General features: G+C 43.5%; 2 protein-coding genes across 2 annotated transcripts in view; one reads left to right on the top strand and one right to left on the bottom strand.

Moving 5' to 3' along the window:
• Nucleotides 1-14,698, bottom strand: part of DNAH6 (dynein axonemal heavy chain 6) — a 188,789-nt gene extending 174,091 nt beyond the window's left edge. Inside the window, exons 1-5 of the mRNA XM_074285606.1 lie at nt 14,575-14,698; nt 13,602-13,856; nt 10,629-10,790; nt 8,602-8,861; nt 1,715-1,982 (exon numbers count right to left, since the gene is read on the bottom strand). Coding sequence (XP_074141707.1) covers nt 1,715-1,982; nt 8,602-8,861; nt 10,629-10,790; nt 13,602-13,850 — 939 coding nt within the window. The 5' untranslated portion in view covers nt 13,851-13,856; nt 14,575-14,698. The remainder of the gene's footprint in view (nt 1-1,714; nt 1,983-8,601; nt 8,862-10,628; nt 10,791-13,601; nt 13,857-14,574) is intronic.
• A 17,713-nt stretch (nt 14,699-32,411) lies between these two features.
• On the top strand, nt 32,412-67,694 carry SUCLG1 (succinate-CoA ligase GDP/ADP-forming subunit alpha). Its single transcript, XM_074285604.1, has 9 exons — nt 32,412-32,772; nt 48,026-48,129; nt 52,589-52,705; nt 54,331-54,543; nt 54,691-54,748; nt 61,527-61,610; nt 63,298-63,449; nt 65,623-65,811; nt 67,453-67,694. Exons 1-9 carry the CDS (start codon nt 32,664-32,666, stop codon nt 67,477-67,479), a joined length of 1,053 nt encoding a protein of 350 aa, XP_074141705.1. The 5' UTR covers nt 32,412-32,663; the 3' UTR covers nt 67,480-67,694.
• Nucleotides 67,695-71,406: the final 3,712 nt, after the last annotated feature.

Below are 71,406 nucleotides of genomic sequence, written 5' to 3'. Positions count from 1 at the left end.
TTATTAAATTCATTAAATTTAATTTTGGGGGAGACTGGATCTATGTCACTTAAACTGGAAGTGCAGTACCAGTCATGGGCTTGATCCTATTGCTGATTATCTTGGAAGCTCTGACCTGCTCCATTTCTGACCTGGAAGAGTTCACACCTTCCTCTGAAGCTTTGGGGCTCATTGTATTGGTGTAGACTTGTTGGCTTTAGCTCAGCTCAGGATTCCAAAGATGAAATCATCCATCAATCAGTTGGATATGCACCAACATATCTGGCTTGGATTTTATTTTAGAAGTTACACCATCTATTGGTCATTACCTTCCGACTCTACTTTTCAGAAGGGATCCTGAGGTTCCCAATAGAATTGATTTGACCACAGCAGAAGAATAAATTAGCTAGTTACAACATCAATTCCCTAGAAAAAGTCAGTTCAGGAGAAAGAACGTGATAATAACAGAATTTCTTATGACATCAACAACTTTCTTTCCATTCTAACCAACCTTTCCTTCAGCCACCAAAGGAATTTCCCTGAAGTGGAGGTCCAACCTTGTTACCTCCATCCGGTGGCTCCCTGAAACCGCCAGGATCAAGTAAAAATTCCGTTGTTTGGCATCCCAAACCCTTCATAACCTTCCCCCACCTGCCTTTCCAAGTTTCCCATACTTACTCCTGGTGACCCTGACCTTGATCCATACTCCTCTTGCTCTATGAACAAGACCCTCCATCTCTCAGCTCAGGGCATTTTCTCTGGCAGTCCCCCACACTTGGAATGTTCTCTCTCCTCATCTCAGCCTCTTTGCTTCCCAGGATTCCTTTCAAGTATCAACTAAAATTTCATTTTTTACTGGAAGCCTTTCAGAATACCTCTTAATTCTCTACTACTTAATTCTATCTCTTATGTACAAATTACATATATTTGCTGTTGTCTCCTCCTCCTCCAGGGCAGGGAGTGTCTTTTGCCTCTTTCCATCTTTCTATTGGATTAACTAATTAATCAGTGCCCATATCTTAGGCATCTGTGGTGCAATGTTCGGTGTATATAAATACAGTAAATCAAAGTCAGTCAGTCAATAAATATTTATTAAGAGTCTACTACATGCCAGACATTGTACTAAATACTGATATGAAAAAAGGCAAAATGGTCTGGACCATGACCTAGAGGGGCTAAAAATCTAAGGGGGGAAGTGAAATGTAAATTATTATATAGAAAAAGCTACATCCAAGATAAGAAACAATCAAGAAGGAAGGCCCTAGAATTATGGCTGGAAAAAACCCCTGGGAGAACAAATATATCAAATACACAGACTACACTGTGGCCAGCAATACTCCCAAATGGGCTAAACCATATTAAAATCTGATTGGGAACTATTTAACAAAATAATTTAAAATACAATGAAACACAGAAAATGTTAATGGTTTTCTAAGTCAAGATGGCCCTGCAGGGATCCTTATGTATCTCTATTGGAGTTTGAGACCACTGATAGAGAAGATGGGGTTTTGCTGGGATCTAAAGGAAGCCTGGGAAGCCAGGAGATGGAGATGGAGAGAACATTCCAAGTGTGGATAGTGGCCAGGGGAAATAACCAGTGTCAGGAAATGGAGGGCTTGGGTCAATATCCAAGGTTGCCAGCATTCCCACTCAGGAAATCAATACCATTATCATCCCCTTTCACTTCTATCAGATGGAGAATTCTTGAGAAATAATGTGATGAACAAATACATACATCATTCACAATGAACAGATTATCTTGCAGAGCTTTTCGGCATCCGCTAGTTTTCTTGGAGCGGACATTCTTTCTCCACACAGTAAATGCTTTCCATTTGCGGAACCGTGAAAAGATGGGGATCTTGGTGAGCTCTTGGTGATACAAATATTCCTGCTCCCACCGATTAAGCTCAATAAATTCCACTTCTCCATTGCAAGTGTGAGTTACTGCTCTTTGGCTAATAGTGTAGTAATCATTCTTGATAATATTTTCATAACTTACAACTCTAGGAAGAAATGAAATTATGGGGAATGAATGCAGTAAGGCAAATTTAAATGACATTTCATCAATTATGATATTCACTTAGTAGAGAACAGAGCAGAATGTTGGAGAGAGGGATGGCCTTGAAGCCAAGTGGATTTAATTCTCATCTTTGACTCATGTTTGGCTGTGTGTGCTTGGAAAAGTGACTTAATCTTTTAGTGTCCTAAGGAAATTTCTAAACCTGTAAGTTGCAGAAAAGGTTTTGATCTGCTTTGGTGGAGGGAAACAACTCATTTGGGAGTCCTCTCTACTGACAACAAAATCATAGATCCAGTCCTTATCCCTATTCGTTCCTACCATGTTCTGTTAGAAAAATAATTGTAAACAAACAAAAACCCAAAACCAATATTTTCTAGGAATCATCTTTAAATGTGAACAAATTGAGAACAGAATGAAAAGGAATCTCAGAAAGGTACTTAGCTCATCTCCTGGAGGGAATTGAAGCAAACTCCAGAAAGATCATAGATCCTTAGAGTTGAATAAAACCAAGAGGTTGCCTTTCAAATTCTTGATGCAAGAAGCAAAGTGAAGATTTTCTATATACATATACATGCATACATTTTATATATATATATATATATATATATATATATATATATATATATATATATATACACACATACATACATAAAATCTACTCTGCTCCTCTCTTGAAAAATCCAGAATGACTTCTGAAAGATTTTACCAAGAGTGCTATGGTGATCTAGTCTACCTTCAAATTTCTTCAGTAGTCTTAGTAGAGGTAACTTCCACAGTAGCTAATGTGCTGTCAGAAAGACTGAGTGCAAATCTTGCATTTTCTCATCTGTAAAATTAGGGAGTTGGAGTGTATCATTTCTAAAATCTCTTCTGGCTCTAAATTGAAGATTCTATGAAATTCCAATTTTTCTCAGCCGAAACTTTCCTATCTGTGGATTGGTTATAATAATACTATCAACTTCCTGAAGTGATTGTGAGGATCCAATGAAATGGACCTGCAAAGCTCTTTTTAAAAAAACTTTAAAGTGCTCTTATATTTTTATTTTCAAAAACACTGAGAATCTAAAAGCTTGCAAATTATTATTACTATATTATTACTTAAATTCTATTTTTTTTATAGTAAAAACTCATAAAATTTATCTCGTCTAATCTTGATCTAGAAAAATCTATTCTATACTTGAAACAAATCTTTATTTGCTCATAATTATGGGTCAAAACAATAAGAGAACTTAATGATAACCACTTTTGTGAATTTATTAAGCTTTTTCTATGCTAGGAACTGCACCAAGGGTGACAGGGGAAGGCACAAAAATTATTTGAAACATAGTCCCTGCCCTCAAAGAGATCACATATAGAATGTGATATGAATCTCTCCACATACAGGTGAGAAGATGCAAATAATTACGTACGTGTAAGATATTTACAATGTACATGAGTCAAACCCAGAGGAGCAGAGCATGAAACCATACAAAAACTAAGAAGGATGGTAGGTAACCTCTGTTTCATAAAAGTACTTTCCCTCACCACCACCATCCCATAGCACAAAATTTGATCCATATTTGAAGAGAAAGAATTGAGGTGAAACTGGTATCAAGTCTCAGATAAAACTAAAAAAATTTAATTAAATTTTATAGGATCAGCAAATGTGAGGAAAGTAAGAGGAAAGGAGGAATAAAGGAGAAGGAAATAAACAGAAAAAAGAAAAAAGAAACAATGGAAATGACTCAAGAATAGAAAAAAAAAAGACTAACAAAGTTCCAGTTCTCCAAAAATTCAGATATTTTACTTTACTCATACTGTGGTAGGGACTGTAGGATACTATAGAGGGATCTTTGCTATGAAAAGTCTGCTGAGTTTTTTCTCTTCCCTTTTATCCCCCAAATTTCTAAGACAACTAGAGGTTGCATTATTGCTGTTGCATTTGGACCCCTATGTCCTGTAAGAACTATACCATCTTAAAGATATCGTGGGCAGGGAGATATCATGTTCAGGGGCTAGGCCTCTTCTGTCTACCCACTCAGGCCCCAATTTAGTTCAAGGCCTCATAAGTTTTCCCTTAATGATTTCGATGACCTAATTCTACCTTGTGTTTCTCCCAATTCTAATTCATTCTCTACCCCACTGCAAAGTAATATTCTTATTTACAGATAGGACCACATCTCTTCCCTCCTTAGTAAACTCAAAAGGCTCCCTATTATTTTTGAAATAAAACATAAATTCTTCTGACTTTTAAAGCCTTTTCTAGATAACCCCAATCATTGATTCACCCTGTTATGTTCTCCAGCGATCTGTTCCTTTTTGCTTATATATGGCACCCCATCACCAGTCTCCATTCCTTTGTGATTGCTGTCCCCATGCCTGTAATTAATACCCTTCTCATTCCTGTCTCATAGAATGCTCTACTTTTTTCAAAATGCAGCTGGAGTTCCATCATCTCCATGAATCCTTTCCTGCTCTCGGCCACCAAGGAAGGCCCTAAGTACTATTTAGCTTTCTTACATTTACCTGAGGCAGCCATACAGTAGAGTGACAGAGCATTGGGGTCAGTTAGGGACACTTGAGTTCAAATTTAGCTTCAGATATTTACTTACCCCAGTGGCCCTGACAAATCACTTAATTTGTTTGCCTTGGTTTTCTCATTTATACATAATAATAACGCTCACCTCATAGGGTTATTATGAGAATAAAATGAAATAATGTTTACAAAACATTTTACAAACTTTAAGGCAATAAACATCAGCTATTATCAAATTCCTAATAAATCAACAGTTATAATAGTTAACATGTTATCAAATGTCTTATTTAATCTTTATAGTAATCCTGTCACATAAGTGTTCTCTTATTAACCCTCTTCAAGAGATGAGGAAACTGAGTCTGAGAACTAGTCCTAGATTAAATCAGGAGTGTTATGAGGATTCTTAGATCTTCCTGACACTAATCTACCTCCTATGTCCCTTACCTAATACTAATAGTTCACAGGTAGATTGTGCCATACAGTTTCTTTTTTTGTATGTGTGTGCCATACAGTTTCCAAAGCATTTAACATAATTTATCTCACTTGTAATTTGCAATTTGTAAGCTTCTTGAGACAAGGGATTAAACTTTTTTTTTCTTTTTATTCCCAGAGGCTGGCCCAGTATCTGACACAGAGTAGAGCTGTTTGCTTGACTGATTGCCTGATGGATAAGGCAGTCCCTGGGAAACTAAATTAGCAGAAAAGGAAACAGCTTGAAACTTCTGGGGGAGTCTAAGAGAAAGTAGCAACAGAAACTAATGTAAACAAATTGAGATACTTTCTTGCTAAGAGAATCTATTATTCCGGGGAAATGGCTACAAGAAGTGAGCTGAGAGGTCCAGTAGCTGGAGGAGAAAATTGTGCATTAGGTAAAGTGGAGAGGGAAAGAGATGCCAGACCCTGGGATGGCAGCATGACTGCTTCCTGGGCTGCCGGCTGAATTCCCTGACCCTGTTCTGTGAGAGGTTACCTATGGGCAATTGAAGTCATGGATCTAAACCAGAACGCCAAGGAGAGGGAACATGCTCCACCTTCTTAGACTCAATTTTCCCCTGAGTCCCTGGATATTGAGTGCATCTCCTTTGGCATAAGATTCAGGAACAGAGATCCTCTGAAATTTCTGTCCTTTTCTCTCCTTTGTCTGCTCAAAGCAAGCAGAAGTGATGAGCTAAAAAAATTCAAATTCTACATAAAGCCTGGATTCACATTGGTCCTATGTCCCCTGGGCTATGCAAGAGCAGCAGGCTCTCAGGCATTTGGAAAACTTTGGCATTTTATTATTCATCATTTTCTAGTTATTATGTACTGTCTGTTTGCTCATTTATTCTATGCTGAGTAAGTGTAGTTTGTCATATCCAAGCATGTCTATATGCTTTTGTAGAAACAGGGTCATTCTATCCTGGACACATGACTTCTATTCTCTGAAATGCAGCAAGTTCAGAAAGATAGTCTTTTCTTGCCAGTGGGGACTCAGAGGTCAGGATATACTATGAGATATTTAATATGTATGGGAATGCCTGCCATCTAGGGGAGGGGGTGGAGGGAAGGAGGGGAAAAATTCGGAACAGAAGGGAGTACAAGGGATAATGTTGTAAAAAAAATAAATTACCTATGCATATGTACTGTCAAAAAAAAGTTATAATTATAAAATTAATAATAAAAAAAAGATCTATCCCATACACCCATATATTCTTGACCACAGATTGGTGCTAGGCAAGAGAGAGAGAATCAGGGTACCCTTACAAAGAACAGCATTTATTCAGGACATGGACCCATTTGGACATGTGCAGACCACCACGGTAAGCTTGTAAATCCCAGGACTCAGACACTTGATTGGCTTGACTGATATTGAGTACAAGTGGCTATCCTTAGGAGGGAGATATTGATAAGATTAAAAAGAGATAGCCCAAGATACAAATAACCAGCAGGAAATCCTTGTCTTGGGAAAGGTTAAAGGAGATAACTTGAGACAAATAATTAATAGAATTTTAGAAATTCTTGTCTTATTTACAAATCTCTCCGGAACCTCTTGGATAACATCTCTGTGCAAATGTTGTTTTATGACCCTGGTTATGTATAAAAGGAAGTTCTTAAAATGTAATCCTGGCACTCGGTTTATCCTTGCCTTGTGCGTGTCAACTGGTGTACCCTTGCCAGGCAGTTTGGCCTTTTTGGAGGCCAAATGCCTATCTATCCCTTTACTATCAATAAAGACTTTGTTTTGATACAGCATTGACAGCAAATTCATTCACTATCTGGGCCTGCCCTTGGTTACTTTGGGGAAGGAGAGAGAGGTAATCAGACCACCAGAAAAAGAACTGATCCATCTCAGCTTAGAGCCTCAATTTCTCCTCATCATTATGATACTATTTCAAGATATTGAATTTATTTCCCCAAATTGGCTATTTGTAAATGGGATTTGCAATCACTTTTGCCTATTTTCAATCAGTCAGTTCTCAGCTTTGAGTTCCACTAGCTCACCACTAGCTTTGTATATGAAAAGAGCAGAAGGAAACAATTCAGTTTTTCACAATCCTCTCCTATTTGGTCAATGCTTAATAAATGCTAGTTGAGTAACTAAAGCAAGTCCTGAAATTCAAGACCTTCCATTTTTCTCAACTGTCTCCAACTTGATTCTGATACCAAGGGCTCTCATTTCCTCCTAATTTGAAATTCTCAGAATACTCTCACCTAATCATTTTACAAGCCCCCAAGAAGGCATGAAATAGAACTATAGTATTTATGAGGTGTTGGGCCTGGAGTCAAGAAGATTCATCTTCCTGAATTTAAATCCAGCCACAGACACTTATTAGCTTTGTGATTCTGGGAAAGTCACTTTACCACTTTCCTCATCTGTAAAATGAATTGGAGAGGGAAATGGCAACCTAATCTAGTATGTCTGCCAAGAAAACCTCAAAGGGGATCATGAAGAGTCAGGCTCTGAACAATAACAACAATTTACAAGAGAAATTTTATGAGTCTAAATTCTTCTTTTATTGCCCAGAATACATATGTCTTGTGGGATTCTTTATAATATTAGGGATGTGAATTATATCTATGATTTTATTAATGTAGGGAACTCCCAAGCAAGAAAAGTCCCTCTATCACTGTAGATCAATCTTTCCTCTGCAACTTAAATGTCATAGATTAGTTCTTAAATTAGTTTATGTCATGAACCCTTTTGGCAATTGGGTTAAACCTATAATTCCTTTTTATGGGATAATGATTCTAGATACATAAAACAAAATATATAGAATTATAAAAGAAATTGAATATGTTGAAATAACTATCAGAATATTTTTTTAAAAACTCATCAAGTGGGGCAGTTAGATAGCACAGTGATGAGTACCAGTCTGGAACTTGGAGGACCTGAGTTCAAATCTCTCATTAATGATTGGTCATAAAGAAATTATTTCTAAAGCTCATTTTTTGTTCTTTGCTTTATGCCTAAATTACACAACAAAAGCTGACATGCCATGTGAAAATAAAGCCTATTATCTCCTATACTTCTCATATATGATTTTTCTTTCCATAATGCAGGGGTAGTGTGTTTAAATGGTAAGAGAGCCAGTCTCAAAGTCAAGAAGACCTCGATTTGAGTTTTGCCTCTGACATACACTATCTCTGTGACATCGATAAAATCGCTCAATTTCTCAGTGTTCTTGACATCTCTCCACAATTATAAATTATAGTGAAATTGTTGTCTTGCATTGGGAAAGGGATATCCTTCCTCTAAGTGTTTCCTGTACCAATGAAATGGCAAATTCAATCCCTAATCCTCTCCATTTGTCAACAACTATAGATTCTGGGGGTAAAAGCGCTTTTCACAACTATATTTATACAGAACTAATTATTTTAGCATGACCAAATACATTAAAAAAACCTAGATAATCAATAATGAATTATTTGTCATTTTGCATTCAAAAGCTAATGGAAAAAGTAAGTATAATAACAGAATGCATGAATAATTGGATGATGACCAAAAATTAGCATGGATTTAAGATAGTTATCATGAAGTCTTAAAAACCACTGGCAATTGGCAATGGGACATCCTCTATGAGATTTGTTTTCCTAGCTAATAACTCACCTCAAATTATAGGGATTATATTCAATGGATGACGTTGGCACTGCAGGGATCATATACAGGAATCCAAGATGATTATTCTCACGTATTATTTTGACAATTTGCAAAGGGTCATTAATGTTAGAATTAATGACATCTTCTCGGTCTTCAAAAGTTAATGAAGGATAAGTGGAAGAAATTTGTTTTTGCACTATCGCCCTCCCTCTACTGGCCGGTGGTTGAGAAGAAGAGGAAGGGGATTCATCCTCAGCAAAATGTCGTTTCTAAAGCAAGCCACATTTAGAATGTTAGTTTTTATGTAATGTAAGAGCACAGGTTTTTTTTTTTTTTATCACAGTAAGATATGGAAACAATAGGTATTCCTCTCTTGTTCTTTAACTTAAATGTTCTTTCTAAAATATGATGCTCAGAACCATGTATCTAATACTTCTGTACAATACAAAATACAGTGCGACTATTGTTTGGCCCCAGTCTAAATGTTGTCTCTCTCACAATATGGCTTAAGGTTCTCCTGGCTTGTTTGTTCATTTTGGTTTCTATGTCACACTACTGACCCATATTGAGTTCACATGCTGTTAAGCCCCATTAAATCTTTTTAGACTAGAATTGCTGTGTAATTAAGTATTTCTACTATTGTTCTTGTGCAACTTATTTTTTAACCCATCTATACAAGTTTACATTGTTCTCTGTTAAGTTTTGTCTCAGATTTGCCTCATTCTTACATAAGATTTATACAAAATATAAACAAAACCAAAAAATATATAAATCATATTCTTATATGTAATTTATGTATATATTCTTATATAAGATTTGAAGGATCTTAAATGTAGAAATCAGTGGAAATGATCAATGATTTAGAGCCCCGTCTCCCTGCTTTTTAATCATTTCAGAAAGGGCAAATTGAGTCACACAGAATGAGGCAATTTTGATAGACTGTGGTCTGTATGGCAAGTATTACAGCATCTTCTCCCTTATCCCGGAATACATCCAACTCCCAAATTCCCTCTTCTGTCAAAGGTATCCCTCAGTTTACAGATGGAGGAAACTGAAGCTCTGACAAGTGAAATGACTTTCTGAAGATCACTCAAATACAAAGAGGGAGAGCCAGAATTTGAATACAAGTCCCTGCTGCCATATTCTGCATGCTTTCCATTTTAATCCCCTGTCTTCCTAGCTTGTTAAGATCTTTTCAAACTGGGGGAGCTAGATGGCACAGTGAATAGACAACTGACCCTGGAGTCAGAGGGAGCTGAGTTCAATTCCAGCCTCAGACATTTACTAGCTATCTGACCCTGAACAAGTCACTTAGTCCCAATTGCTTCTCTAAAAAAAAAAGAAACCCAAAAAACAAACAAAAAAACTTCTCAAATTCCAGACTTGTCACTACATTCAAACTTCATGTTATCCAGAAACTGAATATGTAATAAACAATAAATACCATGGGTGCCATTCCAGTCATCTATAAAAAATGCTGGATAGATCAGAGCCTTAAGATACTTTACTAGAGACTTTCAGTCTTCTTGAATTTTAGCCTTCTTGAATTTCAACCTCTGTTACATCATTCTTCATGAAGGTGCCTTAAATCATATTACTTTGATGGTAATCATCATTCGAATTTGACATAAATTTCTTTTTTCTGGTGATGCAATTGAGTTTAATTACTTGTCCAGAATCACATAGTTAGGTGTCTGAGTCTGGGTTTGAAGTCAGGTCCTCCTGACTCCAGGATCAGTTCTCTTCCCTGTGCCATCTAGCTTCCCCTAAATACTTCCAATATTAAAGAAAAAGTATGATATTTCAAAAGTCTAAGCATGAAAGATTATAAACATACACCTTAATAGATACTTTAAAGGCATCTAAATAAGTTATATTAGGAGGCTGAATACTTTTTCTTTTCTTTAAGCATTTATAGTTGAAAGTATTCATTTTCTAGACAAATTAACTTTGATAGAAATACTTCTACTTTTATGAGTAAAAATCTAGTTCTATTTCCAAATCAGGCTACAATTAATGAAATATTACTAGAATACCTGCTTTTTTTTCACTTCTAATGAAACATCTGCTTCAGAGGATGGTATTCTATCCAAAGGTTTGGGTGTAGGTTGGAGCAATCCAGAAGTTAATAATTTTGCTCGGTTCTGTTGATATATATATTCTGGCTCCTTGTGGTCCTGGTAGACTTTCAGTACAGGCTTTGAAGGAAAAAAATTGCATTTATTATCTGCTACATAAGTCTGTTCTTTCTTGCTCCATTTTCCAAAAGCCCACATCTGATTTTAGAATCTTGAGTTCTTTTGGAAAGACCTTAGTCTTTCTATAATCAAAACTATGTTACTTTACCATATGCTGTTACCCAGATCCTGTCCTGAGTCCATTACTTTGCCTCCTGTTCTTCCTACTCTTGATCTCATTTGTGCTTGGGATGATCTACACTGGCAAAAATGCATCAGAACTTTAGTTCCTATTTCTATAATGTATTGTATTTTTATAAAGTGTGTTCCTTGCAACCCCAAGGTAGGTCATGTAATTATCATTTCTGTTTACAAAGATACAGTCCTCTGTTTACAGGACACAGACACTCAGAAAGGTTAAGGGATAGCCTATTTACAGTCACATAGCTATTAAGTATCATAAACAGGACTTTAATTCAGAGCTTAAAGACTGAGTGAAGGGTCTTTGTATTGTTCCATTCTGTTTCTATAACACCAGATGCTACCAAAGGGGGAAAAAATAAGCCACCGTAGAAAAAACATACACTCATTTACTTGCCAATTATTCCCATTTTTACTTCTGATTCTATATAATTGCACAAAACTTGAAGTTGGAAGGGACATTCCAACTCATTTTACAGATAAAGAAACTGAGTCCCAGAGAGATAAAATGATCTGCCAGAGATGACCTACAGTGAATATATTAAAAAATAATACTAATTTAAAAAAAAACAATTTGTCAAATACTTTTTCAACAGGAACAGTTCTTAACAAGTATATGTATACATATAATATTTGTGTATATATATATATATGAATAAGTATACTTTGGGAGAGGAGGCATCAGGAACCTGGAGTCAGGAAAGACTTCACGGAGAAGATAGTGCTGTAATTGAGGAAGAACATGAGGCAGTAGCATATTCCAAACATTCAATGAGCATGAAAGCAAGCACTTAGCACTTAAAGGTGTTATTAATTACTCTACCTATGTTATCTTTTCAGGCTACCCTGATAACAACTCAACAGGAACATCTCTATCAAACCCTAGAAACTGCTTCATTCTGGAAGCTCCCTGTACTCCTGAACTCTCACATTAGAAGCACTCTCCATTTCTGATTGGCTTCCGGAACCTCCATTTTTAAAGAGACCCAAGACAGCCACATCTTCAGAGTACACAGCTAACTCTCCACAAGACTTTTTCCCCTCCTACTTTTTACATTGCTTTTATGTATTACCTTTCCCCATTAGAATGTAAGCTCCTTGAGAGCAGGGATTACTTTCTGCTTACATTTGTATTTCCAGCATTTAGTACAATACCTGGCACACAGTAGGCATTTAATAAATGTTTGTTAACTTGAACTATCTTATTAGTATGTTATATGATAGTGCTCAATCCAATATACATTTTTTTCCAGGCAGTTTTTTCTTTAAGCTTCTCCAAAACATTTGATACGAGTGACCACCATTTTTTTTTTTTACATTCTCTTCTCACTTAGCTTATATGTTGGATCTTCCATTAGATTGTAAGCTATTTGAGTAAACACTATCTTTTGACTTTCTATGTATCCCCAATGTTTAATACAGTGCTTGGCACATAGGTGTTTTATAACTATTTATTGATAGATTTGTTGATTACATTACACTCTGCAGTTGCAATGAAGGGGGAGAGAAGGGATTTGGAGAGAAAGCTCTAATAAGAGTTAGCTAAGAGAAGTGCCTAAAAGGTTCCTTCCTTCCCCCCTCCCAGAATTCCTCCAGGAGGGCCTCCTAGGGAGGAGCCTCTCCTTACTTAGCCAGATAGATCCTTGGAAAGCAAACATAGCCGTTGCTGGGATTGTGCTGAAAGCTTTTTTTTTTTTTTTTTTTCAATATTTATGCAGCAGTAGCTTAGCCCTTGAGATATCTGGGTCACCTACCTCCCAATCCTCACAGATTACACATCAGGTTAATACTCACAGGACTCCTGAAATCTATCTACATATATTTGGAAAAATAAAATATTATTGAAGGAAAAAAAATACTCATAGGACTTACTATTCAGTTGTTTATCAGTCATGTTCAACTCTTTGTGAGGTGTTTTTTTTTTGGGGGGGGTTTGATTTTTTTGGCAAATATCCTGGAGGGGTTTGATACAGATGAGGAAACTGAGGCACACAGGGTTCCAAAAGCTAGTGTCTGAAGCCAGATTTGAACTCGGGAAGGTGCGTTTGGGGGCTGCTAGATAGATGGCGCACAAGATGGAATGCCAGGCCTGAAGTTTCATCTTCCTAAATTCAAATCTGGCCCCAGACACTTATTGGCTGTGTCACCCTGACCAAGTCACTTAACCCTATTTGCTTCTATTTCCCACTATGGTATGAGAGAAATTGACAAACCCCTCCAGTATCTTTCCCAAGAAAACCTCCCAAAACGGATCACGGTAAGACTGAAAGAAATGAACAACAGTGATAGTAAAGTGATTCTTCCTGACTCCAGACCTGGTGCTCTAGCCACTGAACCACTCAGCTGCCCCAGAGGAATCATTACTATTCATAATGAAAGAGCACCTGAGCGGAGAAAGAGCCCAGCAAAAGAAATGGTTTAATGAGCGTCCAACACCTGATTAGGCGTTCCTGAATGAGCTTTTGTCTCCTAGAGAAATGGTGTCTTGTCTGTTTCCCCTTTGGATTCTCGGCCTCCTCCCTCAGATGAAATGACGTCAGCTCCTCAAACTGGAGTCTAAAGCTCACTGCGCACCACCCACCAGCTGGGGTAGGAGAACTACAGGGAGGAAAGTGACCTAATGAAACGTACCAGAGGCTCCAGCTTTACCGGCTGCTGGCGCTTTCGAGTGCGGTCTTGGGCTTTGGTGTTGTGGATAAATTTCAGCTCTTTAGTCTTTTTGGTTTGGTCTTTGGGGCCCACAAAGTGCAGCCTCTTTTGGAGATTGGAGCTGGTGCTGGTGGAAGGCACTGAAGATCCTGACTCTTGCACATCATCCATGTCTTCTTCAATCTTTGGGTCCTTTGGGGGTTTCTTTGGGGGTCTGCTCTTTTTGGACATCTTGATCTGGGGGAGGGGACACAATGGGTTCAAGCAAAGCCCGGAGGAGTTTTCCCATAGTGCTCCCCGAGCCTTTGCCTCACAAAGTCCCGAGCCCAGGCCCACTCCCGGTTGTGGAAACAATTTCCCGACTCTCGAGTCCTACTGTTAGAGATCTCAAAGAAAGGAATAAGTACAAGGTTTGGAATCGGGAAACCCGGGCTGGGTGGCCTTGGAGAAGCTGCTCCCGCTCCTCTGGGCGCAATGCTTCCTCCTCTGTAAAATGGGGGAGTGGATCTCGGGAAAGCTTCCTTCTGGCTCCCAGGCTTCAAATAAGATTCTCCAAATTCAACCACTCAGAAGCGATCAAAAATCTACTAGAGCAAGGGGATGGGATTGGTCCGCGCCCCCTCATTTTGCAGATGGGGAAGCGCGCTCGGACGGATGGAGGACGTTGCCCAAAGTTGGCAAACGTCAGAGACAGGACTGGAACCCAGGGCTTCCATACTTTAAATGCAGCAATTTCTCCACCCCCCAAGTCTGCAAAGCGTGCTCGGGGCCCAGGGAAGGAAGATGGGCTGTCCAGTAGGGGGCACCCAAACGGGCTGGGCCTGCTGACCCTTAGGGCCCCGAGAGAAGCAGAGCCCCGCCCGGAGCCACACAGCAAGCAGCCCAGCCCTTGGTTTCCCTCCCGCCCTCGCTCGAGCCCGGGCTGCGCTTTATCCGCGCCCTCGCCGCCACTCACCGAGCCTGGGGGGGCGCGGGCGCTCTCTCTCGGTCGGGACAACGTGAGCCCTAGCCGGGCGAGGGGTGAGAGGAAAGTAACTGCACGCAGAGCACAGTGTTTCCCGTTGCCTAGCGACGAGGGACGCCCCGCCGGTCTCGCCTCAGCCTCGCGTCCCGGGAAGCGGGCTGGCCCGAGCTGGGAGAACGCGAACGGGTTCTGGCCCGGGGGTGGCCGGGGCCCGGGGCCCGGGCTCCTCATGGGCCACGGGGCTCACCGGCCTTCCGGGAAATGCACTTTCCAACCCGTCAAGCGGGGGCTTTAGCATCCCATCCGCAAAAAAGTGAGCAAAGGAAAATGACAATTATGGGGGGGTGGGAAGCCAGGCGACCCATGCCCCAGCGGCAGCTGGGATGGGTCCTGCCGCTCTGGAAGCGGTTTGGTCCTGCACAAGGAGCATGGCCAACTCCAATGTGCATCCCCCGCCTCACCGACGCCCCCAGAGCCTGACCCCCACCCCAAAATGGTTAAGAAGGCCCTATTTACAACCTGAGTTGAATTGCTCCATCCTGGGGTCCGTCCACATTGGAAAGCTAAGCGGTGTGAGGAGACTCACAGCTTCCCGAGTTTAAATCTCCTCAGACACTCTGCTTGCCTCAGTTTCCTCATCTGTAGAATGAACTGGAGAAGGAAATGCCCAACCTCTCCAGTAGCTCTGCCAAGAAAACCCCAAATGGGGTCACCAAAATAACAACAAAAACAAATAAACAAACATACAAAAAACAAAACAACAACAACAACAACAAAAACAATAATGTCCGCATCCAGAGACTGCCAAACTGCAATCCCTGCGTTCTTCTGATTCTGGCGGAAATAGCTCTCCAGTTATTGACAATTATTGATATAAATCAGTGGTCCTCGAACTTTTTAAATAGGGGCCAGTTCCCTGTCCCTCAGACCGTGGGAGGGAGACCCTCTGTCTCCGCCCCTCAGCCCATTTGCCATAACCCGGCGGGCCGCATAAACGTCCTCAGCGGCTGCATCTGCCCTCCCCCCCCCCCCGTAATTTGAGAACCCCTGATATAAATCTTCCATTTCTCTGCCATGCAATGTAGGCACAGATTTAGAGCTGGAAAGAGAGGCCGCTCCCTCATTTTATATATGAGAACACCAAGACACAGAGAGGTTAATATTTGCTCCAGATGCACAGCTAGTGCGTGGGCGAGATGGGATTGAAATCCACAGTTCCCACAAATCCAATGCCCAATCCACTCCGTCAGATGCCTCCTTATTTCATCAGCTCCCTCCTGTACTCTAGACAGATCCGTCCACTATCCCCTTGATGTAGTTTGTCAGGTTTTTTTTTATTTTTATGAACATCTTTATTAAGTCAATTATGGAAATGATTAACATACACATTGGTACATTTTTTCTCACTAAGAAGATGCGGAGGACATTAACAAGTTTAATATTTAACCATATGATCTTTTGAAACATGAACTGGATCTTCATTTTCTTGTCTTATTTTTGAAAAAAAACTTTTAATCTTTTATATTTTTCTTTGTTAGACTTTATAGCTAAATTTTATTTAATTTTACAGTAATAGTTTTTCTAATAATGGGAGTTGCAAAATGTTGATGGATTAGTTTTTTTAACACCAAGTAAGGCAATCTTTTTTTTTTTAAATTATAGTTTTTATGTACAAGGTATATGCATGGGTAATTTTTTGGCATTTCTCAGTTATTTTTTTTTAACCTCTAGGTGTTTCCCCATATTACCTCTTTACCACTTACTGAAATCCTGTCCCTCCTTCATGGTGCAGTTGAATCTCTATGGTTTTCATGAGACTTCCTTGAGCTGCAGATCTATCCTTTCCATAAAGTATCTAGAAAAGGAACATTTATGATCTATAGCCCATGTAGCCTTCTAATGTAAACTCTCTTTTTTTTCTGCACATATGTCTTGTAACAGACATGAACGTGTATGTATGTTTGTTAGCAGAGTGGGGATGGGATTTTTTGCCTCAGTTGCCCCTTAGGTTCTAGTCAATAACTGCCACAGGTTTATCATTTCAGCTGGACTAGAAAGACTCATCTTGGGGGAGGGATCATTTCTTATAATGACTCCATTTCTTCTTTTCTTGCCTCTGCTTTAGCTGTTCCCCCTGTCTAGAATGCACTCAGCCTCTTAGAATTCCTAGATTTCTAATCAAGACTCCCATGCTCTAAGGTCCCCCAGTTCTTGCCATCTGACTCAGAGCTTTACTCTTAATATTTTTGCATCTTTCCATCTCCCCTGAAGCTAAATGCTCCTAGATATGTCTTCCTTAATCAATAAACATTTAGTAAGCACCTACTATGTGCCAGGTTTCTTGAGAACAAGAATGGACGTGCTTTTCTACATGTATCCTTAAAGCTTGACACATAGTAAGGACTTGTTCATTCACTCACTGCATTTCACATGAAAGGCTACTTTGGTCTCTGTATCTACTTTGTTTTGCCTTTTTATTTTTGTCTGTTATCTACTGAGATTTTGCTCCTACTTGGAATGCTTGGAGGCTATTCTATTGCTTTATAGCACCACCCAGTGGTTCAGTAAGTGAACAAATTCAAAATTCAAATTCAAAGAGAATTCCAGATGTCCAGACTCCAAAGTGAGATAGCTCAGTCTTTGAATCCATCCTCTTCCTCTCTAACTCAGAATCCTCCCTATGACATCCCAGACAAGTAATTATCATTCATCCTTCTCTTGAAGATCTCCAATGAGGGCCAGGGAGGCAGCCTATTCCACTTTGACGCCATTCTAACTTTTGGGAGAGTCTTTCTTCTCTCAAGTCTGTAGCTATTAATCAATGCCTTAGTTTTACCTTGAGTCCAAACAGAACCTATCTTCTATACCATGGCCCTACCAGCTCAAAACAGAAGAGAGGCTGGTTATGCCTGATCATGGGAGGCAGTGAACAACAGCAAAATTACTCAATTGGGAATAGTGGTGAAGAAATCTCACCCACTGGGTAGTAAGCTCCACAAAAATCACCAAAAGACACCAATGGTCCTACGGCAGCAAAGATGCAAGTTGGAGCCTCATTCATTTCTTCCTGGGCTATCCTCCCTGCCTCCTCTCTCTCTGTAATCTATCTTCTACACAGCAGGCAAAGTTTTATTCGGTCACAAATTGGACAATGCCTCTCCCCTTTTCAAGAAACTCCAATGACTCGCTTTGGGTTCAAGGATAAAATACAATCTCTTCAGAAAATAATAACTCTCTGGAAGAATGCTTCTCTACAACCTTAAACCCCATTTTCTTCATTTCTTCATTCAGGTAGGAAGTTCCAGGTGTGGAATAATGTATTTATTGGCAGACATGGTGATTAGTATCCATGACCTGATTTTTTTTCCTTTAAAAAAAGTTATAAAAGATGGCTAGGGAAGAAGGAAGAGATATTTTGAAACAAATGTCTCATAAAACAAAAGGTTTCAATAAAAAAAATTTAAAATTTAAATTCAAACTCTTCTAATTGGCATTTAAAGTCCTTTACAATACAAATCCAACTTCCCTTCCAGAATTCTTATATACTTCTCTTGATACACAGCATAGTCCCAACAAAGCACTCTATTGAGAGTTCCAGATGCACAATATTTCATCTACCGTTTTTGTAGATGGTGCATCTTCATGCTTAGCATGTCCTCACTCATCTCTACCTCTTAGAATCCCTAGCTTTTTAAAAAACTCAGCTTGGAAAGGAAATAAGTATTTATTGATCACCTACTAGGTGCCAGACACTATGCCAATTACTTTACAATTTTTTTTTCATTTGATTTTCCAACACTCAGGAAAGAGAGATATTTTTATCCCCATTTCACAGTTGGGAAAACTCAGGCAGATGGTCTGCCCAGTATTGAGATACTAATAAGTATCTCAAGCAGACTTTGAACTTAACTCTACCTGACTCCAAATCCAGGACTCCATTCACTGTACCACCTAGCTATAGTTGAAGGACCAATGTCTCAGAGGATTTGGTGTTCTCTCGTAATTCTTAGAATGGTTTCAGGGCATATGGCAGACATATTGAAATATTGAAGTACTTGCTGACTTAATAACTTAGAGGGCAGCATGAGGTTCTGGTACTTTGAGTACATAGTACATAGCAGGGACTTAATATAAGCTTGGTGACTTGACAGTTTGACTTGAGAGATTGCAGGTGACTTGAGAGACTTGAGAGATTGTAAGGACTTGTTCTTACTCTGAGGTAGGACCTAAATGCATGACTTCCTGATTCCAAGTCCAGAAGTGATGAAGAACTCAGGAATAACAATAATCAGTGGGTGAGGAAGTGGCCAGAGAATGTACAGAGATATTTGAGTTAAAACAAGCAGAAGAGAGAAGAAATAAGTTATTAGATAATATTGGACAGTATTTTGCAGATAAATGAATTCTTGCTTGAAACCTTCACACAAAGGACTTTCCAGACAGCCTTTTAAAGTTTTGAAGGAAAGTGCTAAGTGGTAATCAAATTCAAAAGACATTCAGATTTTGTATCATAGAGACTAACATGTATGAATATCCTCCAGTTGCTCTTGTTGTTGGATAACATAGTTCTGATTTCATGAAACTCTGTGTGTGTGTGTGTGTGTGTGTGCACGTGTATGTGTGTGTGCACAGATTTATTAATATATAAATGGGAGCTCACAGTCATGTTCATTTCTTGGTAGATAGAAAGACCAGGCAATATTGGTAAATGACAAGGCTGATATTTTAGTCCTGAGAACTTTGGGGAGCAATGGTATGGTAGGTGGTCTCTGACTAAAGGAAAAGCAGTGTCTTGTGAGACTATTGTCTATGTCCTCCCAAAAGTTCCCCATGCAGGGGACCACTTGTGCTGGAAGTTGTCCTTACTTTTCCTCAACATTACTAGATTGATCAAATTATCAATTGATTATTATTCATAATTTATTTATTTTTTACTATCATATAATTCTTTGTGATATTTTTATCCCTATTTTTTCAAAGTTCTTATGTTGCAAACTTCCCACACCTTCCATTTCCTTCCTTTACAAAATTCATGTTTCATTCTTTAGATGCAGACATATTTCATGTCCTGCTTCCATAGGACGAGACTGGTAGGATGTCAATATTGGAAATATGGATCTATGCTTTCAAGTCAAATTTGGGATCAGCAAGGGAGTTTTGCCATTTCCTGAAAGCAGTCTGGTTCACATTTCTGATCTACTCTCTGCCCAGATAATTGTTCATCTGTACTCTGTCCTAGTTATAGCTATTCTGGGCAAGCTGCATCAGATGTCCATCTAAATGCACCTTAAATCCGAGCAATAGACGTTGCCCATCTACTTAGTCTTTTTTGTGTGAATGGGGATGCATGTTAAATCTGAGCAATAGACATTGCCCATCTACTTCGTCTTTTTGAATGCCAAATTCCTTTGAGAGATTACCTGTCTTTTCTAGGAAATTCTGCATTGTTCCAAGGTTTGATGCAATCAACACTGTCATCCACCAACAAGAGTAACTAGAGGATGTTCATATATATTAGACTTTTTTCTTGAGATGAAGATGAAAACATTGATAGAATGTGTCTCTACTCTTCATTTTCCCAGGGAAAATAAAATCTTCTTTAAATGAATGAAAGAAGGGCTTCAAGGAAAAAATTATAAAGAGATAGAAGGTAATCTTAATCTGCTTTGAGATGCTAGAGAGTAGGGGAAAAATGTGATGTAGAAGAAGAAGGAAAGAAAAGTCACTGGATTTTGAAATGAAGTAATAACTATGAAACTTTTCCTCTGAGTGGTATGAATGGGGGAACTGGAGGCTTTAAGAGGAAGTAATTGCTCCACAAAATGATCATATGGATGCATGAGTACCTTAAGGAGAAAGCCGATCCCATAAAAGTCAGAGGAAGAGAAGGTATATGATAGTTTGATGATTCTTTGTTGAGGGTACTAAGGCAATTATTTATTGGCTTTGAAAAAAACAACATAGATCTTCATAGATATGTATCTGGGGCACAATAAAAGCCTCATAAGCTTTGTTAAACCTGATGGACATAGCCTCCTTCTATTACTCAGGCAACATCAATTCCTTAAGGTTGTGGGCTCTTTTTTGGTTTTGTCTATATCTTTATCTTTAAATACTTATGGAATTGAATTCATGGGAGAACAAGTGACACTTCCAGAAAGGATCTGCAAATTATCCCTAAGGGTTATGAAATTCCAGCAAGTCCCAATGTTTAGAGACACAGTTGGTATTTTCATTACTGTTGCTGATCAAAGGTAACAAATTTGGCAAAGAAATCAAGGACTGGGAATGCAATGTGGTTCCTCTTGGTTTGGCTCATACGCTGGAGAAAGAAAAATCCGTGATCGCTTCTTCTCTTGGCAAGAACACTCAACAGCTTTCCTCAGGCATCACCAACAAAAAGAAAGATAAATAACAAAACAAGGTGGCACATACATTTCAAATATAAAATGAAGAGTTAGTGTCTTCTACCCTGCTCTCACAGGCTACATTCAGTGATGCTATTGAAATTCAAATAACTCTGTTAATTTAAAAATGCATACCACAGAATAAATATCCAAAGCATTGTACAGCATCTCTGCAGCCAGATTTTATCAGTCATATTTATTTGGATGTGTATATATGTCTTACATCAGGAAATGGCTCTTCATATACCTAGATTAGGTATGAAGAATCTCATCAAAGAAATGATTTTTTAAAGAATGAGGCAGACTGATAGAGACAGAGGTATAAATGAACAACTTGTGGAAAATGCAAGGAAAGCTCCCTAAATATTGGATGGATCCCATTGGATCCATTGCACATAATGGGAAGGCATGGATAAGCTGCATTCTGCACCCGTGGAGGGACTATTCACACTGACGTGATCACAGATCTGTTTGGGCATTTGGTTATATTCTGATTTAAGTTAATATGGTAATCTTCTCCTTCCCATTTGTTCCTTCCACACCTCCCAACTTCCCTCTACACATCCATGCAGACACTCATCTATTTCAACATTGTGGGACGGTGTTCTCTGACAAAAATCACCCTCCCCAACACAAATGTTAGTGCAGCATAGGGAAAGCAAAGCATCAGAACTATGAAAAACTATAGTTATAGCCTCATATTTTTCCTGGAAAGTATCTCAGTATTCCTGTCCACATCTGAGTTTTTAAAGGCAAGATAACTATTGTTGGTATATTTGAGTCTAGAAAATTATACTCATCTAGAGAAAAAGGAATCAGATTTTTTCTAGATGGTGATGGTAATTTCAGTCATTTGGGTTCCTGGACATTTTTTCTTTCCCTATTAGCTTTCTAATATGTTACTTCAGATATGATCTAAGGAAGCTTTTATACTGTGGCTCTATTACTAAAGCCCCATTTGATCCAGGACCAGGTAATCTGTTTGGTAGTAGCCAGGGGTGAATCTGTGCCTTCAGTCTCAGTAGAAATTGTATCTCTGAACTTAAACCAAAAATTCCAATTTGTGAATGGGGGGATTCATATTAGTGAGTCCCCATTAGTGACTGCATGAGGGTTCTGACCACTGGTCATTTCTATCAAGGTACAGAACTGCTGCCAAGTCATCTAGGCTAATATCTGCATGTTATACTGAGAGCTTAGAACTCATGGGAAAGGCAGCTAATCAAGTGCTTAGAGACTTAGTTAGATTCCTATTCTCCATGATCTCCATAAGGTATAAGGGAGTCTAAGTCAGACAGGCCCTTTCTTTCTTTCTGCTTTTGACTCTAAGTTATATATTGTGGGATTTGATGAGTCCAGACTTTGGTAATAAGCTATGGATTGTATGGTATTGTATGAGGATGAGGGAGTCAAAGAACCTGCCTCCCAAACACAGTCCCATTCAAGTTAGAATTATATAGTACAGGGGGCAGCTAGGTGATGCAGTGGATAGAGCACCAGCCTTGAATTCAGAAGGACCCGTGTTCAAATGTGATTTCAGACACTTAACACTTCCTAGCTGTGTGACCCTGGGCAAGTCACTTAACCCCAGCCTTCAAAAAAAAATTATATAGTACATATGGGGGTGAAGGAGTCATAGAATCTGTCTCATTCAAGTTAGAATTATATAGTACATATGGGGGTGGGGGAGTCATAGAACCTGCTTCCCACAGTCCCATTCAAGTTAGAGGTTAATGATAATGGTATTTATATAATATTTTAATTATAATAATTTAATTATAGTATTAGAGCAGCACTTTACATATATCATTTGATTTTAACCTCATAATTATCCTAGAAGATAGTATTACTCTATTTTGTAGATGAGGAACCTGAATCAGGCAGAGATTAAATAACTTGATAAAGGTCACACAACTAGTATCTGAGACTACATTTGAATTCAGGACTTCTTTATACCAAGTCTAACACTCTAGCCACTATACTACCTGGTCACCTCTCCCAAATCAATCTTCCCTTATGTTGTCCCTAATATGAAAGGCGATGGACATAGCAGAACCCTGGACTGGGAATAAGGATAGAACTGAGTTCAAATGCAACTTCAGATACTAGTTGTGGGACTGTGGCCAAGTCACAGAATCTCTCTCTCAGTCTGTGTTGTCTTCTGTAAGATGGATGTAATAACAGCATCTCCCTCTCAGAGTTGTCATGAGGATCAAATGAGATAGCATACACAAAATGTTCTGTGAAACTTTCATTGAACAATTATGGTGACCACCATTCTTTATTTTCCACATAGCAATTATACTCACTTTTTTCAGGCTCCCTAACAACTTTCTCCTTAAGAATAACACTCTCTACTCAGCCTTTTCTTTTCAGAATTCCACATGCTCAGGGATTAAGTTTCTACCTTCATATCTTTCCTTAACACCTGTGACAAAAAGGTACGTCTTATATTTTTAAAAAATTATTTTTCTTACTTTGAGTTCCAAATTCTCTCCATTCCTCCATTGAGAAGGCAAGCAATATAATACCCATATACATGTGAGATCATGCAAAACATATTTTAATAGTCATCTTGCAAGAAACAAAAAGCAAGAAAAATAAAGAAATTGAAAAAAAAATCTTTACTCCGCACTCAGTTCTCTCTCTCTGGAAATCAATAGTACTGTTCATTATGAGTTCCATGGAATTCTTGTATTGATCAGAATAGCCAAGTCTTTTACAGTTGATCATCGTTACTGTTACAAGGTACAGTGATCTCTTAGTTTTGTTCCCTTTGCTTTGAATTATTTGAGCGTCTTTTCAAATTTTTCTGAATTCATCCTAACATAAAAAAAAGAGATCTAGGACATCAAAAAAATATCAATAGTGCTGGCCAGCAGTCAACATCTGTGTGCCCCTAGCCCTTCATAGTAATATATCTTTTGCCATCTTCCTTAAACTCTAACCACTTGCATTTCTAGGCCAGGATGGACTGGCATTTAAAATCCAAGCACATACTTCTTCAGTCAGAAGTCTTATAAATTGATTAAGAGACAGAAATTTAGAACTTCCCCCCATCATTGTCATGATTAATAACAACATTTACATAGCATTTTGAGCAGAGAAGTGGTATTGTGGATAGAACACTGGCTGGAGTCAGGAAAACTCATCTTCCTGAGTTCAAATCTAGCCTTAAAACTTAGGAGTCGTGTGATGCTGGGCAAGTCACTTCACTGTTTGCCTCAATTTCCTCATCTGTAAAAATGAGCTGGAGAAGGAAATGACAAACTAATCCAATCTTTGCCAAGAAAACCCCACATGGAGCCATGAAGGGTTGAACACCACTGAAAAATGACTGATCAGCCAAATGTAGTCCTTTGCCGATTCCTCATTTTATCCTCACAGCAACCTGGGGAGGTGAGTTCTATTATTAACGGCCATTTATTTTACAGATGACATCAGTCTATTCTGACTTGAATGTCTAGTGTTCTACCCTCAGTGCTACCCTAGCTACTTTTTCATCCCCTTACTGGGACATGTCATAATGTGTTCTGAGAGTAATTGTAAACCACCTCTTTCAAAGAAACCCACTTTTCTAGCAGATATAGCAAGTGATAAATAAAACCCAATGATTATCTATTAAACTTATTTATTTCATTTACTTTTCAATCCAAACTGGCAATTTTGTGGGTATTCTGTAAGCCTTTGTAAGATTGACATTCTTTTTTCCTCTCATATGTACCACAAAAAGGGCTCCCATTCACTGCCAAGGATTTAAGGATGGCACTCCATTTGGAAAGCAGCTAAAGGACTAGAATGTTGTTTTTCAATCCTATCTGACTCTTCATGGTCCATCCTGGGGTTTTCTTGGCAAGGATACTGGAATGGCTTGCTCCAACTTCTCCAGCTCATTTTTTAGATGAGGAAATTGAGGGAAACAAGGCTAAATGACTTGTCCAAGGTGACACAGCTGGTAAATATCCAAGACTGGATTTGAACTCTTGATTTTCTGACTCTAGGCTCAGTGATCTATCCACAGAGCCACATAGCCACCCCATTAGAACATTAAGATAAATGTATGGAGATGAAATTTAATTGGAATAAAGATAAAGTCCTACTCTTGGATTTAACAGAAATCACTTGCCGGTACAAGATAGGGCAAGTAGGACCACATAGCTTTTCTGAAGATTCTTGAGTTTTAGTGAACCCATAAGTTTAGTGTGAGTCATCCAGCATATTAACAACATCTAGTTTTGTGTCATTTACAGATTTTATTTTTCTTTTTTTAGCCTAGGTCTCCCTATCTCATCCAGGCTATAGGTACCTATACTCGTCCTAATACTAATGGGCTCAGAGCACCAGCTGCTCCATCTCAGAACTTGGTTGACTAGGTTTGCTTTTATTTATTTATTCATTTATTTGTTTGTTTGTTTGTTTATTTGTTTGTTTGTTTGTTTATTTATTTATTTGTTTGTTTGTTTATTTATTTATTTTTGCTGAGTCAATTAGGGTTAAGTGACTTGCCCAGGGTCACACTGCCAGGAAGTATTAAGTGTCTGAGGCTAGATTTGAACTCAGATTCTTCTGACTTCAGGGTCAGCACTCTAACCACTGCACCACCTAGCTTCCTCTAGGTTTGCTTTTATTAAGGATTAAAATGTTAAATAGCACAGAGCCAACCACAATCCTTACCTCAATGGATCCTCAGATCAACCCTGCCAGAGAGAACAAGGGATGCCCCACTTAGCAGATGAGCAAATTGATGTACTGAGAATGTGAGACACTAGAACATGAGGGCAGAGATCATTTCACTTTTTATTTGTATTTCCAGGACCTGGCACAGTGTCTGGCCCTTATCGGACATCTAGAAGCTGCTGGTTCATCAACCAGTTAATTGCCTGGAAAGGTGAATGGCTTGCTTAAGGTCAAATAACTAGTTATCAGTGAAGCCAGAATTTTGCATCTGGAAATCCAGACTGTCTTTTCATTTATTCCTTGAGTTCCTAAGGAACAGAAAAGAGAGACTTGTTTAACTAAAACTATTTCTCAGGCACCTCCCGGACTATTATCTCTAAGACTTTCCTCAAACCTATGAGTCCAGAGAACCAAGCAGATGGCAGATGTTTATTTTCCTTCACATGGTGAATGGTCCTTTTAAACTTTCACAACTTTGTTCTTTTGTACCTAAAGTGAGGGAATGACCCACATTTCTGTGGCTATTATAGGTTAGCAGCAATATGGTCTTAGAAAGAGACAAGCAATCAAGAGGAGGAACCAGCTATTCATTAACCAGCTCTAGCGTAAGATAACTCATTATAGGATTTTATTTTTTATTATTCATTATTTAGTTAATTTATTATTTATTACAGGACTTATACTTGACTTTTTAGCTACAGAAGGAGCCTTAGAAGTCATATAGTCCAGAGGTATATACTTCTGAGTGTACTAAGAACTAGATTAAACTGTAATTGAGAAATATTTAACAAAATGAACGAAAATACAGATAATAAGATATAGATGATATTACAGTTTAAAGCAAGTCAATATGTGGCTTGTAAGGATCCTTCTGTATGAGTTGGTGACCCCTGTTTTTATCTGCTTTGGACACCATCAATCTAGAACACCCCTCTCACTTTACAATCAAGGAAACTCAGCTGGCCACTGAACCTGGAGCACAGTGAAACCTCGTAGTAGATTAATTTGCATCCAGGGAGCAGCTCAAATGAGCCATCAAACCCCATCTGGATGTGCTTGGTGTAGGGAATGATTTGTAACAACCACTTTACATTTGAACCTGTTGGGGGACAACAAAGATATTGGGGTACCAGGGTATGGATCACGGTATTGTCTCTGAAAGAATTCAGCTTCAAATTATCTCCAAATCAAACAAGGGCATTTATTGGGGCATTTACATGGTGTGAAGGCTGACGTAGTCCCCGGCCTCCTCGTTGAGGGAGACAGGCAACCAGCAGAGTGAGGCAGGGGATCATATAATGAGGGGAAAATTGTAAGTAAGAAAAACAGGAGAATTGGGCACAGCAGGAAAACTGGATGGTCTCAGATGAGATTTTGCAAAAGTTTGGACAATCTCAAGTAAAGATATGCATGGGAAAAGTCCCTGTGGTTGGATATATTTCAGATAAAAGTATGCATGGAAAAAAGTAAAGGGTCTTTTTGTTCTAATGAGATTGAGGAGAGAAAATGTGGCAGGATTATTGGGGCTGCAGCAGCATCTAAGATTTCATCAAGGCCAATTTTTAAGACACAGAATGATTGATAGAAGGGAGACTGTGGTTCAAGGGGCTGGGAGAGGGATGATTTGATAATATCTTCTTAGTAAAGATACTTTTTATAAAAACTAATTGATATTAATTGGTTAGCTGGTTGGTTGTTGTCCCTCATTCTTGCAGAAAATCAAAATGGCATTACTATGTTAGAATAGAGTTAAAGTGTGTCCACTGTGGCTGATCAGACTGATAGGAGCTTGAAATGCTCAGCCACAGTTTGGACACAAATAGTCCACGTGAACATTTGGGTCGCTTCTCTAATTTTGCACATCTTGCATTTTTTTTGAGCTAATTCAATTCTGCTTTGTTCCTAGAACACAGCACTTTCTTTGATGAGGGCCTGCCATGCTGGAAGGTCCTGGGCCAGGGTCTCCCATGTCATATAATCAGTTCTAAAGTTCTAAAGTTCTTCAGAGAGACCTTGAGAGTGTCCTTGTATTGTTTTTTCTGACCCCTTTGTGAGCACCAGCCCTGTGTGTATTCTCCATTAAATAGTCTTTTTGGCAAGCGTCCATTTGGCACTCGAACAGTGTGGACAGCCCAGTGGAGATGTGCTCTCTGCTTTGGAGCTGGAATATTGGGCAGTTCAGTTGAAAAAGAATCTTGGTGTTCGGTACCTTCTCCCAGGTGATCTTCAGAAACTTCCTGAGACAATTCAATGGAAGTGATTCAGTTTCCTGGCATGGTGCTGGTAGATTGTCCATATTTCACAGACCTACAACAAAGAGCTCAGCACAAGGGCTCTATAGATCTTTGGCTGGGTAGCCAGGCTAATATCTCTCCTTTCCTTGGGAGTCTCCCAAACATTGACCTAGCTTTGGCAATGGGTATACCAACCTCCTTATCAATGTGGACAGTCCTGGAAAGGAGACTGCCAAGGTGAGAGAACTTTTCCACTTCACTCAGAACCTCATCATTTGTTGTAACTGATGGTTCCACATCTGGATGGCGAGGCGCTGCCTGATGGAGGATCTGGGTCTTCTCGGTGCTCATTATTAGGCCCAAATTAACACAAGTAGCAGAGAACTGATCCATACTTTGTTGCATCTCAGCTTTGGAGGCTGTGAACTAACAATGGTGGGAAAATGATATTGGAAGGAAAGCATCAGAATGCTCAAACTGATGACGTTATAGAAAAGTCATCGCAATCTCTTGGGGTTACCCCCAGGGGAAGAGCAGACAGTTGTGCTTTTTGGACCAGTGTAATTGTGGGTTGGGGGAATTTAAGTCCAGAATCTCATTCTGTGACAAAAGGCATCTTGGCTATAATCAAGGTCTTGGTCATTCCAGTACCCATCCCTCACTTAGTCCCTTCTGAAAGTTCCTCCTTTATTCTGGGGAGCATGACATCTCAGGGGGGTGATTGTCTTGACTTGAAAGTGAATTGGATTTAAATGAGGCTGGTCTGTGTAGCCATCAGCCTTATTCTCTCCTCCAGAATCATCCAAGTTCTTCAGCAAGACAGAGGTCAGGACTGATAGGATGAAACAGTGGTCCTCAAACTTTTTAAATTGGGGCCAGTTCTCACACTCTGTCTCCACCCCTCAGCCCATTTGCCATAACCTGGTGGGCCCCATAAATGTCCTCAGTGGGAGGCATCTGGCCCTCGGGCGGTAGTTTGAGAACCCCTGGGATGAATGGACTCTGGCAACCGCTGGTGTCTCTGGTAGCAACCCATATCTCTGTGGGCCCCAGTGGGGAGCAAACTGACCCTACTGACATTATCCTATACAGATGGAGCTACCTGTACTGAGGCCCTGTAACCTTACTCCATGGATGGGGAACTTTTTTTTTTTCTGCCAAAAGTCATTTGGATATTTATAACACCATATAAAATGATCAACTTCTAGATCTCAAGCAGTGGGAGAGTGTTCCTAGCTCAGCTCATCATTGCCTGAGGTTGATTATACAAGTGATTTCTCAGGCCTCACACAGCTGGTTCCACTCTCCAGCCTTCTACAATCTGAAATTTAAATTTTGATGTCAACCAGCTCCAGAAGCTCTCTTGTACAAACTGGATGACCACCAATTGATTTACTGAGGCACCAATTAGCATAGTTAGCATACCTTGTTTAGGGTTCTTTTTCATAAAAAGTCTCACCTTCTCTCTCATTAATTGAGAGTTTATTAGAAACTTTGCTCAATTGTGAAAGCATTTCACTCCCCACTTTTGTGACTCATCAGGACTACTGGCAATGGCTACTCCTAGGACCGATCCAGAAGTGAGTTTCTTCTCAGTCAAGATCTGTGATTTCCTAGGGGAAAACTAAAAGGTTCAGTCATTTTCCCACAATCCTCTAATCAGTAAAGGTCAGAGGTTGGATTTGAATAATAGTAGTAAAAGCTCACATTTATATTTTCCACGTGCCAGATCCTGTGCAAAGTGCTTGCCGCCTAAGTCTTTCTGTCTCAAGGCCAGCTCCTCTTTCCTTGAGCTGATATAGTTTTTGTCCTTTGTTCTTAAAGGGGATCAAAATGACATCACCTTGTTGGTTCAAGGTGTCTGACTAGGACTGATCAAACCACTTTTTACCACAGGTCAGGCACAAATAGTCCATAGGACTTGGAGCAGACAAGTCTCTAAATTTGGAATTCTGCTTTCACTTGGCCTTGACATGCTGGGTGGTTCTGTGCCAGGGTCTCCCATTTCCTTGACCTACCCTGCCTCTGGCACACTATATCAGACTGAATGGAAATAGCAATCATTCCTTCTTTGGTCAGAAACCCTGGGTCTTCCCTTCCTGGATTTATTTAGATTTTTTTTTTTTTTAAACTAGGTGAAAGAGGAAATTCTTTGTCTCAATTGCAATCCAGTCTCAATCACTGAATAGGTGTGGCCTCCCGTCAAGACCTTTGCTTAAGAAGGTCGAGGTCTCCCTTAGCATCCAGGGCTGTGTCCTGATCTCTATCTGGTCACTGCCCCCAGATAGCTCTGGAGGGGAAAATGAGGCAGGTGACCTCCCTCACTTCAATTCAATTCACTTGCATGTCACTTCCCTGATGTCATGGTCCGGTTTGAGAACGAAAGACAAATAACACTATCAAGCAAGGGTCCATTGAATTCAATCTGCCACTTTACACAATTGTGGAAAATTTGTTTTGGTCGGGAGAAATGACAGTGAAGTGCATGGGGGACATTTCCCACCTGCAGCCCTGACGGTTAACCTCTTAGTCTCTGTTTACCAAATCTTTAGATGATATGAATGGTTAAAAAAAAATAAAAAATAAAAAACAAAACAAAAATCCGGGCGCTCGCAGAGTGTTAGGCTTGTTCTCCACATGCCCTTTGCACTCCAGGAGTTACTAATTGACTTCTGGGTGGTTGGGATGGGTGGGACCACTTCTGCCAAATCAGCAAGATTCTGCGGTGTGCAGATTACTTTGCTAGATCCCTTAATCTTATCTGCCCCCGGAATTTGTTCATTCCTAGAGGGTGAGCTTTCTGTTGAACCCTATTTAAATTGATTCTTGCATTTTTGCTATTGGGGTTGTTTTTTTTTTTTCAAACAATCAAAATAAATAATCAAATAATCAAAATAAATAAATAATCACAAGCCCCTGAGATCTTGAGACTGGAATTATTTTAAGACATGAATATGCATGTTTCTGGAAAATATGGAAACTTTAAGAGAAAATTACGCTGGCCTCAGGGCAACACCCCATGGGGCGTTTTCTTGGCAGAGATCCTGGAGTGCTTTGCCATTTCTTTCTCCAGCTCATTTTACATATGGGGAAACTGAGGCAAACAGGGTAGACTGACTTGCTCCGGGTCACACAGGGCAAACGTGGACCAGTTAGTCTTCCCGTTGCCTTATAGGGCTCTCACACTTATGGGCATCTCATCCTGAGCCTGAAATCTCGGAGGCCGTGCTCCCTTTGGGGCGCTGTGCTCCTGACGGTCACGGGGCAGGTCCACTTTCACAGAATAGACCTGCTTCCAGGAGATAACAACCCAGGAAGACAAATCGAGGGCAGCTGCTGCCTCTCCCGGGATCCCCCTCCCAAAGGGAAAATGTGTCAGACCCCGAGCTGCCTCTACAAGCTCCATGATGCTTCAGGGGGCCCTCTGGGGCTGAGCAGAACAGAGCCACTGTCCTGGAGGAGAGTCCCTCAAACTTGGAAAGCAGCCTTCACTTCCCCTTTAATATCTGCTCTTCTGGAGGCCAAACCTCCTTAGAGGATGCCTCGTGCCTTTCCTTTTTTTTTTTTTTTTTTTTTTAATAATAGCCTTTTATTTTCCAAACACACATAAAAATAATTTTCAGCATCCACCCTTGCAAAAGCTTGTGCTCCAGAATTTTCTCCCTCCCTCAGACAGCAATAATCCTATGTAGGGTAAGCCGGTGCCCTTCTTCGGTCCGTATTTGCACATTTATCATTGGGCTTCCTTTTCCATAACCTCCCAGAGATGCCTCGGAGAGTTCTTCCGGCCAGATCAATAAGCCTCGGACCGTCCAGGGTCTCCCCGCTACTAAGTGACGGGCGCAGACCCTGAGTCCAGCTCTTGGTGATTTCCGAGTTCCCGGCACTGTGATTGACAGCTCCCCTGCTTTTCTCCTCCGCACTCCGCAGTAACGCCGAGGTTAACGGGAGCATTTACCTCCCGGGATCATGGGGGATGGTAAAGGTTAAGCCCTCTGCAACCCCGAGCTAAGTACAGGGGATTATTGTTAATCATTTTATGACGGGGCACGGCGTCGGAGGACGGGACCTGGATGTAGCCTCATTTATGGGCTGTGTGGTCACTGCATCTCCGCTTGCCTCAGTTTCCTCTTTTGAGAAATGGGATCACCACAACAGGTGGTTCCCCGCGTGGTTTAGAGCATCTGGGAGGATAACGGGTGCAAGTCCTCGGAGAATCTCAGGGCGCCCCTAAGTGTTACTACTGTATCGTCAAACCCCCATCATCAGTCTTTAAGGGGAGGAATGAGGTCGCGCTGAGGTGCCGGTGCTGCTGTCCCTCTCTGTCCCCGAGGGCTCTTTGCCCGGCTCTCGTTCCCCGCCCCAGGGCACTCCTCTGCCCTCACCTTCTGCCCATCGGCTCTGTAACATTCCCTTGGTCACTTCCACTAGGACCCAGATAGAGACTACATTTCCCAGGAGGCTGCGCGCTGCCCCTTCTCCCAACATCTTCCGTTGCCTTCATAGAGGCCTGTCTTCCGTTTGCCTGGGACAGATCTGGGGCAGATTTCGGCTGCGGGGGAGGTGCGGAGGAGAAATCTCGAGCTTTCTCCTTCAGTATTCGGACTTCGGTTTCCCTCCATCTTCTCCGTCTGCAAGCCCTTAAGGAGCCGTGGTAGCACCTGTTTGTGCAGGCGTCTGTCGCGGCCACCTTCTCCGCCAGCTGCTGCGGGCCGGCCGCCGTAAGGCCCCCAACGCGGGGTCCTGAGGGTGTCATTGGCGAATGACCGGAGCCGCCGGAGCCTCTGCCGGAGCCGCCTTTGCCGTGATCATGACTTCGGGCTCTGCGGGCCTCGCCGCCGCCGCCCGCCTCCTGGCGCGCCCCTTCCTCCGTGAGTGCAAGCCCCCTTCCCCCGCTCCTGGGCCGAGGCCGCGCTCCCGCTCCGTGCGAGGCCGCCTGCCGGGAGGCCAGGCCGCAGCCTGCGGGGGCCCCGAGGCCCGAGGAGGCGGGGGTTGGGGGCGGGGAGTCTGGGCTCTGGGGCTGCGGCCAGGGAGCCTCGGATTCTGGCGGAGGTCCCGAGGAGCGCGTCCGCCCCGTGTCGCCGACGGGCAGGGCATGCGTGCGCCCCGCACTGGGGCCCGGGAGGGGGGCCCTGAGCAGGAAGAGCTACCTGCGAGCTTCTAGTCTAAAGCTGCGGGGCAAAGCCACCGCCACTAGGAGCTGGCACCCCGAGCAGCCTGGCGTCCGGGGGTCCGGCCTGGCACCCCGAGCAGCCTGGCGTCCGGCGGTCCGGCCTGGCACCCCGAGCAGCCTGGCGCTGCGGAAGCCCCGGGGCTGAGTGACTGCCGGCCCGGACCGATGCGTTAGGCGGCTCACTTGGTCCGGGGAGGAAGGAGCTCCTCTGGACTGCTGGTGCCCCAAGCCTCGGCAGCCTGCTCCGTGCTGGGCCCGAGACCCAGGGAGGCACGGGCTTTGCCAGGCTGGACTCCGCAGGCTACGGGGGGACAGCGGGGAGTGGGGACGGGGCCCCTCCCGTGCCGGGGTGGCCGCCCGCGGGAAAGGGGGCGTGAGGAGGAGGAAAGGTTTTTAAAGATGTCCGCGGGCTGCCCGGTTCCAGAATTCCAAGAGGCCCAGGGCGGGCTGGGGGAACTATTCGGGGACCGGAGGATGAGGTCACCGGACAATATCCAGGAAGAAGAGCGGGGGAGGGCGGGGGGCACCAAAGCCCCGGCAAGGGGCCGCACCATGTGAGGAGCCGGAGAGCCCGGTTTGGAGGCCTCGGACAGAGTCACAGGGGAAAGCGCTTCTTGGGGTTGGGAAGTTTAGCGTCAGGAGCGCTGGGGCCGCAGGGAGCTTGGATTTAGGACCGTGGGGCACGCCGCGGCCCAGTTCTGGGGACCCAGGTGGGGAATGAGTGGGCCTGGGGTGGGTGGTCTGCTCTGGAGACTGGTGGCGCTGTGGAGGAGGGGTGGCTTGTGCTCAGACTGACTCGTCAGGGAAGCTCTCTGACCCCTTCTGGGTGAGCCTGGAGAATCCTGGGGTGGGGAGAAGCCAGGCCATGAGTGTTTTGTGACAGACTGTAGACTTGAGGAGGCGTGAGACTTTAACAATGGGGTTTTAGGCCTGGGGCCTCCAGGACCTTTGGGATCGGGGATCTGAGGGGGGCACCAAGTTCTCACCTCGAGCCAATGCTGCGTTCAGCTTTGGGGGATGGGAGGAAAAAACCCCTGCCCTCCTGCTCTATGAGGGACCCCATGTAAACAAATGCATCCGTACCTCCCACGCACTCACACCCACACGCTCTCTCTCTCAGGCCCGGTCCTGGGTGCGGTGACTGCACCGGTTAAGTCCGGATCAGCGTAGAAGGAGTGTTGCTTTCTGCTTTTGGGGGAGCCGGAGGCCAGAGAAAGCGCTGACTGGGCAGATGAGGCTAGACTTCAGGGGTGGGGGTCGTTTTGGAAGCGAAGGAGAGACAGGATGGTCTGTTTTAGAAGAAGACGGCTCTCGTTTTGACAAGTGTAATATAACTTCGGCCCAGCCTTAGTCAGGAGAGAGGCCCTACGGGGAGGGGCAGGGGAGGCCGCTTTGAGGTGTCGGGGAGAGGGAGCCACTAGTGGAAGGAGGAGAGGAGCTCCTGGCCTGCAGGGAATTAGGAGTCACCCGTCAGGAACAGTGACTGACTTTTTTCCCCAATGGCAGTTGTTCTCTGGATCTTACACCCAGAATTCCATAGCTCAAGGGAGATCCCTCTGGTCTGGTTCTGGGCGTCAGCTATTGGGCTCCCCAAACCCCGATAAAGCTTGGAGGTTTGAACCTTCTCTTCAGAGGCAAAGGCTTAAGGCTTGTCTGAGCCTTTGCATAAGATGCTAGCTGGAACGAGGCTGGATTGTTGGGCTGCCGCCTTCCGAAAGGGGTGAAGACGAATTTTACAAAATCGGCTCTTGATAGTCTAGTGGAGGACATACTGCTTTCCATAGTGTTTCTCTTCTCACTAATGGGAGAAAATACGTTTTTATTTTGATAGAGATCTTTGTTTTTCTTTCTGTTAGCATGAATTTAAAAAAAATGTTTAGGCTGTCTCCGGATCTAAGATAGGTGTTAGTATTAAAGGCCCAAGGGGATTTTGCCTGGGTGTGTGTGATATGCAATGCAGACTTTGATTTCTAGTTCTATTTTTTTCTAGATTTTTCTCGATGGCCCTTTCTGTACTGAATGTCATTAGTTTTGCAATAGTGTTTTTAGTGACCAAATTGTCAAGTGTGTTTCAGGACATTGCACTCTCGGCTGTTGCCACATTTCTTGGGAAAAATACATGGCCGGGCAGTAAAGAAAAGGAAAAATACTCCATTTGGAAAGAGGAAGCTGAGAATCTGTAAGTGAAGGGTCGCTGATGCTTTTAAGCACCAAGGGGGGCCCTCCTTCAGAATGTAAGTTGTGACACTTGGAAGGAATCGGGGCCAAGAATGTCAGGTCCTGGAAGGTCACATATTATCAAGTGTGTCTTAGAGCGTCCAAGGAAAGGACAGGTGTTTTCGGGAGACCTTTCAAATTTCAGAATCTCACTTTACAGCTGGAAGGACGTTAGATATCATCTAGTTTAACCCACTCACTTTTTCAATGAAGAAATTTGCACCAAAAAGACTATAACTTATTTTTGATTATCAAATTTGATTATCAGATTATCAAATCTCAGAATAGAGCTTGAATTAAAACCTAAATTTCCATTAAAAGGCTGCCTTGTCTCTAGAAGGGGAGATAACATTGAATTCTCTGAGCTGGAATGGCCATCCACAGACTGAATAGGAATGCCCTCTAGCAAGGAGGAGACCTTATTGAGGCTGAAACGACTGCTTCCTTTCTATTGAACACTCCTGATGGCTTGCTGTCTTTTCTTATTTTAAGCCGAACTCTGTTTTTCTTGTGGTTCTGAATTCTGCCCTCTGGGTCCCAGGAAACCGGGCCCAATCTCACCTCCGCTCGTCCTTCAAACATTTGAGAACAGTTGTGATATTTCTCCTTCACTCCTAGTCTCGTTTTTACCTGCTGGATCATCATCATTTGAATGCTCCGGCTTGTTAGATGAGACCCAAATCCTCCAAGCAGGACCCAGGTGGTCTCTGGGCTATTCCCCTGGAGATCTTCTGGGCTGACTCATGTTTTGAGTCAGTGAGGAACCTACCTAAGTACTATTCTCAAGTTGTCATCTCGCCTCCAAGATCTTGTCTCCAAGGAGATCATGTCAATGAAATTAGAGATACTGTTTTTAAAAACAAATAAAAATCCTCTCTTTCCCATTGACCAATCCATCATCCAATTTTATTATTTCCAGATTGTCCTTAAGAATATCCTAAGAGGGGGCAGTTAGGGGGTGCAGTGGAGCACCTCAGTCCAAATCCTGCTAAAGACACATTTCCTAGCTGTGTGACCCTGGGCAAGTAGCTTAACCCCAATTGCCTCAGCCAAAAAAATAAATATCATATGTGTGTGTGTGTGTGTGTGTGTGTGTGTGTGTGTGTGTGTGTGTGTGTAGAGTAAGAGACATTGTTAATTACTTTGAGACATTGTTAATGACTTTGAAATCCAGGTAATCATAAAGGATTAAAAAAAAAAAAGGCACCTGACTTTACTTTGTTGCCCTTGGGCCTTCATCTTTCTCTTCTATCTACAAAGATATAAGGGACACTGCCAAGTGTTACATGAAAGCTCAGGTCTACCATGCCTCCCTTACCCACTTGATTTGCCAGTCTGATAACCCTGTTGAAGAAAGGGTGTGACCTGTTGGGTTTCCTTCCTTGGAGCTCACAAGCCAGCCCATTAACGATGCAGGAAACAAGGGAGAGCGAGCACTGGGGCCAGATTTGCCATCCTCCAGGTTGCTGTGTTTTCTAAGGTACCCCCAAACAGGCCAATAGTTTGTTAAGCCGAGCCCCAGAAACCAGAGGATGTTTTCGTTATTTCTTCACTTCCTGAAGCTTCCATTCTTTTGTGAAAACACCTCCACTTGGCGGCAGAGAGGAAGGCATCAGTGCTGTTCTTCCTGGTTCAGTTTCGGATTCAAGATTTCCAAAGGTCCTGTAGCACTGCAGACCTGCCACAGTACCTAATAGCTGAAGGGCTCTTTAGGAAGCACAGACAGCCATACACTTGAAATAAATACACGGGCAGTGGCGGGCAAGTGGTGGTTGTCAGGATTGAGGCTCTCCAGAAGGAGAGGAAATACTTAAAGGAAGGAAGTTTGAAACTTAGCCAGTCAGTGAGTTGGGTGCCAATAAAACATTCTCTCTAGTAGTGGAGTTTGTTTTAGAGGAGTATGCCATTGAGTGGAGAGCCCAGAGTAAAGCGTTCTTTGAGGTTAGCTGCTTTAATTGTTCTTTAGGGCACAAGGTAACTGCGTGAGCTTGGGGTGGTCACTCACAAAGGAATCTTGATTTGTCACCAGTGGGGTCAGGAGAAAAGTGTGGGAGATTGACCCTGGTCAGCTCTTGCAGTGGAAAGTCAGATGGAAGCCTTTCCCTTCTTGGTCAAATAGTAGCATTGAAAGAGCAGAGATTCAGAGCAGAAGATCCACCTTGTGTCTGTAGAGCTAATTGCCATGTTTTGCACACTCAGTCACTGTCTTAAAAATGACTGTGCCCACCTCAAACCAACTGTCTGAGGCTGGATTTGAATTCAGATCTTCCAGACTCCAGCATTCTATCCACTGAGCCACCTTCGGGTGTGTGATTCCTTTGGGGTGAACACTTGCTGCGCCCTTTTGGGGCTCCTCATGCACCTTTGGTGTGCACCTGATTCACCTTAACTCACCCATAGCTCCAAGAAGCTCGAACATGTGCAGTGGCCATACTTACCATAGAGAATGCCAAATGGACGCTTGCCAAAAAGGTTATTTTATAGAGAGTGCACTCAGAATACTCCCAAGGTGTCAGAAAGAGTGATACAAGGATGCTCTCAAGGTCTCTCTTAAGTACCCTGGAGTTGATTTTGTGGCGTGGGAGACACTGGCACAGAACTGCCCAGTATAGCATGCCCTCATCAGAGAAGGGGCTGTGCTCTAGGAGCAAAGGAGAATTGAGGAAACACAAGGTGGTCAAAGTGGGAGAGTCTCCCCAAATGCTCATGGGAACTACCTGTCCGACCTGTGGCCGAGCATTCTGAGCCACAGTCAGACACAGGTAACTTGATTCTAACAGTGATGTCGTTTTGGTCCTTCTCGAGAACAAAGGATAGCACCCGGTCAGAAAAGCTTCTTGGCAGATGGACTGGAACAGATTAAGGGTAACTGACGGGCCTTAAACCTGATGGTGTCATGGGTGTCTGCTCCGAGCATGTGAAGACTTTCCCGGGAGAATGGGCAGGTGAGAGCGTTCTGTGACTTGAATCAGGAGCTCTCAGAGCCTGCTCAGACCCTGAGGATGCCGAGGTCGTCTCCTGCATCCTGGCCATCGCCACTTGGTCCGACTTGGCCTGCCACTGGACTTCAGGGACTCAGAGTAAGGTGGGGGATTTTTTGTAGCTGCTTCACTTAAATCCAATTTATGTGCAAGACAAGATAGCCTCTAGAAAACTAAGGACAAACTCCTACTCAAAATTCTACTTGTTGGAGATCCCTTTGGATTAACCAGCATCCTTTAAAAGTGGAGATAACCTTGCGGTTAATTATTCACATGTTATTGTGAATTAATTCAAATATTGCTTTCTTCCTCAGGACTGGCCAGGATGGGCTGTGCTGAAGGTTCTGCAGAGCCCTTTGGCCTGGGGGAGCAGTGGCCTTGGGGCCAGCCTGGAAGGTGTGCTCCTGCACTCCCTGGACGGCAGTGGGCAGTCATCACTGAGAATTGCTAGGGATCCTCCTCCCCCAACTTGTATATGTATGTGTATATACATGTATATGTTAATTTGGTCCTTACAAGAACCCTAGGATATAAAGGCTGTTATTATTGGCTCCATCTTACAGTTGAGGAAACTGAGTCTGAGAGAAATTAAGTAATTTATGCAGGATTATCTGGCTGTTGTGTGAAGCAGGATTTGAATTCCTGAATCCAGGCCTAAATGCTCTACCCACTGAGCTACCTCACTTTCTCATGGGATTGTTTTTCTGGGTCCTAATCCATAAATCCCTGGTGGGCTTGCCCTCTGGAAGGGGAAGGGTGAGAAAGATTCTATTTTAGAACTTGATCCATTCTGACTCTGTGCTCAGGGGAGGATTCCCTTCCTCCAACTCTATAGCCTCTTTACAGAGTCCAGGCCAATGCTGTTTGGCAATAATGCAGCTGCGTTGAGTTACGAGCATCTTTCTACCATTTATAATGTCATATAAGGGCTTCCTGAGGTCCAGCAAGGCAGTTGAGTTCCAGGTAGTTTGTAAGTGGGGGGTGTGTGTGTGTGTGTGTGTGTGTCTGTCTGTCTGTCTGTCTGTCTGTCTGTCTCTGCAGGTGCTTTATAGACATCATGGAAGATTTAGTGTGTTTAAGAACTAGATAGTTTCTTTTCTGAGAAAGTCTCCCTTTGCTTCTCTCCAGTTGTCTGGTAAGAAGGCCAGAGAGGAGGGAAGAGCCGCCCTTGGGATGGAGTTGGCTTTCAAGTTCATGCCCTCGAGGATCACAGATTCGAGGCTTGTAAAGGACCTTAGAGTCCTCCTTGACTTTTGTGTGCCTTCGTTGTCTGTTGTCTAGTGGGCAAGAGCCAGGGATGGCAGCGGTGCCCAGCCTCACTGATGACAGGCTCTGGCCAGCCAGGCTGCTTGGGCTGCTTGCTGCTTTCTTGTCTGAGATGAGCTCAGAGCCCTGAGGCCTTGGTGGGGTGGTCCTGGCAGGCCGGGATCCCCGGGGCTCTCCTTAATTTGGTGTCCTGGGATCTTTCAGATGTGGTTTAAGTTGAAAGTTTTCTTTTTGGTTATTGAACCTTGAACTTGGGGAGTCTGTCTTTCTTCAATCTTCAATCCCATTTCCCCAGCCCAGGAAGGAGAACTGGAGCTGTAGGAAGCTCCCTCTGTCTAACATGGAGAGGTCACGTGAGTCAGGAGACTTGAACCCCTGGTCTTTCTGTCTCCACTAAGCCAGCTTCGGTGTGGGCCCAGTAACATAAGTAGATAAAAGTAAGCCATTCCCCTCATGGAAAGCTGGAGTCATTTCTGTGGGGACAGTATGTGGAACAATATATAGCTTAATTCGGACATAGAATCAGAATTTTGAGCAAGCAGGGATCACTTCCCTCATTTTACTGATAAAAACCAAGGTCGAGTGGATTAGCTTCCCTTGCCCAAGGTCACTCACACAGCAGTAGAGCTGAATTTGAATCCAGGAGCTCTGTCTCTGACCTCAGTTTTCTTTCTACTCTATAGAAATTTGCTCAGAAAATCAATGTTTCACCCCCTTTTTTTTTTTTTTTTTTTTTTTTTTTGCAAGGCATTCTGGGTTCAGTGATTTGTTCAGGGACACTTAGTAGTGTCAGGTGTCTGAGGTCAGTTGAACTCGGGGCCTCCTGACCCCTGGGCCTGGGTTCTATCCATCATGCCCCCAGCTGCCCCAAATACAGTTTTGTTCTTTGTGCTTATGTCTGGTGCCTGCCACATCTCACATCTGCCGATCCAGGGTCACACAGCCAGCCTCTGCATTCGAACTCAGGTCCTCCTGACTCCCGGCCTGCTGTTCTATCCATGGCCCCATCACTTTGTAAAGTGAGGTGCACCCCCAGTTGAAAGCACAAGCATTAGCATCCAGCCACTTGCCAGAGACAATGAGTATTTTTTCTCCATTGAGTTTTCTATGCATTGGCAGTTGGGTTTCTCTTTTTCCTCTGAGTGAAAACAAAGCAAAATTAGTGAAGCCTAAATTTATCAAACTCACCAAGTTCAGTCATTACAGTGACGATCATAAGCAAACTCAGGGAATTCTAGTTAATCTTTCGGGGCATCTGGTCAGATCTTGTACAGCTGGTTAAGCGCCATTCTCCTGAAGCCCAGGGGACCGGGCAGTGCAGACGGGGTCCTCGACGTGTCAGCTGGCGGCTCCAAAGGAGTGCTGGCCCGTAGGCCTCTGCCGGGTAGTGGAATCGCAACATTTCTTACCTGGGACAGATGTCTGGGATCGGTGCATCTTATCCTCTTGTTTTTACAGATGAAGAAGTTGGGCTTCAGAGGGAAAATTCAGACTGGAAATTCAGGAATCAGGAAGATGAGATGGGAAAAGAGCTAGTTAAGCCATAGTTGCTGTTAAATTGAACCATGGATTTTAAAAGTTCATTGCAAGCCAGCCGTGTAACCTAGATTGTTTTTCAGTTGTGGCCAAGTCTTTGTGACCACTTTGTGGGGGGGCTTCTTGGTAAAGCTACTAAAGTGGTTTGCCATTCCCTTCTGTAGTTCATTTTACAGATGAGGCAAACACCCAGGACCACACAACTAATGACTGTCTGAGGCAGGATTTGTACTCGGAAAGGGTGGGGAGGCTTCCTGTGGCTCCTCACTCCACGCTCTGCATCACTTAGCTGTCCCTGTCTGGTGGTTAAAAAGCAAAAAAGGCAAATGTAGCCAAAAGTGCCGTGCCCACCTCTCGTCAGAAATCCCAGAGCCCTCTGGAAGGTCCTAGCCAAGACCTGGCACCAGCCCTAGAATACCTCAGCTCCAAGGTCTTGGGAGGGGTCCGGACGCTACCCCAAGAAAAGAGAGTTGGGGGTAGAGTGGAGAAGACCGAGGAGACACCCTTTCCATTCCGTTCTTGCTCCTTCATGCTCCTACCATGTACCGAGCAGCCCGACGCCAGAGGCAGAGACAGGGCCTCCTGTTCTACCTGCTGCAAACATAGAGATGAGTGTGTCCAAATGGGGACCCCAAGAGGTGACACTGGGGAGCAGCATTCACAAGAGAGAGGATGCAGCCCTGAAGCCGAGACTTAGATGTAGGGAAGGATTCCAGCTGGAAGAGACAAAAGAGGAGGGAGAGCATTAGAGCATGGAGGAATGCTAGGCGAGCGACGGGATGCTGTCTGTGGGAACTCTGTGTGAGGTTAGGATGCCGAGGGGTGCCAGCCAGGAATCCATCTTTTATCCTGGCTGCAGCAGAGACTTTCACTGGGGAATTCTGGGAAAGAGAGAGGTCAGACCAGGGAGGGATGGCAGTCAGGAGGCCGTTGCCTGAGAGATGCTGCGGGCCCCCAGCAGGTGGATGTGCTTGGAGTGAAGGGATTGGGCAGAGGGGGAGAAGGTGAGTTAGGCAACATGGAGGGTGGGAGTGGGTCAGACCTCTGATGCCCTTCCAACTTGAGGAGACATCAGAGTGGACTTCTGGGACCATCCGAGAGCCAGACCACATGTGGTATATTCCTGTGGGACACTGGGATATAAAAAAAAAGTCACCTTTTGGAACATAACCCATTCATAAGTTGTATGTTATAGGTGTTTCAGTGCTTACAGCAGGTGGCATTTAGACAAAGCATCTTGCAGATTTGGCCACACAAAATTCAGAGAGAGAATCCTTTCTTTGATGGATTGTCAGGATCGGAGCCACTATCTTCAGAAATCAGTTTAATTGAGGGCTAGTTTTATTGTAGCCAGAAGAGAATTGGACATTTGTCCAATTGTGAACTCACAATTACTCTTTACCTGGAATCTTATTTGTTAAACCCATTATGCAAATATACTCGTTAAGATTCTAAGATCTGAAGAAAGAGCCTGAAGGAAAGGATTTAAAACTTTAGTCTTATCAGCTCATTTTTCAGATCAGGAAACTGATACCCAAAGAGGTAGATCAAGTGACTTTCATAGGTAATAAGTAGCAGAGAAGGACTGGGAACTGAGGGCTTCTGGACTCAGCTCTATTATTTTCTCCATTATATGCTGGGGGCTTCTTTTGAGAATGGATTTTGGGTTTCACAGCCTTTCTTCCTCACTGAGTTCAGAGTACAACATTCAATTTTCAAATTCACTAGAGAGGAATTTGGCAATACTTCATTATTATTAGTATTATCAGCAAAATTTCCATTATTACAAAGTAATATAGATATGTCCCATGGAGTTCATTAAAATATGATCTTATTTGGAAAAAGGCCAATGTGAGTTACAGATCATTATAGGAAATGTAGTTTTATTATTTGTTTAAAAAGAAGGCTGAATAAAATGGTAGTTGGAAGATTTCTTTTTGTTCTAACATCCATCGTTTTAAGTTCAGTTGTGTTAAGTAGACATAAAGTAACCTAAAAGATTTGACTTGTGCTTTGATACTTAAGAATGGTTTGCTATGAGATTATTAAATTTGAAGTTCTTGAAAAGCATACTCTTTTAAGTAATTTAAACATTCCCCTAGCTCCATTGATATTTTTAATTTGCTAAGTAAATTCCAAGTTAATTAGGGTTGGATATTCTTGTCAATTGACCGAGGCCAACTTTGACGCTTCTTAGAAAAGCCTAGGAACAATTAGAAATGATCTTGGGTTTGGAAAAGCATTGCCAGTGTTACAAGCTTAACCTCTTCCACCATGTTGTAAAGGAGTCACCTCACCCCACTACTCTGGGCTTACTAGTAGTCTTTCTGGAGGACTACACTAGTTCAGCATCAAGAGGTTCACCATGCAACCTCGCTACTACTATTGGAGAGTTAATGAAGAATTCTTGACATTGGCAACTTCTGAAACAGGAAAATACAGGATGCCCTTTATTAACGTGCTGATTCTTTTCTGCTTTGGCAGTAATAGTGGCAGAATTGTAGAAAAGGCAATAAGGAGCTAAGAAATCAATTTTTAGATGATTGAGTGTCTTCCAAGAAGAGATTATTTCGCTAATCGTGCTTTTATGTCCAGTGCCCTCCTGGTTATTGGGATGTGCTTCTGGAGCATAGGAGACCCTTCGGAACATTTTTGTTGTAAACAAAGCTAAATTGAAAATGGTGGTAATCAATGGAAGGCTGACTTCTAAACTGAGTTAACAACTTGGGTAAAAGAATTGGTAAACGCTGGTTTCATCCTGCCTCCAAAGGTGATGGAAAGCATAATTTCAGGTGATATTTGGTTATCTAATGTGTGGCTTCTTAAACTGTGTTGTGTCCTCATAGGGAATTTCATAGCTGAATATGGGCATTGCAAAATTATGATTTATTATCAGTAAATGTTTGATTTGTATATCTATTTTATATGCTTGTGTACCTGGAATCATGGGGAAATTTCTTGGCTGAAAAGGGGTTGCAAGTAGAAAAAGTTTAAGAAGACCTGCTCTATTGCAGTACTTGTGATAAGTGTGATAAACAAAGAGCACCATGAAAATCACTGCAATTTAGATGCAAAAAAAAAAAAAAATTGAGAAATTCCACAAAGAATTCATTAAAACTCCCAAGCAAATGGACTCTCAATAGAAAGATAGGAATAAGGGAAGAGGGGAGAAGCAGAGGGAACAGAGATAGGGATATCTCTGTTCCCTCTGCTTCTCCCCTCTTCCCTTATTCCTATCTTTCTATTCTTGGCAATAGAAAATTCCCAATCCAGGAAACTTGCTACCCATGGAGGTCAGTCTTTAGTCTCTTTAGCAATTATGTCTTGAGAATGGTGTCAGTACCTCCCAAGGAAAAACTACCCTGCCTTGCCAAGGAGATTGAGGAGTTAGGACATTGCTTCTCCCACACCGTGGGAGGAAGAACAGTAGAGATAACTTTGTCCATCTTCAGATAATAAAAGGCAAGAAATAAACAGAAGGGAGATAGGATGTGGATGCTTAGCCCAGGGTCCAAAGGGAAAAAAAGTTTTTCTAGAGATGATAATGTCCTCTGGGTTCCTATTTGGCAGCAAACTTCCCCATATTGCCGTTTCTTAAATGAACCCTTCCCAGTTAGGCCTTTAAAGGGATGGCTTTGTTAGTTGTCCAGACGATGTTCTGCAGTTGGATAAATAGTGCACGGAATTGGTTGGAGAGTGTGCACACACCACGTGGAGGAGCTGGGCCCAGAATGGGAGAACAAGCACTCGTGGTGACTTTCATGGAGTTAGGCTGTTTGCTTTTTACTTCTCTCCAGCTTCTCCCTGATTGTTCCGTGCCAGTTCTTCCTGTGTTATATCTGAGTCATGGCTTTTCTCAGCTTCCCAGTAATTAAGATTCAGGCCCAACCTTGAGGGCCGGAGGAGAGGGGCATGGCGGGCTGGAGAGCAGCAGCACATTCCACCCTGACAGTGATGCAGTCGGAGGCTCACAGCCGGTGTAAGTCGGCTCAGTCGGCTCAGCGTGCTTTTAGGGCGCTCCCTGTGCTCCGTGCTGGGATACAGGTGGAAAAGTTCCCTGCCCTCAGGAGCTCCCAGGCTATGGAAGGAGATGACACGCAAACAATTGTGCACCAACAAGATCTGTATGAGGTAGACTGGAACCTGCACTAAGGGGCCCTGGGCAAGGCTTCTTGCAAAAGGTAGGATTTTAGTGAGACTTGAAGGAAGCTAGGGAGGGCTGGAGGGGGAGATAAGGAGGAAGACAAGTGAAAATGGCCAGAGTTGGAGCAAGGAGGCCGCTGTCACTGAATAGTGAGAGTGTAGGAGGGAGTGGGGTACAGGAAGAATGGAAGGGTGGGAAGAGACCAGCTTCTAAAGGGCTTTAAAAGCCCAGTGGAGATTCCTCTGAATTCATTAACAGATTCAGCCCAGTCTTGGAGCCCATGTCCCCTCCTGAGGTTTGTTACCTTTTTAGCTCCTCCTCACTCTGCTGATTCCTTGAGCTTCCAGGCCATTTCAGTCCCCAACACTTTTAAAGAACAGGTGCTCTCTAAGCACGATTCCCTCATTTTCTACTTTTAAAATTTTTCCTTTTGAACCAACATGAAAGACTTCATATTTATTCTTGTTGAATTTCCTCTTAAACAGGTTCACACTGTTGCTCTAGCCCAGTGGTCTGTACACTAGGACTTGGGCTGAGTCCTGCAAACTGCCTTTATTGGTATTAAATCCCCTGTTTTTGTGTTAAAACTATTCTTGGCTCCTCTGCTGGGGAAGCCGTTTGCCAACCCTCCGGTCTGCTCTGGCAAAATCCTTTGGAAGACAGACTTCCGTGGTTGGTGTATTAGCCGTCTTGTCTGGTTGTTGGTTATCTTGCGGGACACGGTGTGGGAAGGCATCCGGAAGTAATCTTTAAGGGGGGAAGGTGGGAGACTGTCCCATGGCTCAGGCACAAAGACCAAGACTGACTTGGTGGCAGGGTCTGCCAGTGGAGCAGCATCGTCCAGTCATCATGAAAGACTTCATTTTGCTCTTCTTGTTAGCTGCCGTAGGCCCTGACCTTGTCGGTGTGCAGGGAACAGAAGAGGGAAGGGGAAGTCAGAGGCGGTTTCTGTTACTAAGGTCAGGGGTCCTTTCTTGGGCATCTCTTCCTGGATGTCCCTGTCAGCGTCCCAAAGTCTGTTGTCTGAAGTGGGATTTGTTAGCTTTCTCCTCTCTGATTCCTCAGCCTCGGTCACTGCTGACCCCATCCCTCCTCTTCTCTTCCCTTTATTCCAAAGAGCCGAGCAAGCCCTGATTTTTGTCGGTTCTGTGTGGTGACATTTCTCCCTTCTACTGCAATCCAAACTATTCTTAATCCATTTTTCCCTTCCATTGCAAGCCACACTATTACTCTGTCTCGGGATAGTCGTACAGTCACTGTCATCCCTCCAGTTAATTTTCCGGGTTTGGAAAACCAGTCTAAATACCCGTTTGTTTTACCTTTCTGACATGGAAGTCCGAGCGTAGCCTTTCACCTTACCTGCAGGGAGCTGGCCATATGAAACCTTCAGTGGCTCCCCACTGCCCGCTGAAGCTCCAAACTCCTAAAGACCACAGGTTTCTTCTCTTTTGTTCCTATTTTCGGGATTGGTGTCTATGGGGATGGGGAATGGGGAATGGGAGGGACTTTGGACTTGAGTTTACATCCTGCCTCTTGTCCTTATTACCTTTGTGATCTTGGGGAAGTCATCTCTCCGTGCCTCAGTGTCTTCACTTAGATGAAAGGCTTAAGGTGGCTTATAAAGCTCTTCTAGTTCTAATTCTTTCTAGATCTAGTTTCTAAATTCCTTCTTCCCCATCGACATTTTATTTTATGGCACTTTTTCTGTTTATTGCACTGATACTTCAACGTGTATATTGTATAGTCTGTGTGGAGACTCTGTCCTTATCCATTGCACTGATACTGCAGCGTGTGTATTATATAATCTGTGTGCTGTGTATTCAGGAAGGCAGGGAATGGAGCACAGAATATATGCAAGGGAACAGTTTAGAGTTAGTCCTTAAGGGGGAAGTGGCTGGAATGCCAGACTTAAGTTGGAATGAAATTGCAAAAAGAGGAGCCTGGGAGCAAAGGAAGCCCATGAAATCTGTGCAGAAGAATTTTTATTGAGAGTTTGCTGAGAGACAGCCACTGTCCTAAGGGCTGGAGGGAGACAGGGGTAGGGGTGACCAGGGAAAGGGTTTTGGGCCTGGGGAGTTACGAGGTTGGTGGCTGAAGTTAGAGGGGAGTCGGACCCTTTCCAGAAACTGGGGTCCTATTTATTTAATTGCCATTCCTAGGACAAGAGATGGAAAGGCAGAAGCACGACAGGGGAGTTGTGGTGCTGGGGAGAACCTCTCATAGAATAGAATAAATACAGTCTTGTCCCAAGTGGGAGAGCCAGAGCCGGGGGGCGCTCCTCCCACTGGGAGGATGACTGGAGGATAACATGGCAGAGGGGTAAGGGAACCCCACAGAGAGGAGAGGGCCGGCTAAACAGATGGTTCTCTCTGGGGGTCTCCGGTTCTAGCCTGTTGGGCCCATCTTCTGTGGGGTTCAGTGTTTATCAGTTGATAGGTGTATTTTACTGACTCTGTCAGCACCGAGCCCCACAGAAGTTGGAAAGAAGATGGTGTTCAGGGTCACTTACATAGTATTCCGTGGCTGGGAAGCTATTTCTGATTTAAGCCTTGGCATTCTTTAATTGCAGAAGGCTGGGCAAGCCATTCAGCTTTTCTTTGCCTCCGTTTGCAGAATTTGAGATGGAGAAGCGGTTTCTTTTTCTCAGTGCAGCCATTGCCACCGAATTCTGCCTGTGGTGAGCGCCGAGTGGTTTTGTGTCGGAGCGGCTGAGGCGCGAGTCTGGCAGGGCGTTGGGCTTATGGGCTTGCTGTTGACTTGGCAGTTGCGTGCCCATTATACTCATCATCGCCTTCTCTGTTTTTCAGTGCAGCAGAGCGGAGTCCGGCATTGCGCCTACCAGGCTTCGAGGCAAAACCTCTACATCGATAAAAACACAAAGGTTATTTGCCAGGGTTTCACTGGCAAGCAGGTGTGTACGTGCTGTCAATTTTCTGTCCTGGAGGGATTGGCTTAGTTCGTTTTTTTTCCCTTAAAATTCTTGAGTGATGATTTCCTGTTCTCTTTTGTGCACTATGTGATAACAAAGTATTCTCATCATCTCTTTATGAGGTGATGTATTTTCTTTTATTTTTTTGCTGAGGCAATTGGGTTTAAGTGACGTGCCCAGGGTCACACAGCTAGGAAGTGTTAAATGTCTGAGACCAGATTTGAACCCAGGTCCTCCTGACTTCAGGCCTGGTGCCCTATCCACTGCGCCCCCTATCTGCCCTGGGTGATGTATTTTAATCGTTATGGCATCTTCGTGCTATTTCATGACCCGTAGAACAACATAATCTCCAATTCTGTGGTTTGGAAGCTCTTTTTTACTTTGAGATTACGTTAAAAATTAAACACATTGTTCATTCATGAAGATTTAAAAAAATCAATTTGGATGGAATAATATTTCTCATAAAATGTCATTCCTTTCATTATTTGAATTTTTTTTTTCTGAATTGCTTCTGGTTTAAAACGTGGGTGACATCATTAGTTTTTCCTTTTCTCCCCTCTCTCCCTTTAGCCACAATTTTTTGTCAGTAAAAGTTGGCTTAATCAACAGCATTCTCAGCTGTAACTCTTTTCAGTAGCTTTTTTATACATTTATGAGGCAAACAGTTGCTGTTCAAAGCAGTGACCCCCACCCCCAAGACAAAACAAGATCCTGAAGTACCTTTTGAATCATCTGTTTGAACCAAAAAAAGAGGAAATTAAGTTTGGCACCTAAGCAACAAATACTGTATATCTTCCAGGCCAGGTATGTAAGAGAGACAGCTGCTTGAGAATCGTTCTCTGCCCTCTAGGAGCTTACTGTATGTACCACAGGGGGAAGGAAAGGAAGTGTACATACAAATAACTTGATAAAAGCATTTTATTGTGTTTTAATTCCCTGAAAGCAGGTGTTTTGTCACTCTGTCACCAAAATGTTGGATTAACCAGAAACCTCCTGCTTCCTAGCCACAAAGTGTGAGCTACATAGAAAACTCCTATGTGGTTATACTCCGGCCAGTACTTGAGGGCTTGTGATTTTTTGTTCTCTGCACAAAGCAGCACAGATGGCAGCTTTCTCCAGTTTTATTGATCTTGGAGAGTCATTGTAGCTGAAAATTTGACATCCTGTTACCAAACAGCCAATGAGCCTTGTCCCACCTTTGCTCCTCGAGGGGAGACGCCCACCCAGAGTCCCAGGCTGGCCGGGCCAGAGCTCCTGCAGGGCTTCAGCCGCAGAGCAGCAGGGGGTGGTCGTGGGCCGGGAGTCCTTCCCTTGAGCATCACTTGAGCGCCGGCCCTAGCTGTGGGGCCCTCTCAGGTGGTTCTTGGTCCGGACAGTTAGATTCATTGTCTCCATTGTGGTCCATCGTTCCTGTTCACTCTAGGCTCACGTTCAGCCACTGAGGGTCTTAACTGTCCTAGTTACTATTTGTTCATTCAGAAGCTGTTATGTGGAGGCGATGCTTTGGTTTTAAATTTAAAGCTTATTTCCGCAGGGACTCTGCGTTTTTGTTTCATCTCAGCTCATTAGTTCTTTTTTCTCAGGCACTCATTGTTCCACATATGAATGAGGGAAAATTTTATTTCTTAATAGATACCCAGCAATGCAAATTGCCAGTGGCTGCCAACATTCATTTCACATATTGACTTTTATGAGCTGCTAAAACTGTTGTGAAAAATGTGTAGTAAAGCCAAAATGGGGGGTTGTTGTTAACTGTTTGCTGGTCTGGGGAGGCAGAGGAGGTGGACGCCCCTTTCCTGAGGTCAGCCTAGCCTGGGAGCACGGAATCATCCTTGGGGTCATCTGAGATTTATGCAGGCGCCTGTGGGAGTGGATGAGAGCATCGCAGGCCCGAGGTTCTGCCATGAGTTCTAGGGTCTTTGGCAAGACACTTGACCTCTCTGGACCTCACTTTCCTTTTCTGTAAAATGAAGAGACTGGACTAAATGATTGTAGAGATTTGTCCAGGTTTCTTCTTACACAGTATCTGAGTCCCTGGCACACGGAGTGTCTTCATCCTTCTTTTCTGGCCCAGATCTGCAGCACTCCTAATGCCAGTAAAGATCTTTGAGCAGAACATCCCAGAACTTGTGGGCTCTCCCGGCTCGGAAGCTGGCTCTCCTCTCTGCTATGGGCTCACCTGGCTTTTGGTTGTGGCCAGTCTGATGCTCCTGGTCCTCCAGCCACATTTCCTAGCTTCCCAGCACTGAACTTGGGAGCTCAGAAGCCCTTTGGGTAGATGGTCTCAGGGATGAATTTGGAAAAGATAAACCCTGTGGGTGGGTCCTGAGCCAAGTGCCCTGTGTCTTCAGCTCGAGTGCTTGGGAAAAGCACCGTCCCTGGCACAGTGCCGGGTGGCCGGGGCAGCAGCGTTATTAGAGAAGGCAGCCTTTCCCAAGTAGACTTACTCCTTAGCATCTCACCTTTATGTGCCTTGAGGGGAGCTTGACTCGAAGGACAGGGCACGGTTAGCCTGGTGAAGAGGAGCTCGGGCACATGGCTGCCTTCAGCTATTAAGGTGACTGCCTCAGAGGGTAGAACCAGGAGGGACATGAAGGCCTGATGTCAGGATAATCCTAACTGTCCACACTGCCACAGGGTCACTACTCCCAGCTGAAGAACTCCTGAGCGGGCTGAAAGTGGGGAGGCTGCCTTGGAGGCCATGTGGACATCCCCTCCCCTCACTTCATTGGGGGCCTGCTTGGAGGCTCAGTGAGTTTTGGTTGGGGTGTTCTAGGCCAGGGGTAAGCCTAGAACTTTCATCTGATCTCTAAGGTCCCTTCTAACTTTGGGATTCTATTTCTTTGCCTTTCTAATTAATAAACTATGTATAAAATTATTATGTGAGATATATATATGTAACTATTTGCAAACTAATTAAGGCCATATGTTCCTGATATCAGTTCATTAATCATGCTTTAGTTTATTAGTCATTTCTATCAATGAAATAATGTGCTTTGACATATCATGAGTATATAAATTTCAAAGTTTGGAATTCCCACTTTGTCTAAAGCATCTTATTTCTATTGCCATAGAAATATGGCACAAATCATTTTATAATGATACAAACAGCATTTGCCAGACAAATCTACATTTTATTTTATAACTTTTAGCAGTAGTTATTGTGGGACAGAGATCAAAGGGGTGATTTGGATCCCTATATCTACTTCAGATCCCATTTTACCCATCAGTTTCAATATTTTTATTTTTCTGGTCTTTTCCACTGCCAGTAACAGATAGCTATGAAATAATGTGCTTAACATATCATGAATGTATAAATTGCAAATTTTGGAATTCCTACTTTGTCTAACACATCTTATTTCTATAGTAGCACCAATCTCTTATGATAATACAAATAATATTTCCCAGACAAATCTGAATTTTACCTTATAATTCTTATCAGTAGATATCAGTAGACAGGCTGATATCAGAGGGGTGATTTGGATCTCTAGATCTACTCCAGATCTCATTTTATTCATCATTTTCAACCTTTTCATTTTTCAAGTCATTTCTACTACCACTAACAGACAACAGTGTGGACTGGTTTTTAAATTCATTTCCTTCTCCTTTCCCTGTCTCTCCTAGAAAAGGTACTCATGGGTAATAGAATACCCAAAGGTCCCAGCAAGAAGATGTAGGGAAGAGGCAAAGGACTTGGATATTCCACAGACTGGTTTCTGAATTATTGAGAATTGACTTTTTATAAATTTTCTCTATCCAAAAGTCTTAGTTTTTAAACAAAAATCTCTTTGCAGTATGGGATTTCCCTTAAATATGTTGTTGTTAATAATAATTGTTAATTGTTTTAAAATGTTGGTCATGTTGTTAATATGAACAGTTTTATTCCCCATCGTGGACAAAATAGCAGTGTTTATTTGCCCATTATCTTTGAGAAATGAACTGTGACACACATACATTACACACACACACACACACACACACACACACACACACACACTGAGTTTTTCTGTGTGGACAGTTTTTCTAGATGCTGAAAGTACCTGCAAGTATCGGAACTTTTATATAAAAAACATTTTGTGAATAGAAATCTTCCTCAAATATATCCCATAAAGTGATACTAGGATTTCCCCCCTCTCCCTCTCCCTTCCTCCCCCTCACACACACTTAAGGAGTTTGGGCCCAGCAAGTTTCTCTAAGATTTGTGTTCTGGAGTCTTGGGGTAGTTGGGAAGTGACCTTCAGATTAATGACACTGCTGTACTTAGACCTTTGGGATAACAGAGAATTGATGTTTTTAAAGTGAAAATAGGGATTGGCTATTCCTCTTTTAATTATCAGTATTTCTGTGGCAAAAGGTCTAAAGTGTACTGGGCTATGTTTGTTATTCTTGGGGCCTTCAGCTTTCCCTTTATCAAATGTTTTGTGTCTTGTTTCTCCCCCAGGGAACCTTTCACAGCCAGCAGGCATTGGAATATGGCACGAAACTGGTTGGAGGAACAACGCCAGGGAAAGGAGGCAAGACACATTTGGGCTTGCCTGTCTTTAATACTGTGAAGGAGGTAAGGAACACTATAGCTTGGCTGGGAGTGAGGTTTTGTATGAGGAATCGTGTCTCTGTGGGAAGATCACTTTCCACTTGCAAGAGAGAGAGCTAAGAATTTGGGGGTACTGAAAACAATTAGGTTTCGTCTTAAATAGACACAAGAAACGGAAGTCATTTTGAAGGCTGTCTGGGGTCCTTTCCCATCCTGCGGACACTCGGTCACTCTCAGGGATTTCCTAGCTATTGGGAAATGGAAGTTGGCCCTTTTCCTAGAAAGGTTGGGGGTTGTAGGTGACCTATAAAAGAAGTGATTTCATCCTGCATTGTTGAGAAGGCCTCTTCTGTACTACATTACAGGTTGCCAGGGCCCTCCAAGGCTCAATGACTTATCTGGTTGTAGTTGAGACAGAACTTGAACCCAGGGCTTTCTGACTGGATCCGCTCGCTAACCTCTGGGCTACCTTGCTTCTCCAAAAATGTCAATTGTTAGCATTTTTACTGTGGCTTCCTTTGGAGATTTATGTGACGAATCTCTCCTTTCCCAACTCGAGAGCTGTGTCTGACCCTACTCTGTGCAGAACAAAGATGGTGTTCCCAACCCTATTCTCCCTCACCTCCAGCCCCTCATCCACCCCTATAATAGGTGTATGGGGAAGCATAATCCAGTTTTGGGGCAGGGTCAATCCTAAACAATTTCCCCATTAAATATTCACAGAAAGACTCTGCTAGGAGATCAGATGACTGTTAGCCAGGCCCTTCGATGAAAGATTTCTTAATAATAATAAAGCAATAGTAGTAGTACTACTTCTAATAGCAGCAATCATTTCCGTAGCAAGCCTTTCCTTGTAATAAAGATTGAAAAAAGAAAGAAAAAGCAGTTCAGCAAAACTAACAAACAGGCTGAATAAACTGTGTTCTCTGCAAAGAAAGGAGACAGTTGCATTTTCTCTATTCTGTATCCAAGTGTTATTAAAAACTCAACAACAACAAAAAAAAAAACACAGAATTTTCACATGAATTCTGATTATTCTATGCACAAGTTCTGTTGCTTGGGCTGATAATCATAATTCTTATATTTAAAAAAAAATCAACCATTGGGAATATTTTATGTTTACCAATTGAAAATTCATGCCAAGAAACATTAACTAAGCATTTATAGAACTCTTCTTCAGGCTCAGGGTATGCTGACTTGGATAAAATCCTAGCCCTTGCCTCATGGAGCTTAAACTTTGGGAGGGGGTGTCATTGCCATTCCTAGAGGCCTTGCCAACTCACAAATAACAGTTATTGAGGTTTGGAAGGCCAGAGTGGGGCTTACAAGAGAGTCTGTCTTTCTGTCCCTTTCATTGTGTGTCTGAAGAAGAGAATGGAAAGTGGCAAGGTCATGGGGCCGTCGTGTGTCTGGGCCCAAGGGGTCTGTAAGATTCACAAAAGGAAACTTGGGCTGTGAGGAAGATCTCATTCCTTCTTCAGTCCCCTGGATATACTAAGAAGTGTTGGCAAATCCCTTCTATTAATGATGATGGCTAGGACCACACCTGGGCCTTTTGGCCCCAGGCCCAGTGCTGTCTCTGAGGGACCCTCCACCAGCCTCCCCGGGCCACTTCCCTCCCAGCCAACTTCCCACAATTTGTGTTTCAGGCCAAAGAACAGACGGGAGCCACGGCTTCCATGATCTATGTGCCTCCCCCCTTTGCTGCTGCTGCAGTGAAAGAAGCTGTGGAAGCCGAGATGCCGCTGGTCGTGTGCATCACAGAAGGGATCCCGCAGCAGGACATGGTGCGCGTTAAGCATGCCCTGCTCCGGCAGGGGAAGACGAGGCTGGTGGGCCCCAACTGCCCTGGAGTCATCAATGTAAGTAAGGCGTAAGCCGGGATTTAGCCTGTTGTGAGGCTTGCTCTCTCTGAGCTAACCTGAGTCTTCGTGTAAATTGTTTGTAATTCTTGGAGAGTATCAGAAACTCTTTTCTGAAGTGTTTGCTTCTGTTTTACTTTCCTTAAGCCCGGGGAATGCAAAATCGGCATCATGCCTGGCCACATTCACAAGAAAGGAAGAATTGGTGAGTATTGAGAGCTCTCTCCTGTTTGTTGTTTTTTTAGTTCTCAGAATCCTAAAGTTTGAAAACACAGAACCTTTAAAAAACTTTATTTTATTTTATTTTTCCAAACACATGCAAAGATAGTTTTCAGCATTGATCTTTACAAAATCCCTTGTTCCAAATTTTTCTCCTTCTTCCCCCTCCCCCTTCCCGAAGACAGCAAGCAATGTGATATAAGTTGAACATGTTCTGTTCTTCTAAACATATTTCCATATTTGCCATTCTATGCAAAAAAAAAAAAGAAAAAGAAAAAGAAAAAAAAGAAACAAGCAAACAACAACCAAAAAAATGAAAATACTAGTTCTGATCCACATTCAGTCTCCGTAGTTCTCTCTCGGGGTGCGCATGGCTCTTTCCATCACAAGACCATTGGAACAGGCCTGAATCGCCTCATTGTTGAAAAGAGCCAGGTCTGCTCACTTCGCTTAGCATCGGTTTCCTCTAAGTCTTTCCAGGCTTTTCTGAAATCAGCCTGCTGATTGTTTCTTTTAGAACAGTAATATTCCATTACATTCAAATACCGTAACTTGTTCAGCCATTCTCCAACTGATGGGCATCCACTCAATTTGAGATGGAGATTTTTAAAACCATGATATGCTTGATACCCTTAACCAATGGAGTTTCCTTAATAGCTTTTAAAATTTGTATCTTAGTCTTTTTTCTCTTAAATCTCTCTTCCCCTAGAACTCTTTCTTGTAACAGAAAAAAAGTCAACAAAACTATTAGAAACACATGCTCTATTAAAATGAGTCCAAAACCATAGTGTTCATACTCCATTCAGTTAATGCTTTGAAGGTATAGAGGTAAAAGGGTCAGATGCAATCAGTTTCTGCCTTTGGCGACTTTTAGTTTATGTATGGACCAAGCCATCATTTTGGTTAGATTTTTAAAAAGAAATTTTTTTTGAAACACTCAGTCTCTCTTCTCTCACCCAGGCTGCAGGTGCCCTGGCCCCTCAGGCAGCCTGGTGGTCCGCTACTCCCAGAAGCTCACCATACTGGTGTGTGCTCAGTGCAGGCAGGCACCCATCAGTTTCCACCTCCCTCAGGAGAGGGATTGCAGTTTGGGGCTACCATAACTGATTGTCTTAGTTTTTTAACAATAAGATATAAGTAGAAAGTAAGCTTTTTTGAAGGTAGGGACTGTTTAATTTGTGTCTTTATATTGTTAGTGCCCAGTAAATCTTTGTTGAATTGAAGTTTTAATCTGGAAATTAAATGCAGTGCTTGATTCCTACCAAACCAGAAAAATATGTTTAAGGTTCTCCTTCCCTTCCTTTACTGAATCCAGAGTTGATTAAGTACTACTTAATTCAGGAAACCCTGAATCGTCAAAATAATGGCCTGTAGCTTGTGAAAGAGTATATGGGGGTGGGTATGATTGTGCTCCATGTTTGGTAATACCGCTCAAGCCTTTTCAACAATAGTGTCTCCTGCATTTTTGGGACATGGGAACATTTACTTTTGTTTTCTCTTGGTCATTTCTCTTGTTTTCCAGTTATCACTTAATGGCAGGGATTTCTGGGTACTCCTAGCCTGACCCTAGATTGTAAAGCTCAGTGTTCTCCTTCTCAATGTTTATTCAGAATAGTTTGCCTCTTCCTCTTTCTGGATGCCCTAGACATTCTCAGAATGTTTAATGAGAATTTGCTGGTCCTTGCTTAGGTCTTCTAGTTAAGAACCAAGATTTTGTTTTGAAATTAGTCAACTCTTTCTAACAGTGAGATGATTGATCTTGTGATGAAAGCCATCTACTCCCAGAGAGGGGACTGTGAAAACTGAGTGTGGACCATGACGTAACATTCTCACTCTTTTTGATGCAGTTTGTTTGCATTTGGTTTTCTTACTCATTTTCCTTCCTTTTTGATCTGATTTTTCTTGTGCAATAAGAGAATTGTAAAAATATGTTTGCACATATTGGATTTAAGATACATTTTAACATGTACAACATATATTGAATTGCTTGCCATTTAGGGGAGAGAGTCGGGGGGGAAGGAGGGGAAAATCTGAAGCACAAGGCTATGCAAAAGTCAGTGTCAAATTGTAAATTGTCAGTGCAAATGTTTTGAAAATAAAAAAGCTTTAAAAAAACAAAACAAAACAAAGAAATTAGTCAACAATACACATTTTAGAATTCCCCTGGAGGCAGTGGAATGGATGTGGTCCCAAGGAGAAAAAAGAAGGGCTGAGGCCGCAGCTCTTGGGCTCATGCTCACTCGGAAGGGATCTAACAAAGAAGATGGAGTTGGGAGGAGAATGAGGAAGGGTCTCTTGTGCAAGTATCTTGTAAAATAGGTCTAAAGGAGCAGACGTTCAGCCACAGCCACTTCTAAAATGAAGGTTATATTTTCAGACTTTGGTTTCATTCATAAAGGGAATTAATTCTAAGCAGATTCCCTCCATCACTGTGAGTCGGAGGGTTGCATGGGGTGCTGAGAGGTCAGGTCACAGGCCGTGTGGCAGGATTTGACCCCAGGTTTTCTGGCCTCTGAAGCAGATGGATGTTCTCCAGTAGTACACCTTGCCTTTGTAGGGGTCAGTAACTGGATCTAAGCATGGAGATGGTACACTTACGAAAGAGAAGAGAAATGTCTCCTCTCCCATCCCGAGGGCATTTGCACCTTCCTCTTGCTCTGATGACCATACCCAGGAGATCAGACCCTCCTCTCCCACCACGACTCAGTAACTTCAAAATTTCCCTTTTATCTCCAACTTAATGTCTAAAATCCTCTGTTCCCCATTCCAAGCCCTTCATGACCCAGCCCCCTCCTAACCTTTCATCCCAAAGCCTGATGTCTGGCAGCGGGAGATTGATGAGCCTTCCTGCAGATGTGTCTAAACTAATCTGGCTGGAATTTAATTGTGCTGGAGTGGAATGGGGAGACTCGAGTTTATGTTGATGGCGACCGAGTAATAACACAACACATCAGTAATGGAATATCGTTGAAGAAAGCAAACGGCCTCCAAATGGGAAGCATTTAACTTGCTTCCGTGCCAAATTTGTGGGTTCTATTACTATGGCTTTTTTTATGAATGTATTTTTACTGTTTAAACTCTTGAGGGAAGACAGGAGAGTAAACTACTGTACACAATTACTCTCATTTTCTGTTTTTCTTAATTTGCAATTTGCTTAAAGCATTAAACAAACTACTCGGAATCTGCAGCTGAAAATCCGCCAGAAGAATAAAGTCATTGGATTAGCTTCCTATGACCTTTTATCTGCAAACAATAGCTGCAAATGCACATGTGGGCATAGGCCCATGCTGGGTAGATATTCTCTAGAGGAAATCAAATAGCTCCATAATGCTTTAGAACTGGAAGGGACCCCGAGACCCCATTGAGGAAATGCCATCTAAAGCTGGCACGGACCAGGGTGCACAATAGTATGTGGTGACATGAAACATTCAGTGGCATTTATTGAGCTTCTGGGTGTGTGTGTATTAGCCCCTCTACCTGCTCAAGCCATCCCATTTCATTGCATCTCCTCCAGCTGATTGTCCCTTCTGTCACCCCCATTCTGTCACTTGTTTTCAGTCCTTGCTGCCAGCAAACCTACCCCTGTCACTTCCATCTCAAAACTCCCTTGCTTAATCCTTCCATCTCCACTAACTTGCCCAGTATATTCTCTGCCCTTTGGGGACCAGACTCCTTAAGAAGGCCACCTGAGCTAAGTGCCCCCACTTTCTTTCCTCACTTACCTCTTCACCCCTTCCTGCCTTAGCTTCCAGTCTTACCTGAAACTGCTCACTTCAGAGTTATGAATGGTTTCTTAAGTTGCCAAAGTGAACAACTTTTTCTCAGTTTTTAATTCTCGTGGGCTTCAATGAAGTCTTTTTCACTGTTGACCCCCCTTTTTCTCCTTAGTACTTTCTTCTTTCCAGGTTTTCAGGATGCCCTTTTCCTTGTTCTCCTCCACCTCTCTGACCACTCCTTTTCTGTTCTTTGCTGGATCTTCTTCCAGGTCATGCCCTTCTAGGTGTAGGTAGCCCTTTGGTACCCTGATCCTCTCTCCTACTTTGGTGATTCCTTCAGCTTCCATAGAGTCTGTTACTATTTTGATGCTGTTGGTTCTCAAATCTCCCTTTCCTGGTCACCTCCAGGATCTTATAACAACTGCTGTTTGGGTGTCTCAAGCTGGATGTCTAGTAGATGTCTTAAATATTTCCAAAACAGAACTTCTACCTTCCCCATCATTATAAAGGATCCTTTGTAATGATGTCATTATCTTCCCATCCCTCGGGCTCACGCCATGGGAGTCGCCCTGGACTTGTGACTTTCTCACTGCCCTTATCCAAGCTGTTGCCTTGATCTCCCCCTGCCACATATCTTGAATATGCCCTCTGCCCTCCTCTGACAGTGGAGGCCCCCATCATCTCCCTGCTGAACTATTGCAGGGGCCCCCAAAGGGGTCTGCCTGCCCCAAGCCTCCTTTTTCTGCCATAAAAGTGATGTTCCTAAAATTAAGGTCTCATTCCCTGAGAGGAAGACCAGAGAGGAGAAAGACCCATTTTTGGCCTGAGCAGGTCCATTCAGCTTCAGGGAGGGGATACTGTTTTATCTGGACTTTAAAGGATGGACAGCAATGGGACAAGAGAGAAGAATGTAGGTCTGGGAGAACAGTGTGAGGGAAGGCAGAGAGGTGGGGGAGAGTAGTTGGAGGAGACTTGTATAAGACATACTGCAAAGCCGTAATGATCCTAGATTGGCCAGGGCTTCATGTGCCACACAAAAGAGTTTGGATGGTAGAAAGTCACTGGTTTTGAGCAGAAGATAGAAGGGAATGTGTCCAGAAGTGTGTGAAGGGTAGGTTGAAGAGGGAAGATCCCGTAGATAAGGGAGAATTGTTAGGAAGCTGTTGCCTGGTGGCAGGGAGACTGGAAAGGAGAGGAGAGATTGCAGCTATATGTAGCATTCTATATGACTGCAGATGAAAGGGGAAGAAGAGGGACAGATGGAAGCAAAAACTAGTTAACTTGGGTGGGGACTGGTGAAGGCAGAAGGAAGAAGATATTTTAGGGACAGTTTGGGACAAGGCAGATCAAAATGCTGGTGGGATATTGTTAGGGTGATATGTGTTGCGCAGATGGAAAGACTAGGTTAGATCTAGAGAAAGAGATTTGGGAGCCAGCTTTGTAGCCTTGATAGTTTGAACTCTTAGAGTGAATCAGATGGAAGATCTTTGGGAAAGAGGAGGACCAAGGCCAGCAAACTGGTAAATACCCTCAGGAACAGTCATCTCCAACTGTCCCTAGAGGGTAATATTGTAAGTTGGGAGATCCACCAACAGCGTGAACTTGTGCCCAAAGCAACAGGTGGTTTTGAAATGGAAAAGAGAGGCTCATGAGTGTATCAGGCTGATGGAGACTATCTTGCAGTCCCTTTTCAGAATTCAGGCTTGTGAGGATTGTTGAATTTGATAACGTTTCAGATCGTCTGGACCATTGTCTACATGGTTCTTAAGGACCAGCAGGAACAAGATCTTTTTCCTAATTTGGCCAATTTTCTTTGATTCAAGAATCTGAAATCATGTGTACCAAATGTCATTCAAGGGAAATGCTAATTAATACCCATATCACAGCACCAAGTGACTGTCAAGTGATTAATGGCTGTGCTCTAGTTAAGAATATCAGTGTGCTCATTCTGAGGGGGTGAGGAAGACAACTTCTCAGTTTGATGTAAATTCTGTTTGTCTGGTGATGGCGTTCTTGTAGTTACAGAGTCTGCCCCATGTTACACAGACTGAGAGTTGGAAGGGCCTTTAGAGATCATTTTGTCCAATACCCTCATTTTGCAGATGGAAAAACTGAGGCCCAGAGAGCCTGTGACTTGCCTGAGTTCTTGAATTTGCTCGACATACTTGCCAAAGCCCAGCCTTCAGGATTCTATTTTCATTATACCAAATGTCATAAGTAGAAACTACCCATAAACCATATAACTAGAAATAAATGAATTTGATCACATCTTCTGCTTGCCATGTTAATCTTTATGTTATGATTGCCACTCTCAGTTTTATATCTGTGGGGAGTCCCAGACAGAGGAGGTTTTTTTCTGTATGTCTATGAGCTTAGGGACATCGCTCATCTCCCCATTTTTTATCTCGTTTTTAAATTGTTTTGTAAATAGTGGCTTAGAACAAATTCTCTGCTTTATAACTTCATGTGTGGGAAAGGAAAGGACATCCAGCTCTCCTTTGTGTCTATGGGAAATGAAGCCCTTTTATACATGTCCATTGTCTAAAAGAAGTAAGACCTGAGATCTAATGGAGATTGGATAGTGAGTCTCCCTCCTTGATTTTTTTCCTTTCATTTTTTATAGTTAGTTGCTTTTTTATTGTGAAGAGAGACGGAATAGGTGGGTGAATGTGGAAGGGTTAGAAAGAAGCTGTTCACAAATGTGGTTGTCTTTTTGAAATTTGGAGGTTGTCTAATGCTGGGGATTTCTGGGTATCCCCATCCCACGCTGACTGCCTCGTTTATCAGAAACCTGGATTCCTGTTCCCTTTGCTTAGTCTGTCTAGCTTTTAAGAACCTATAAAGTAAAAGCATTTTTCTTGGAACACAGGCATTGTCCTGCCTCATTTTGTATCTTTCCAGCTCAGAATTAGTGGTGGGTTTATTCCAAGGCATATTTGTAGAATAACTGGAGTTAGTATTTTATAAAAGCCAGCACATGCTTAGTGTATATGACCTCTCTCTAAGAGATGACTCTAACATCCTTTTTCTGGATTCTTGTTCCTTCAGGTATCGTGTCCAGATCCGGCACCCTCACCTATGAAGCAGTTCATCAAACAACCCAAGTTGGCCTGGGCCAGTCATTGTGCATTGGTGAGGAGATTCCCAGTGAAACTGCAGTTAGCTGATTGCAGTAGAAATTAGTGACTTGGGCATGTGATAATCATTCCATTGTGTAGCCGTTTTTCAGTTGTGACTGACTCTTCTTGGCCCATTTGGGGTTTTTTTGGTAGTTACTGAAGTGAATTGCCATTTCCTTCTCCAGCTCATTTTACAGATGAGGGAACTGAGGTAAACTGGGCTGGTGACTTGCCTAGTACATGTCTCAGGCTGGATTTGAACTCAGGAAGTAAGTGTTCCTGATGCTTTATATAGTGTTCTGTGTGCCTCATCTCACATGAACTTCACCGCCCTGTGAGATAGGTAGCACAGGTGGTATTTTCCAGCTTTACAGGTAAGGACACTAGCCAAGAGTTTGAGGTAAGACTTGTGTGTTTTGCTTGAACAGTCACAAGCCACGGTCCCCCCCGTTTTTGTGATGCTCCCGGAGAGCCACTGGCAGAAGGCTTTGAGGGGCAGGGGGATCTCCTAGGCTGGATGCCAGTTCCAGCCCTTGCTTGGCTGTGAACAGGGCACTCTGTTTCTGGGGAGCTCTGATGGATAAATGCTAAGACTTGTACCACGTCATGCCGTGGGAGTTCCTGCTATCAATAAAGAGATGGGATTTACTTTGCTTCCCCAAGCTATCTTCTCAGTTTATTTGTAATGTTTTTTAACTGATCCTTTGCAATTTCAGATTTTGCCTTATCTGGCTTGGGTTATATTGAACATGGTAGCTACTGAACACTTGGTAGATTTCTCTCCTTTGAAATTTTCCTTACGCTTGTGGGCCGTCCTTCACCCAGGCCGTAGGAACTGAAGGCACCTAACAGTCACAAGGGCTCACATTTCTGTAGCCCCTTGAGGTTTGCAGTGATTTTCTCCCTGTGAGCTAGGCAATCCCTGTATTTCTGTTGCTTTTCTACAGATGGAAAACTGAAGCTGTGAAAGGTGGAGGGCCAGGTCTTCTGGCTCGGACCTGTGCTCTGCTTCCATCAGCTTGTAAAAAACTGAACCAGCTCTGCTTGGGGCCAAATCCACAAGCATTCATATAGGGATTGCCTCCTTAGGCATGCATGTGACACGCCATCCACCCTGGTGCTCCCAGCTTGGATGGGGGGAGACAGCAGAGACCCCCTTCCACTCAGGCACCTCCCATTTTTGCCTGAGCTTCCTTGGTGTGTGATAATTGGGAGTTAAAGGTAGTTAGTGAGAACACATACCTTTTTTGACCTCGTGGACTCTACATGTAGTTACACAAAATTAGCTCAGACCTTTGTACACATTTTATTTAGGATAAATATCTTCTTTTGTATCTTGTTTTGTTCTTCCTTAGAATCGTTTTTTAGGAAAGGGACAAAGTGAAAAGTGATTTAAGACAGAGAGAAAAATCATAAGCTATCAGAGCTAAAAATATATATTTATAAATGAGAGGGAAAGAGAGAGAGGAAGGTGTGGATATCACTTATATTCACACCAAGGAAGCCCAGTCATTGTTTTGGAATTTTTCACCTTAAAAAATTTAAGTGAGACGACCTTTAAAATAAATTTTAGGACAAGGCGAAAAGTTCAGCGCCGTCAGGAAAGCTGTTGAACCGTTCATCTGAAACTACATTTTCAGCCACTTCCAGGTCTTCCTCCCCATTTTCTCAGCTTTTGTTTCCATTCTTTTCCTTTTCAGGGATTGGAGGCGACCCCTTTAATGGAACAGATTTTATCGACTGCCTTGAAGTCTTCCTGAAAGACCCGGCCACAGAAGGCATCATCCTGATTGGGGAGATCGGTGGCAATGCTGAAGAAAGCGCAGCAGCCTTCTTGAAACAACACAATTCAGTAAGGACTTGTGCCCTATCATGGGTGGGCTTTAAAAACCGCCGTCCCTGTTTGATGAGATGCTCCGTGGGGTCGTCAGGAGAAGGCCTCCGGAGACCTCTGCTCCGGGCCTGCTGCTGGGTGCCCTGGGCTTAGGAGGAGGTGGAGACTGAGCTTCAGGACCCTGGCCATGGCCAGGGTCAGTCAGGTGCCAGCACTAGGCCACGTGGTCTCTACAGCACATGCAGGAAATGCAGAATTCAAATAGATTAATAAAAGACTTTTGGGGGTTGAAGATTATTAGCATCCCTTGAGCTCAGAGAGGTTGTGAAAAGTTTTATTTCTCACATAAACTGCTTTCATAATCCTCTTTGGGGAAGGCTGCTGACTGACTGGTCTTTCTTTAGTCATCTCTGAAACTTGAGCCACATTGGGGACATATTCCACTGTACCTCAGCTGCTGCCTTTTGTGCTTTAATTTTTAAGAGAATTCATATTCTATTCAGATACTAAGAAGAGTGAGAGTGATCTTAGAAGTACTAAAGAGTTGAGTGTGGGAGAGGAGAGCTATCACTTGAATTGTTGTTTTTCCCCCAGCTTGGGTCAATCTGTTCTCTCTGGGTCCCTAATGAAGGCAGGGACAGTCCTTCCACAATTCTTCGGATAGTGGGTTTTGTTTTGAAGACTAGAAGGAGGGAGGCTGATCAGGATGGTCTTCAGGGAGGAAGGAAGGGAACCGACATGATAATCAACATGGAAGATGCTTAGGAGGAAAGAGTTTCAAGAGGAACGGGGTGAGGTGACAGTCAGATGCTGAACAGAAGTCTGAGGGAATAGAGTTAAGAAAAGATTGTTGCATTTCCAATTATTTGGTCCTTAAGGATCTTCTGAGAAAGCAGTTTATTAAAACTGGTGAGAGGGTTAAGTGGTGAGAGGGTAAACGCCAACTTGCAGATTGACTTGAGGTTATTTAACTAGAGAGATAAAAATATAATAAAACAGATCATGTTAATTTGTAGTTTTCTAAGTCAGAGTGATGTTGGAGGGATCTTGAGTTGGACATGAGTGAGGTAAATAATCAGGTACAATACAAAATATCCACAGAGAGAACAGAAGGTGATCTCAAAGGGGAACGTTCTAGCATTTGCTGGAAGACAGTTGGGGACACATGAAAGCCTCCTTCAGAAGGTAGAGTCTGGAGGGGGGCATTCCCTCACGGAGGGACAGAGATGCCAGTGTTAATGGACTGAGAATGTGAACAGTGGGAAGATGGGAAGATGGGAAGATGGGAAAGGTAGGAAGGGGTCGGCTTGGGAAGTGCTTTTAGTACCAAACAGCTTTTTGTTTGATTCTGGAGATAATAGGGAGTCACTATTGAGAAGAGAAGGTGAAGTAACTGAGGGCTGCCCTTGAGGAAAATCCCTTTGGCAGGAGAGGAGGGGGCAGCAATGGAGGCAAGGACTGTGTGTGTGTGTGTGTGTGTGTGTGTGTGTGTGTGTGTGTGTGTGTGTGTGTGTGTGTAAAAGGGAGAGAGGGAAGGAGGGAGGGAGAGAGAGACCAGTTGACATTGCATGTGGCTGTGGCCAGTCTGCGGGTCGGGTGCGGGTATTTGAAGATGATGGTGAGTGTGAATCGGGGTGACCGGGAGGGAGGATGGTGGTACTCCCAACAATTCTAAGATTGAAGAAATTGGGGCTAAAGATTTTGTGTGAGATGCCAACGACGTCCAGTTCAAGAGCTCAGGAGAGACAAGGGCCAGATTTCTAGGTCTGTAGGAGCAGCAGCTCTCTGGGGGATGAAGAGCTCACCGGGTGAGAGAGTCTGCAGGATGGAGCCTGCAGGGGGTCTCCAGGGTAGTGGTCAGGGTGTGGAGGGAGATCCAGGGGCAGTCTCTATCAGGGTAGCCAGGCTAGTTTGGTGGCTGAAGTTGGAGCAGTTAGAAGCTGCTCAGGGCTGTTTTCCCCGAGCTTGTGTAGAAGCGATGGGTCGTGTGCAAGGAGGACCCTGTTATTGTAATCGTGGCTCAGTGCTCGGTGTTGGGTTTCAGCCCTTGTGAGGTGCTAGGCCTCTAGCATCCTGGACTTCCCCACTCAGCTGTGGGGGTTCTTGAGCTCCTCAGTGTGATTGATTGTTTCATTAGAGCGTTTCCAGAACTGGGCCCTTGTTTAAAAGTAGCATTTTGCTGTCCCCGCAGGGTCCAAAAGCCAAACCTGTGGTGTCCTTCATTGCTGGCTTGACTGCTCCTCCGGGCAGGAGAATGGGTCACGCTGGGGCCATCATCGCCGGAGGGAAAGGTGGTGCGAAGGAGAAAATCGCTGCTCTTCAGAGTGCGGGAGTGGTCGTCAGTATGTCCCCAGCCCAGCTGGGCAGCACCATATACAAAGTGAGTGCCAGGGGACCCCCAGACTAGGCCCATGTCCGGCCCTTCCTGGGTCTTTCTCTCTTCTTCCATTCGGGCACTGCTTCACTGAGGTGGAGTAATTCCATTAACGTTCTAATTGGGCATGAGCGGAAATAACTTTCTGAGTAAAAATTTCATGAAAAAGCCCACACCTTTGGGACTGCAGGTTGCACATGCGGCTGCAAGAGATTCCTCCCCAGGAGGGTCCCGCTGACTCTCCTGCGCGTCGGGTTCTTTTCTGGGGGCCACAGGCAACTGTTCAGGGCCAATTTCATGGGCAAGATAAAAGGAGAGGCAAATCCACTGACTTGGTCGAGGTCCTTTAGATTCCGAGGGAGAGGTCAGGATTTGAGCTTGGTTCCTCCAGCTGGAGAGCCGGGGCCAGCTCCCGGCAGCCCAGGCGCAGTGGGCACGTCACTGACTCTGGGAGCCTCCTCTCCCCCACTGTCCCTTCTGCCTGCCTGGGCCTGGGCCGTCCAGGGCGGGATACCTCCCCGAGAGAAGGGCCTTTTTTGTCATGAAGGGAGAGCGGTGGAGGAGGAGGCCTGATGAGGGGCGGGGCTCTGTTTCTGGACCAGGACCGTCGGTTTTCTCTTTGCCTTTGAACTTAACCCTGAGTTAAGTGTCCACACTGGATGGGCTTGCTTCCCGTCATTGGGGTTCTGGTTTCCATTTTCTTTGTGGGTTGTTTTTCACCCCAAAACTTGAGACTGAAAAGATCCCAAGGAGCTTGTGGCGCTTGTCCAAGCTTCTCTCAGGGCAGAGGGAGCCTCCCTCATGAGCTCTGCTCTGCCAGGAGACGAGGGGGGCTTATAATGCCCGAGGGCCTCGCACACAGCAGGGGCTTAATAATGAGGGTGGGTTAATGGAACCGAATGCTCACTACTGGGCTTTGTCTGGTCAAAGTGAGGAGGAGGAAAAAACAAACAAAAAAGCCCATTTCTAATATGATTCTTTCTCGGCCTTGTCTTGGGGCGAGGTAGTGGGTCACTTATTTTCCTATTATCCTCTAGTGTCCTCACCACCATCCGATTGGATAACATTGGTCCTATAAAGAGTGACCTTGGTGGCTAGGGAGCGTCAAAGAAGAGGAAAAGAAGGAAGGAGGGAGAGGAAAAGGAAGATATAAGAAGACAGGAGAGGGGGAAGGGGAGAGGAGGGGGAACAAGCGGGGTGGAGGCAGGCAAGGCCCCCAGCAGTGCAGGAGCCGCGCTGTCAGGTTGCTCCAGCAGGTGGCAGCAGAAGCCTTGGGATTTCACTGACTTTATCTTGTCATTGACAGCCTCAGAAAGCAATTTTAGAGCCTCTTTGGGGAGTTTCTTCAAACCCCAAGGAGATCAGAGTCTTTTTGGCCATTTCTGCTTTCCTCTGTCTTTGGTTCCGCTCCTGTGTTGAGGGGACCTGCTGTTTCTGTCGGGGCCCGCGTGGGGAGCACAGCCATGTTTGCCCCCCGCAGTGAGGGGCCGGTGGGACCGGGGGCTGACTCTCAGGGAGCCGGAAGCTGCCCCTGGGGAGCCCCAGCCTGGGCTCTGTCTCCGCCTGCTGTGGCGAGGTTCGGAGTCCTGTGGAGCACGAGCGCCGCTTGGGTCTCATTTCTCTTCCCTCCCCGTTCTGTCTCTGAAGGAGTTTGAGAAGAGGAAGATGTTATGAAACGTGGGGAAGAAGCCTCGGAATGAATCACTGTAGAGATGCCAGCCAGCAGCTGCCGGCCTCCGCTGGCGTCCGCTGAGTGTCCGCTCCTGGCCGCGCCTGCCCAGCGCCGGCCTCCCGTCCAGGCGATGTGCGTGTTTGGGACGTCCTACCTTCAGATGTATTTACCTGATTGTACATCATAGTCAAACAATAAATCTTTTATTTGATTTGAAGATGAAGTTCTGGAGTTTATTGGGGGATAGAGGGCCTGGGGAAGGGAGGAGGATTTAAACATTTTTAAAGAACGATGTAGGTGCTATCGAACGCACCTGGGTCCTTGCCATGACTGAGCATTGACTGGCGCCAGAGCCCACTTCCCTGGATCCCTCCCCCCCCCCCCTTGTGCCCTCAGAAACCTTGTGCTGCTCCCAGCAAGGTTTCCCGTGGTTCCTTCTCCCGCCCCCAGCCTCTGTCAGCCCCCAGCTTATGCAGGCCCACGTTTGGGCCGACGAAGCTCGTTTCCAGGCTTTGCCTGCCAGGGAGAGGGAGCTTTGTCAGCCGGCCGCAGCTCCAGCCGGCCACTCACCTCAAAGCGCCCTGAGGTGCCCGAAGCAGGAATCCCAGCAGGAAAGAGCCTCCATCGCCTCAGGGAGGCGGGGCGACCGGGGTGATTGTCACAGCCAGGGGAATATTGAACCCCCAGTGGCCACGGCCTGCAAAAGTGAGGCCCGGACTTGCTTCACATCCCCAGGCTGCTGGTCCCTGGAGATGGACTCGGAGTCTGGGGTCTGGCCCGAGCTTGCGTAGGACGGGTCCAGAACCTTACTTAAAAGGGGAGATAATGATGGTGTCCTCCAACCTCCGCAAGTGGCCCTGACTCCAGGACTGGCACCTGACCCACCACAGAGGGAGGCGGTAGTTGGCGAGGCCTGGGTCCTTACTAGCTGCGCTGCCTGGTTAAGTCACCGCCACTTTTGGCCTCAGATCCGTAGATTGAGGATAATAAGGGCCCCTGCCTCACAGAGCTGCTGTAACATGTGCATAGTAGCTACCTCTCTATTGTGTACACTGCCAACACTCATTATTAAGCGCCTCCTGTGTATCAGGCACTGTATCAAGCACCAGGGACATGTTATTAACAAGCATTTATTAAATGCCCCCTGTTACCAGGCACTAACTCAAGTACGGGGAATACTTCCGTGAGCATTTATTAAGCACCTGTGTGTAAGCGTGATGTCAAGCCCCAGGCGCTTGTCAACAAACTTCTATTGAGCACCTCCTGGGTACTAAACACTATTAAGCACCAGCAAAGTCATCAGCAAGCATTTATTAAATGCCTTCTGTTCACCAGACATATCAAACAGTAGGGATACATCAGTGAACATTTATTAAGCACCTCTGTGTACCAGGCACTCTATCAAGCACTGGGGATACAAAAGCAGGCAGATAATGTACAAGGAAGGTTGGAAGGTACGTTACAGGTGTGACTCGGCCCCCTTATTTTAGGTGATGTCTCCCCTTCCCTCTGACCCACCAGAATCTTACTCATTGTTCACCTCAAGTCACATATCCTCTGGGATGCTTTCACTGGCCAGCCTGATCCACCGTGATCTCTCCCTTCTCTGGGGGTCCTCGTTGTCTGATAGACCACAATCTGTCTTCTTCCTCACTTCCTTCTGGCCCCCGGCACACAGTATTCGAGAAGTAGTTTTCCATGAATATGATCTGACAATGGGACTGCTCTTTAAGAAGAGAAACTTCTCTTACCTGGAGTAGAGCCACAGTTTTGCAGATCTCTGGGTCCTTCCTACCATCTTTCCAAAATGACCCTTTGGTTTCTTGTGTTTTACATTTCATTCTGTTCCATGCATGTGTTTTTAAAACAGAATGGAAGCTCCTTGAGGCCTGGCATACAGTAGGCACTTACTTTGTGCTTGTGGATTGATTGATGGAACCTGTTTTGGTCCCATTTGTTGATAGTTGTAACAGGCCACGCAGAGGTGTTCATTGAGTTGTGAGTGAAGGTTCTTTGGGAGCTCATTTGTATCCACTAGTGATTAGGGCTTCCTGGAGAAGCACCGGCAGGAATTGCCCAGAGCACCTCAAGGACCCCAGCGCGCAGTTTCATTATTATTTCACAGTTTTGTTCCCAAGTCAGAAGATAGGCTGCTTCCTCAGGAAAATGTGTATTCCAGCTGTGTGTGTAATTTGGAAGATCTACTTCCTTTGACGCTTATATTATTTCAACTTTCTCTCTTTAACCTTAGCCAGATGGTGCTGTGCTGTGTTATGTGATATTAATAATGTCAGAACTGACTGCAGTTTAAAAAAATGCCGAAAACATATACTTGGAGTATATTTCTTACAAATTATGACTAAGTCCATGCTGGCAAATGCTATTTTACTGGAGGAGGTGATGAAATGCCAACGGTTGTAAATGAGTAATACCAGCTCTAGCGAGAGGCCTGATGAAACTTTGGATTGCCTTTCTTATAAATGGAAATAAAAAGGCCGAGAAAATCAAAACAGGTGAGTAATATACACACAGAATCAAATCTTACTTCCCTGAGTTAAATGTCCGTTTCAGTTAAACTTTCACTGAATCCTAAGAGTAGAGCTGGAAGCTCATTAGAACATCCCCCCCTTTATTTCACCAGTGAGGAAATGGGCCAGAAAGGGGAGACCTCCCTGGGGTCACCAGTAGTCATTTATTTGAGCTGCACAAGTCCCCAAATGGATGAAATCACAGCTCAAGACACAGAACAGCCAACAAAGCTTCAAATACCTTCCATGCATTCAAACAGAATATTTCCATGTACCAGAATGGCTCTTTACAAACCAGGATTGTTCCATTTTCTGTCTTTGTATTCCAAAAGTGCCCCTCGTAGTGTCTGGCTCATAATGGGCATTTAATAAATGTTGATTGATCAAGTGACTGGGTCTTTGGAAAACCGAACTAGAGGAAATAGATTTATATTAAAGGAGAATTGATTCCACTTAACACAAAAAAAGAGTTTCACCTCAGGCTGATAAATCCCTGAATTACAAAAGATAGTAGTGAAGATTCCATCCTGGAAAACCTTTAAGAAAAGAAGAGACTTAGTCAGATTTTTACCAGTCCACGGGCAATAGTTCTTCGACCAAATGATCAATCATCCTACCAGTTTTAGAATTAACCCCTGATCTGTGAGCTTTTTTTTTTTTTTAAACTCTTTTCATAGATATTCAACTTAGCAACTTCAGAATAGAAAATACCTAATTATTTCTCTTGGAGATGTTTTAATGGGTTACTCTCGGGTTCTGATAGGATTGATACGCTTGGCTTAATGAAGGTAATAATAACCATAGGAAGGACGGGCTCAACAGAAAAGGAATGGAAGGGATAGAATATGTGTGAGCCTCAAAGGCCTTCGATGGAATGCTGGGATATTGGAGAATAATATGGATGCCAAATAGGTAAGTAGTTGGAAAAATATTAACCAGCAGTAATTAAGCAACTGATTAGGTGCTAAACAGTATATTTTAAGCAGACTAGTAATGGAAAATTCTACACAATTGAGTGCTATTCTCCCATCCATTTCCCTTACTACTTCTTTTGCCCCATTGATCTAGGTCTGACTTGGTTACCAAGCACTTGACTGGTGAGATTTGCAAATTTCTTAGTTTAGTCTCCTCTATCTGTGGTGCACACTATCCAAGTTGATTTTCCCCCCCTAAAATACTCTTTCCATCACTTTTTTTGCTTGAAAGTATCCAGCACCTTTCCACTTATCTGTAGGATAGACAGAATTCAGTACCTTTCAGTCTGGTTCTTATCGATGGATCAGACCTTAACTCGTGACTCTTCTGCTCATTTTCTAGGTTTCAGCTGTCCTGGATCTCTTGGTATCTTAGGGGTTTTCTGCTTCTGCTTGAGGTCTCCTCCACCCCCTCAGTCTGGCATTC

The sequence above is a fragment of the Sminthopsis crassicaudata genome, chromosome 2 (assembly GCF_048593235.1).
Source record: "Sminthopsis crassicaudata isolate SCR6 chromosome 2, ASM4859323v1, whole genome shotgun sequence".
Lineage (NCBI taxonomy): Eukaryota > Metazoa > Chordata > Mammalia > Dasyuromorphia > Dasyuridae > Sminthopsis > Sminthopsis crassicaudata.
The sequence above is the reverse complement of the archived record's forward strand: the minus strand, read 5'-3'. Positions and strand labels throughout refer to the sequence as shown.

What these genes read in the sequence shown, in the direction of transcription:
- SUCLG1 (XM_074285604.1), top strand. Translation starts at nt 32,664, where the DNA reads ATGACCGGAGCCGCCGGAGCCTCTGCCGGAGCCGCCTTTGCCGTGATC. An exon ending in AGGGTTTCACTGGCAAGCAG is followed by an intron (nt 48,130 to 52,588) that starts GTGTGTACGTGC and finishes TTTCTCCCCCAG; the next exon opens with GGAACCTTTCACAGCCAGCA. An exon ending in TCTTTAATACTGTGAAGGAG is followed by an intron (nt 52,706 to 54,330) that starts GTAAGGAACACT and finishes TTTGTGTTTCAG; the next exon opens with GCCAAAGAACAGACGGGAGC.